This window comes from Alosa sapidissima, chromosome 6 (genome assembly GCF_018492685.1).
Source record: "Alosa sapidissima isolate fAloSap1 chromosome 6, fAloSap1.pri, whole genome shotgun sequence".
In the NCBI taxonomy this organism is placed as follows: Eukaryota; Metazoa; Chordata; class Actinopteri; order Clupeiformes; family Clupeidae; genus Alosa; species Alosa sapidissima.
In genome coordinates, this window is record NC_055962.1 from 13,355,745 (window position 1) to 13,427,833 (window position 72,089).

The 72,089-nt window shown below is 40.7% G+C and overlaps 2 protein-coding genes and 1 long non-coding RNA gene across 5 annotated transcripts in view; 2 read left to right on the plus strand and 1 right to left on the minus strand.

The window, feature by feature from the left end:
* The first annotated feature begins 5,511 nt into the window (after positions 1-5,511).
* LOC121712215 lies at positions 5,512-20,044 on the plus strand. Its single transcript, XR_006032553.1, has 3 exons — positions 5,512-5,635; positions 13,617-13,623; positions 20,033-20,044. It is a non-coding gene; the product is annotated as an uncharacterized LOC121712215 (long non-coding RNA).
* A 28,900-nt stretch (positions 20,045-48,944) lies between these two features.
* Positions 48,945-56,320, plus strand: LOC121712172. 3 transcript variants are annotated; one of them, XM_042096266.1, is made up of 7 exons: positions 48,945-49,255; positions 49,684-49,751; positions 52,433-52,635; positions 53,003-54,015; positions 54,113-54,179; positions 54,469-54,634; positions 55,681-56,320. In XM_042096266.1, the coding sequence occupies exons 3-7, from the start codon at positions 52,437-52,439 to the stop codon at positions 55,808-55,810; spliced, it is 1,575 nt and encodes a 524-aa protein (XP_041952200.1). In that variant the 5' UTR covers positions 48,945-49,255; positions 49,684-49,751; positions 52,433-52,436; the 3' UTR covers positions 55,811-56,320. The 3 variants fall into 3 exon arrangements, with proteins under 3 accessions (XP_041952200.1, XP_041952201.1, XP_041952199.1); XM_042096267.1 differs by lacking the exons at positions 48,945-49,255; positions 49,684-49,751 and having other exon boundaries at positions 49,782-52,635; positions 53,003-53,695; positions 53,804-54,015; XM_042096265.1 differs by lacking the exons at positions 48,945-49,255; positions 49,684-49,751 and having other exon boundaries at positions 49,782-52,635.
* Positions 56,321-66,914: 10,594 nt separating this feature from the next.
* The window catches only part of sash1a (SAM and SH3 domain containing 1a), a 206,705-nt gene continuing 201,530 nt past the window's right edge, over positions 66,915-72,089 (minus strand). Inside the window, 2 exon segments of the mRNA XM_042096236.1 lie at positions 66,915-70,580; positions 71,511-71,642. Coding sequence (XP_041952170.1) covers positions 70,332-70,580; positions 71,511-71,642 — 381 coding nt within the window. The 3' untranslated portion in view covers positions 66,915-70,331.

Sequence of the window (72,089 nt, forward strand, 5' to 3'; positions counted from 1 at the left end):
TCAGAAACAAAGTCGTCACAAGGGAAAACACTGTAATGGATGAACCCTATCACCATCGCCTTCGGCATCAGTTAGAACAAAAAATAAAATCAAATTAAACTGTATCCAATATGGGCGGCATGCAGATGGCTAAGTCAATAAAGCATTGTATTTTATTCATATTTATTCAAATGCAGTATGCATTTCCTCTCATGCTAACGTCTTAACCAGCATACAAAATGAAATGTTGGCTTTGAAATCTTGTCCTAGTGAATTAGCTCATCTTAGCTAGTTTTTACCAGCAACAATGATGTGCCCTGTAACTGGGGTGTGTGTTGAGGGTGTGTGTGTGTGTGTGCTTGAGGTTGGTCTGTTACAGACAGAAATGGTGTGGGGTGGCAATGTGGCAAGAAGATAATTCATTCCCTGGAGTTAATCAAAAACTAGATGTCACAAGAGAGGACAAGGCCCAGAAAGGGTTGCCCATTTCGTCCACACCCGCATGCCTGGTCACAAGAAACTACTTATGGTCACGATGGCCATGTATCACTGAAAGGTTGTTGCACCACTGACAGGCCTGAAGTGTGAAGAGTGGTTAAAAGCAAGCAGGAGACGACGTTTTGACATGGGGAGTGGGGGAAGGAAGCGTTCTCTGAAAGCAGATGCTGAAGTTTCACCCCAGAGTATTGCTGTCTGTCTGTGTTGTTTTTTTTAATTAGCTCCTCGGCCTAACAAGTTTTCCTTGAAGAAGTGGAAGAACTTTGAAATCCAAGGAAGTGAGGATTCCAAGAAAGTGAGAAAGCCAAGTAAAGAGAGAGTGTGTATGTGTGTGTGTGTGTGTGTGTGTGTGTGTGTGTGTGTGTGTGTGTGTGTGTAGCTTAAACACAGTGTGACAACCCATTAGCTCTCCCCTTAAAAAACACATATGTAAAGAGTTTTTCTGTCTCCCAGCTCCTGAGCTTTATTTAGCTCTGGGTAATATTTTATTCAAGATGCATTACTTGCAGAGGAGAGGACATGAATTACAAGGAGGGGAACAATGGCAGACTCACATTGAGGAGTGGAAAATTACACCAGATTCGCATCACACAAGGAGCGGAGCCAAATCAATGTGTGCTTCTGTGTTGTTGATTACTGTAATCAAGCATCATCAATGATCACTGTGGCGTGTTTGAAAACTACATAAGTTTTAAATAATCGTGTGTGTGTGTGTGTGTGTCAGCCATTAACCTCTCCAGGAAAGAAGTGTAGGGGACAGTGGAAATATATACATTTGACATTGTGGTTACTGCCCCCAAAGTGGTGGAGAAAACCCCAGCATAGGGAAAGCAAATAGCTTTGATTTAATGTAACACATGATGCACACGCCTGAGTAGAAAAAAGACCATAACAAGATGAAATCTTTAAGCAAACATGAATAAACGACAGAAGAAAAAAGCTTGGACTGAGTGTCAGCAGGGTTGAAACATATTAAATTCCCTCTTTTGGGTAATTCCAGTTACACATCTCGACTGGACTCACTGTAGAACTGTTTTCAATGGTCAGACTGTTAAGCTCGGTGGCAGCTCTGCCGTTCTTTCCTTCATATTTGATCCCTTACATGTTAAATGTCTTGTATGATTACATTTTAGATTACATGATTACAATGCATCTTTCTCTTTTTTGTAATGTCATTTCAAGCTCATCAGAAAGAATCTATGCTGACAGATGTCATAGTGGACAGCATCAAGTTCACCATCTACCAGAACAACCACTGGCCAGAGAACATTAATTTGCGCGCAGTCCATTTTCCCCAAACACTATTAGTGTCACCTCTGAATGCTTCCCAAGTGGCCACATAGAGAGGCCTGTGTGTCCTCAATGTCATGTGTGGGCAGCAGTACGAGAGAAGCCTGCAATGGCAAAAGGAAGGAAGGAAGGACAAATGTATTATCAGAGGAGTGATGTTAAACATAGCCAAGGGTCATCTGTAAAAGAGAGAGAGAGAGAGAGAGATGTCACAATCTCAATCTGATGCCACAAATGCATCGACCTCAATACTAGGTAATCATTCCGATTATACACCATTTTGTGGGACCTAGGGTGAGATAGAGAGAGAGTTTATCAGGAGATAAGAAAAATTCCACTAAACAATATAGAGAGTGAGAAAGAAAAAAGTGAGAGATTAATTATCAGAAGAGGAAACCACTTGGCCTATATAGTGTGGTTCTTTCCCAAAGATCTGCACAGAAATGGCAGGGGGGGGGGGGGGGGGGGGTCACAAGACTTGACGAGGAGTGTGAGTGTGAAAGCTTTGATGTATATCATCAGCAACTTGTCATGTCCACACGTATCTGACATGCTCCTGCACTAATTGCAGTAAAATGTCGTGGTTTGATGCACACCAATAACGCAATGCTCTTATGATCAGTCGCCGCAGCGGACTCTATTTGTGGGATGGACATAAACCTACACTCAGAGACAAGGATATGAAGAACATAATAATTAGTGCACTTTGTGTGAAACCGAAAGATCTCACTATGCCTCGCGAAATAGCACAAGTCATTTAATGAAACATCTAAAGTGGTGCCACGCTAATCTTTTTGATTCTTGATTAAACACAAACTTCTAGTGCATGCCAGCTTTGAGCTGTGAACTTGAATTCACAATTGAACTTAAAGAGAATAAAGGGATAGAAATGCAGAAAAAAGATTGTGTGGCCTGGCAGTGCCACCGCTCCCACTATCCAGAAGCTATCCAATCACTGCTTATATAATATATGTGCACTCTATGCATGTATGCTTTCATAATGTTCATCTGTGCAGTATTTGAATTAAAAAAGCTCTTGAGTCCTTCAGGTCAAATTCGACTTTGCCGTCGAAACTGCAGATACAAAACCAATGAAACACAGTCAGCATAGAACCAGAGGAGGGAAGAGGCAGATATATAGGCAACAAATCAATGTATTGGTGACATAAGATATTCTGTGTATTGTTTGCAGTTGTACGCTTGCATTGGGTGTTCACCACTATGTTCTGTCATGCACCAAGTGGCTACAATTCCTTTTCTTTATAGCCTCACAGCACACTGCATCAAGAGATGTGACCATTAACTGGAAATTGATTCTGGATAACTAAACATGAAGGTTCTTGCAATTTTCTCTTCATCTGTCTCAACAATTGGCAACGCTACTTTAGAAAAAAAAATAATGACACTATGTGATTACTGTTTTCTGAGTGTAGACATTAACATAGAAAACATATAATTGTTTTTTGACATTGACAGACGGGTGGCACAGGCTACTATCCTGTTTGGAGCCAAACAATCTGGGGTTGTGAGCAATATTACCAGTGAAAACATCCCCCAGAGTTTGATCAAGCCATTCAGTGGAGAGAGGGGTAAACTGAGGACATTCAATCAGGTTTGATGAGCAGGACTGTATTGCAATGGAGGGCTGCTATAGGGCACATTGATTTGAGGGGAAATGTAAGTGTAGCAGTAAGCACCAGTGCCAATTACTCAGATACAGTCACTAGAGTCACAAGGATGAAAATAGAGAAGACAGTGAAGTCAACAACAATGCAATGAGGGAAAGTGTTTACCATGTAACAATCAAACTGATTTCAATTCTGTGTACAAACACCATATCCTACAAACGGAATGCTACTGGTCAAACATAAGATCAATTTAACAGCTATAATAAAATAAATTGTATAAATAGAAGCTAATCTAAAAATAGACTTACATTACATTATCATTATAGTAATCTCCTTTTCAAAATATTTTATTCCATCCTGGGTGGTATGCATTTCACACACATCCATCTCCTGTCATCTGACTTTATGGAATTGTGGTTATTGCTCTATATAAATAGTATCAACTGTAAATAAATCAATATAAATAAAAAATACTCTAAAACTCTAAATAGGTTGACAGTGCATTTCCTTTCGAAAAGCCCTTTTCACCAATGAAGGGCATTTATTTCTACATTTATTTATGTCTGCTGCATTTCCTGCAGAAAATGTGGTGCTGTGTGTGTGTATGAGTGAGCGTGCGTGCGTGCGTGAGAGAGAGAGAGAGAGAGAGAGAGAGAGAGAGAGAGGGAGAGATTTTTTCAAGCATTAAAGAAAAAAATCTGACATGTGTACTGTCAGGGAAGAGTCCCTGAATGCTTAAACAAACTGCCCTGCTTTGTAACCTGGAGGTGGGTTTTTTCCCATCAAAACTGTTCCTTTGATTATGTGATTGATAATTGCTGTTTACCAATGCAGTCACAGTGCTTCCTCAAATCCTGCCCAGCAGGACTGCCAGTCCCTCATTGACAAGATTTCGTTTTGATCTAAAAAAAAAAAAAACCCTCACAATCCTAATTCCTAGCATTAACACAGCTCATTAGCACAGCAGGTTATGGATCTTCCATGCACACAAATTGATTTCTAAGGTTTTGACATGTTATTGTGAGCTGCCTGCACAGAGCTGCCTGCACAGCAAATATTATCTTACAGAATAAGGGCTGCAGTGGTAAAAACCAGCCACCCCCACTCCCCCCCCAATGTGTCTTGTTTTTTTCCCTTCTTGCTAGATATTGAACGTTCCACCTTTACAGTATATGCCTCATTGCACTTGCTGCGATTGCACAGTCCATGTTCCTGGTAATTGGTGAAGTGAATTTTCTTAGTTGTGAAAATTGTTCTATTGATAGTTTATTTTTAAAGTATTTTCACCTAATACGGTTAAAAAACTGAAATCAAGTATTGTTTTTATTAAAATTCATATCAGCCTAAAAATAAATATATTATCTTGATATGCTGTTTATCTTACTTAGATTTTATAACACCAACCATTTTTGAGTGAATCTAAATTAAGTGACAGTAAACATTTTATATGCTACTTAAAAAACTTAAATGGAGCTGGTTTAAATAAACATTTCAAAACCGCACTCAGAACAACCAAAAACAGCCAAACGGGAAAGTTGTGTGGAGGTAGCCTACAGTGCAACCAGGGGTTAAAGTGGGGCGAAACGCAGACACCTCAGATAAATTAATAAATAAATATATTATTTCATACCAACAATATAGCGCGATGATATTGTTAAAATAAATGGTGAGTTAATTTTTCGCGTGTAGCCTACCAGCAAATTGTAGCTGCCTCTCCTGCAGGATCACGGTGTTCAACAAATCAAAATATAATATCACCCCCTGGCCCCGCCTTCGCCAACACCTGTTATCCTATGGTTATATTTTTGACCATTTCTGAACTGTGAAACTCAAATGTGCATAGATGCAGATATCATTACTATACAACAGGGGTATTCAATTAAACTTCAGCGAGGTCCAGTTACGGAAAATTTCCTCAAGCAAAGGTCCGGAGCATCATAATGTTTAAAATGCGTGTATAGGATATGGATGGATGGCTGGATGGATAGATGGATGGAGCCTAGTTGTAGGCCTAGGCCTAATGTTTAATGTGAAATAAAATTAGTAGCCTAAAGGCAACATTCAAAATGAGGAGAAATAAGGCAAGATAAGAGTAGGTCCTAATTAGGGAGAAACACTGCTTGGCTATTTTAAGATCTTAAAGTGAACTTAAAATAAGATTTGAGCTGAGACAAGGAAGGATTTATTCCACAGCTGGTTTCTTGAACCCATCAATCAGCAAGTTTAATTCTATTTTTAATGTTGACCCGAAATCCTGGAAACCTTTAAGGAACATCACGTTGTTGGGCAGTGAATGGATGTGTTAAGATTGTGGTGGATCAATCATATTGCCCTCTTAATTAAATCGTAAATATTCTGTGGTCTCAGTTCACTGTTGAATGGGTAGGCCTGGCTTCAAATTGGCGCTTTTAACAATCGCCTCTCTCAGAATATGTAGCCTATAAGGGCCCGTCCACACGGAGACGCTTTTTAGGTTAAACGCAGAGGTTTTGCTTCGTCTTGGCCGAGCGTCCAAACGAATCCTGTAAACGCACTGCCCGAAACCGCACTTTTCTGAAACCTGGTCCCAGAGTGGAGAAATCTGAAACCGTAGCCCGTTTGAATTCGTTTAGACAGCGAAACCGCACATCCTGCTTGCGTATCGATGATGTCATTGCCACACCTCAGCTGCCCTGGACTTGCACTTATAGTATTGCCTAACAATACTAGTTTTCATACATGACATTACCTACGATTACACTCCGTTAAGATAAATAATCACAACTGGTGCTGCGCAGCGCCGATAGCTTATGACTTGGTGGACTGAACACTGTTTTTCCCCGGTGTTTTTTAATGCATTCTAGCTAATGTCAGTGACGCGAGAGAACTTAAGTTATTAGGAAAGTGCGGTGTAAGTTTAGGCTACATTAATTTGTGCGTAGTGCCAGTGTCATTCATTTATTTTACATGTCTTACAACATATATACATGCATTCAGTCGAGTGAAATCAGATATAAGCATACAAAGACGCTTAGAACTCACGTTAAGCCGATGGTAGCACACTGAATGCAAATGCGCGATTTGATGCAGGCAAACTTATTGACTGTTACTAACGAAGGTTTTATAGCAATATTATAAATGTGGCGACAGAATAGCCTAGAACTTGGGTAAGCCTTGCGTTTAGTAGCCTAATTGCGGTGATAGCCAAAACTAATGTGAATCACGGACTATCCTACAACCAAAGAAAGTAAAGGTGATTAGTAGGCCTACCTGCGTTAGCCAAATAAAGGACGGGACTGCACCCTTCACAAACCGTAAAATAAAGTTTATTAGTTTTACAGTTGACTACAGTTGACAGTTCACCATCAGTCCACACAAACAATTCTGGTTTCCTTACACTAGCCATTTCGTCATAGCCTATTCTGTCTGTTTGTAAAGCACAAACTTTGGTCAATTTCTGTAAAGAAACAGTGCCACCTATAGGCCTGGGGTATGAAGTAACGTGTTGAGTCGTGTTGAGATGGATCCGTTTGGACGCAAATATTCTTGATGCGGTTTCAGGGAAGACGGAGATAAAAAAGATCGGTTTCGTATGTGTGGACTAGCCCTAAGAGTCGGTCCAGGGCAATTCCGCGCAAAACTGTCACACCCATAACGCCAACACAATGCCATCGTAGGCCTATTTAGTTGACGTTATGGACGTGACAGTTTTGCGTGGTAATTGCCCTGATAGTTATATAAAGCTCTGTTATCGCTGTCTAGCTTTCTCCCCTTTGAACAATCCATGATTTGAAAATAGGCCTAACTTAGGCTACTAATCGCTAAATTACATATCCATCCGATTGTTTCTCGTCACGTCTCCTCTCCTCGCTCGTTTTCCCTGTCAGGCTATCAGTGAGTCTCTTCACCATAGTAACTTTACTCACTGACTTGACTTTGTCAGAATGCACAGATTTCACTGGCTGCGTAGCAGCAAGCGAGATGATGGTTCCTGAAGCTGTTATCCTAACCTACAAAACATTTAGCGCAGCTTTGAAATCTTCCGCGAAAATCTAAAATATTATGGCCTGGGTCCGGATAGGATCACGACAGGGTCCGCCATTTGGTGACCTCTGCTATACAATGTAAACACTGGGTCCTTTAAATAATGATTACAAATTTGAGCTTGTGAGCCAGTGAGCTTTTTATACACTTGAAATTGCACAATGCATAGAAAACTTCAGATTAGTTTACTGGGGGGGGGGGTTATATGCGGTTATACCAAGCAAATTGATAGCAGCACTGTAATTGTTTCTTTCGACTGTCATTTGTTGCACATGCTACAAAAATCATTCTGTGCAATGGAATATTTACCAACGTTACACTGGTCTGATACAGTTTTGCCTATACATGCATGAGACTGAGACACTTGTTTATTTTGTTTTAAGTGCGTGCAGGGTGTGAGAGGGGAATCAATGTGCTTTGATTCCGGCTTGGTAGTTGTAGTCTGTGAAATTAAAAAGCATGTGTGTGTGAAGTATCCAAACAATGACACCTTCATTTCATTATGGCTGCTTTAGCAACACACCTTAAGCTACTGTGTAGTGGGTCCCATTTAGAAGTGGCTACTTCATTCGCGCTTTCCTTGACTCATGGAGCTGCGTGAATTTTATTACAACTTTTCGCCACAATATGGCAGTTTAAGTCCGCCTGATACTGTAAGGCGTACATGTAAGCCATTGGTTTCCAAAGGAGATTTTATTTGTGTCGCCAGCATAGCCTATTGACAATTTATGTTGTAAATAGGCCTACCTTATAAGCCTACCCGTAGCTTAGGGAAGCTAACAGCTTTCTATTAGGATCTAGTTTGTTAGTTACAGTTTTGTCATAACTCCCTGATGCATTTTTGCATTTAGAATAGCTAGAGCGTGGATATCTCAATCGGAAAATTAAACAATATCGGGTGCCTATGGACTAGGCTGGGTGAACCCAGCCTGATCTGCCCGCTATTTATTTTTTGATTTCTTAAAAGATTGAGCTTGGTCTGGTGAAAGCCAGACTAGTCATGGACCTCAGTTACACAATGCAAGGGAACATGAATCAGCCTATATCTGCACGAACAATAACGGACAACAGCTCTTCAACTTTGGCCTGTTAAAATGTGTATGAACAGTCTAGCGACGCATTTCATCAAGGCCCATTTGGACATGTCAGTTATTTGCACCACTGGTTAGATGTAAAACAGCATTTCGTTTCAGACTACTGTTACTTAATTTGTGCATTAACAATAACGTTTCAGACTACTGTTACTTAATCTGTGCATTGACAATAAAGTATCACATGAACTAAAGATGACTAAAATCTTATGTAGAAGAAGAAACATTCACAAAAAATCCATCCATCCAAAAATGACCTCTGTTTTTGATAGCTGTTGAAAACGGCATGGAACTGACAGAGATGTTTTTGTTTATAAATAAATAAATACATAAATAAATAAATAACATTATGCTGATACCTTTTGCTTTTCCCAAATACAATGTAGCCTAGGTGTAAGTGACCTTTCATCAATCCAGTTGCAATGGATGAACTGTGATGAACTGCCCTACTTGTGATTGTTTAGAGATTTTAAAGGTTTTATAACAATGCTACATCTTCTTTGGTTATTCTACAATCTATTCACCTTTTCAGCACCAGTAGGCTACTTTCTGTGCAGCCGCACACACACACTCAGGCATGCCAAACAAGCACACACAAAAGTTTCAAGAGTGGGGGATGGAGTAAAAGATGGAGACAAATTGGAAGTGTGATTTATTTTCGTGGAACGGATGTACAGGACTGAGCAGCGGTCATATTTTGTACCGCTACGCAGTACATCTAGTTTTATTTACTTCACTACCGTTGTAGTTATATTTTTGTCCATTAGTATTTTGCCTCTGTGTTTGTATTCTTAAACAAACAAATACAACAAGAAGGCTCAGGATGATACCATCCCCAGTACCCTCCAGAATTATTGACAACTTTGGTAAAGTATATCAGCTAATCTTTTGGTGATTTATTGTTATCTCACAATGAAAACAATGAGGGAAATCCTCTTTGAGAACAAGGGAAATCTCATGAAGAAATAAATACTTTTAACAAAAACACATTGTCTGCTATTATTGGTACCCCTAGAGAATCTTATATACAAAAACATTTTCCTATTTATATTTAACTCATTTAAGTTAATCAGTGTCTGGGTAAATCCATAAGTAATTTTTCAACATGGGAAAGAGAAGCGAATACACTAAATTTAAATAAAAAGGAAGTGTGTTGACATTTGTAAGTCAGGGAATGGATATAAAATCTACTTCATCGAAAATGCCCATAAAAGGTTAAAAGGTTGTAATCAACTGGAAATGTGACAAATGTTCGGACAAAGACCCATGGTTATCTTGCCCCCACGTACAGTATGGAGGATGGTAAGAGAGGCAAACAATTCCATAAGAACCACCGTTGGAGTGTTACAGAAAAGGTAACGAGATGACGAAAAAAAATCATCTTGGGGTCCCCCAAAACATCTTCAAAAGTGTCCTCACTAATAGATTATTTAGAGGGCATGCCAGGTAAAAAACATTTCCAGTCAATTATAAATGTAAACTGCAGGAGTTACTGAATGGCACAGTGAATTTGTCTGGAATTGTGATCTATTGTCAGATGAAATGAAAACTGTGTTCTTTGGCAAGAAACACTTTAGGTGGGTTTGGCGTACATAGAAGAATGACCATATTGAAAAGAGCCCCAGGCCTAATGATATTTATGGTGGAGGGGCTGTGATATTGTGGGGCTTTTATTCCCCACGGCATGAGAACCTTATTAAGGTGCCTGGTATCATGAACCCCCAGAAAAACCTGAACATTTTCCATGAAAATCTGTCTGCCAAGACACTAAAAGTGGGTCATGATTGGATCATTCATCTGGTGAATGAACCAAAACAAACGTCCAGATCAAAATAAAAATAGTTTACTAAACACAAATCAAGCTTCTGCCGTTGCCATCTCTGTCCCCTGATCTAAACGCCATGGAACAGTAGGGTTAGTCAAGGAGGAGAATGCACAAGTGTGGACCTATAGGAATCGGGACGATCTGGGGAGATTTTGCAAAGATAAATGGTCTTATAATCCCTTGTTTTGTATTCTCCAACTCTGAGATATGAAATTTTCTGTTTTTTCAGAATAAATTTGTTTCCTTTAAAGGTTGGATTTTTCCTCATTTAATCACCATTTATACCTGTTTTTAGTGAACTTTACCAAAGGTGCCAATAATTCTGGAGGGTACAACCATGAGTTCTACAGAAGATGATATAAATCAGAACTAAAGGGACTGTATTTGTACTGCTAATTCCCAGAGGACATCATCATTTGCATGGTCATCCTGTATTTGTTTCATTTGTTATGTTTATGCAGTTTTACCAGCTTTTAAATGTGTGTCTGAACATGCCATTCTGTGTAAAAAATGATCATTCAAACAGCCATAATCAGATAGCATGTCACTGAGATAGTCACACCTCATTATCTTGTCCATGTTAAAGACATTTATTTACAAGGAATACATTTGGAATGGAATAACTTTACACATGGAATAACTCTTCCAATCTCGGTTACTATCAAAGAAGCTCTTTTATTTAATGGTAAGAAAGTTTTTACATCTGACATTTTTGTTGTAGTTTATCCAGTATGAATGACTTCATGATTATTTCTTTCTTGTATTTATTTTCTGATTTATCAAGTGCAGTATTTAAAATGTATGAACATTTCCTTTGAAAGTTAGAGCTGGTCTGAAAAAGGTTGTGAGCTACTGGTAGCTCATGAGCTACATGTTGGAAACCCTTGTAGGTACATGTATTTGATATAACGTATCTCCTGTGTAGATCTTCTGGTGTACAGCAGATATCCTGACATTCGACTAAACAGCTTTCTACATTGAGAACTAAGGATGGGGCTTTTCTCCTGTATGCGTGCGCTGATGACTGGTGACCTGATACTTAGTCCTGAAACTCTTCCAACATGTAGTACAATGATATGGCTTTTCTCCTGTTTGGATCCTCTAGTGTTTCTTGAGATTAGATGTTTGACTAAATGACTTTCCACAGTCAGAGCACATATGTGGTTTTTCTCCTGTATGTGTGCGCTGATGGATGGTGACCTCATACTTACTCTTAAAATCCTTCCCGCATGTAGTACACTGGTGTGGTTTTTCTCTTGTATGTGTGCGCTGATGACTGGTGACCTCATACTTAGTCTTGAAACTCTTCCCACATGTAGTACACTGGTGTGGCTTTTCTTCTGTGTTTATCTGGTAGTGGCCATATTCTTTTAAATCAGATTCTTCCTCCTGTTTAATTTCCATCAGTAGAGACTTTTCTTCTTTGCAGTTGAAGATTTGTGATGTGTGTGTCAGCCTGAGAGTCATGATGCAGTCCGGGGTTTTCATTTTCTCTCTGACACGCAGACAGATGCTCTTGAAGGAAATCATCAAACTCTTCTTCTTTTACCTCCTCTTTCATTGGCACAGGCAGCAGTGTTGGTTCAGTAAATACTAGGGGTGTAACGGTACACAGACGTCACGGTTCGGTTCATACCTCGGTTCGGACATCACGGTTCGGTACGAGTTCGGTACAGTGGAGGGAAAAGCAAAACAAAAATGCAGAAAGCATTTTTTTTTATTGTGCATGTCTCAGGCTGTACCACCTAGTGTCATACAGTCTCTTCCCTGAGCTATCTGCAACAGCCTGAAGTGTGTAAGATGTAGGCTAAACAGTACAATAAGTACCCAGATTCCATCTGTAACTTGTAAACAAAATAAGACAATCAGCTATAAAACTGAAAATAGGCCTACAGCATCTCTTATTTCTGAAAGTGCAAATTACATAGAATGATTTTAAAAATCCACTTAAGCAAGACCTTCAACATCCGTGTTTAGTTGTATATGGAAGGGTCTACAATTTGCCTCAATATTTTTCAGTGTGTGTACAGTAATAATCTACTAACTGTGAACATATCACACTGTTTTGCCTTCTTTTAAAAAAACGAAATTGCTCCTTTCATTTCATAAACAGACTACAACTAAAAGTCACGTGACTTTGCCCTTTGACTTTAACTCACTGTAGCATGGTTTGTTTATTAGCCTGGTTAGCGTTGACACTTTCTTTTACCGTCTATGCACTTAACACTACCAGCTCCTCATGTGAGAAGTTACAAGTTACCCTAACATAAAGGTAATTACCACGCGATTTACATAGCTTTCTGTCATTACGAAATCATTTAATTTAAGCCATAGGTTTTGGCCCTATTTGTATGTGTATCTAAAGGCTGGTGAAGCGCAAGGGAAGTGTTTTTTTCTCGTTTCAGTGATTGGTAGCCTATCTGGGTGATGGCTTCGAATATGTGTAGCATGTTCGATATATTTCCACTCACATACCCAACAACTGCTGAACAACGCCGACACACAGTTTCATCTTATCCACCACTCTCTCGTCTGTACCACTGTAACTGAAGTTATCAAACTTGCGATCTAAAAGAGATCAGCGTATCCTCTAACTCTTGTGGGTTGCCACCACTCGCTTAGTGCTGCTATCTCTGACTGACTCAACCGACGACCTGACAAAAAAATAACATAGGCGCCAATCAGAGCTAAAGCGAGACTACAGATTAGCGTTAGGTGTCACTAAAGAACTCTCGTAACTCTCGTACATTACATTAATTAATCCGCACACAAGTTTTATGTATTTTTATACCGTGTATTCTCCGTGTAAATTCATGCACCGAACCGTGACACCTGTACCGTTTCGGTTCAATACGAATACATGAACCTTTACACCCCTAGTATAGTATTCTTAAGCAAACAAGGACAACAAGTAAGTATGATACTCTAAAAAACTTTTCATGAGGTTAGTAGATAAAACTTAAAATGAGGAACATTTTCAACATAAATAAATTAATTTAGCTACTTTTACATGTATAGGTGAGTTGACAACTTATTTTAAGGAGTTTGTCATACTGAAAAAGAAAGAAAGCTGTCTCAACTTATTATTTTCAACAAGCAGTCTTGCGTTCACCTAACAATAGATACGTATTAAGTTAGTGAAACTTGTAAATCTAGTAACCAAACGTATAAAGCTGATAACAGGACTGAACGTTCAGAACCTTCCAGACCACGCCTGAGAAGTAACAGTCAGAAATGATGGAACAAGATCCTGTACATCGAACATCAAAGGTACATGCAAAGTAGTTTTGTGTTTGTTTTACAAGCAACAACTATCAAACAATGGCACACAGTGCATCAAAACCATTGTCACGTGACACTACATATGAAATTAACGTTTTTTGCTGAACATCTGAAAAGATGGATTTTAGCTAGCTATCTACAGAAAGTTAGCTATTGTGTCTTCCAAGTTAGCTGCTGCTTGCCCGGTAATTGAACCATTTTATAAGATGACTTTAGTAACTGGCGTCTTCCAAGTTACCTACAGCCTACCCCTTGATAATTTGGAGTTAGTAAAGGTAACTTTTAGCTGTCTGGTGTCTTCAAGCTTCTGTTACGTTTTTTTTTCACCATGGCGGCTGCATTCAGCACTTAACATTTTAGCATTGCTAGTTCTAACACTGCACGTGTTTGAGGATAATATAAAATTTGGTTGTAGTTAAGCCTAACATTGTCACTATTTAGGAAGGTTTGTGGGCCATTTGACATTCTTAGCTAAACCTGAACATAATAGGTTAGGCCAACATTTATTTTATTTTTTTTACTGTGGAGAAGTTTGAGGAATATTCTGTGTCAATCCCTGAAAACCACGTTGTAGATTTTGTTCATTTTGTTGCTTGTTTTGAGGTCAATTTTCTAACATTGTGCCTTTCTTTTATACAGATAAATGAAGAATTCAGACGGATCTCTACATTCATTCATTGGAAAACTGGACCAGTTGCCATTGCTTTAAAAAAAACAATGCCATCAGAAAATTGAAATTGCTGTGTGCTTTTATTCAGACAGAAGTGAAGTAAGTTACTATAACTTAAAAAGATCCATGCAAATTGTTACCTTAATTTTTTTTTAGAAGAACTCAATTAGTTTAGCACAATAAACCTGATTTGTCCTCTAAAAGCTTAATTAAGTTGAACCAGCTTAATTATTTTAATTTGATCATATAATATAATTCAGTTGTTCTAACTATATAAGTTTCACAATATTTACTAAAAAACGTCTTGAGTTGGAATTACTTAAAAAGATCCACGCAAATTGTTACCTCAATTGTTTTAAGTTGACAAACAACCATGAGTCCTACCTAAGATCATGTACATCGTGTAACTAAAGGAATTGTGTTTTTGTTGCTAATTCCCAGAGGGCATCATCATTTGCATGTCAATTCAAGATCATAGTTCATTCTGTATTTCTTTCATTAGTTGGGTTCATACAGTTTTGCCAGTGTTTTTGTGTGTGTCTGAACATGTTTTTTTGTGTAAAAAATAATCATGGTTTCATTATAACAGCCATCATCAGATAACATGTCATTGAAATAGTCTTACTGTATTGGCTTGTCCATGTTAAAGACATTCATTTGCAATGATAGAATAACATTTCTAAGCTCAGTTATTATCAAAGAAGCTCTCGTGTTCAATGCTAAGAGAGTTTTTACATCTGACATTTTTGTTGTAGTTTATCCAGTATGAGTGATATTATTATGAATGTCCCTTGTATTTCTCTTTTGATTTAGCCTTATCTTCATTCAGCTCATTATCATACAACATGAATACAGTGCAACCAGATGGTTTTCAGATATTTTGTTATGTTTCAGACTCATCTTAAAATTAATTTAATTCATTTTTCTATTGTCAATCTGCACACAATACTCCAACACTCCACAAAAAAACAGGTGTTTGGAGTGTTTGTAATTTTATTTACAAAAAAAAAAGTAGACAAAAAAAACAACAAAATATGACCGCAGCTCAGTCCTGTTCATCCTCTCCCGCTTGTCACACTTGTCAATCTCCTACTCAATCCCCTACTCTTGCGTGCCTGTGTGTGTGACCTGTGTGCTTGTGTGTTGTGTGTCTAATTGTGTGTGTGTGTGTGTGTGTGTGTGTGTGTCTGTGTGTGTGTGTGTGTGTGTGTATGTGTGCATTTGGTATGTGTATGTCAATTTGTCTCCATCTCCTATAGAGCCTGACCATTATGGGATTTTGGAGGCTGATAACCTACCGATTTCGATATTTGAGTTATTGAAAAACTGATAACCGATATATCGGCCGATTGTCATTTTTAATAAAATTGACATAAAAATGTTCTCCCATAACAAGGTTCTAAACATATTGGACATGTCAAATGTTAAGTTTCTCCAGTCTAGATTTTTTCTTCAATCACTCCTATGATGTATTGCTATTGTCTATCCAAAGAAAAATGCCTGTTTCAAAGTTTCAAACTGATGGTCAAATAACAAAAAATCAGATGGTTTGCACCTCTTGTTAAAGTTTTAACAATTGTTAAAACACATTTTTTGAAACCTTCCACCCTTTTCTCCATTCTCAAACTACATTCACAGAATGTCTGACAGTTCTTGCAAAATAAAACACTCGTCTCAAAAGTTTTACTTGTGCTCAGAACCAAACAGTGTCAGAGTACCGATCCAGTGTATGATTGAAGTGGTCCCTTAATTTTTTTGAGCAGTATATTATAGCCCTTACAAAACAAAAAAACTGTATTACTTCAAGTATCAAAACTGCAGTTCTTATGCAGGAAATACAGTATCTTGGACTTGAAAGAACTGCATTGTACTGCATAGTAGCCTACTACTATACTTTACTGCAAACATGCAGTATTTTGGACATGAAAATACTACTGTACTGCACTGTACTGTAGTATAACTGCACTAGAATTCCCGGTGGGCCGCTTCATTTTTGGGCCGGTCAAGGAAAAACATATTGACATTTGTCACGTTAGTCTAGCTGTTTTCGGAAGCTTTGTCCTAGAGTGCCAGCAATCTAGACCATTGTTGATGGTTGATTTTTGTACAGCCACAGCATATTCTGTGTTATAGCTATGAACACATACAATGGCTCGTTTAAAAGGGGAGACTTTAAGCTCTCAGTGGGTGCAAACCGTGTATTTCTACACGCCTCTGTTCCTGAGAAATCCCAAGCTAAACAGTGGCTAGTTTTCATCAAAATCGCTGTTTTTTTTTCTAGAAATGGAGATATAACATCTTTCATGAAATATGAAGTGTTGCCTGTAAACTTTCCGGGAAGTGATCAGCGAGACCTGGCGAGACTGCCACCTAGTGATAGACCCACGAAAATGGCCTGGTAGCTAACGTGCATGCGTCACTGATTCGACCCAAAGCGGCAACCGAGTTATGATAAAATGTCCAGATAAAATGTCCAGATTGTGCGTTTTCATGAGTTTTCGATCGTCATATATTTCATTTCCATTCATCACAGAGTTCCCCAAATCACATATAAGGTGTGTTAGAGTGTCTAGTTTCGTAATAATAAAAAAAAAGCTAAAAACGTAATATTAAGTTTTTGGCACTCAACGCATTGGCACTCAATAAGTTAAAGTAGGGTACTCACATTCCGCAATCTATGCCTGACACCGTAGCCTCTGCATGGGTTGTAGCCTACCATGTGAGGGAGTTCTCCCCTCCCAAAAAGAGTTGGTTGGGTCCATATAGCCCGTCAGTTCCAAAAGGTTTTCTCAGATAGGCCTACCGATAGCCGGGCCGGCCCTACCGTAGCGATAAGCGTCAGGGAGGATGGATGTTGCCAAATGTGGCAAGCTTCCAGAGTTTTTTAAAGACAGACACTGGCAACTGGCAAGAGATAGCAATGATTAGCAACGTAATTATTGGGTAATATCGGACAGTAGTGTCAACCTATTCACAAGCAACTTATTAAATTAATTAAAATATTAGCCTTTTTGTATCATCCAACATTGTGATTCATAGACTTTGCAAATAGTATGCAAATATTGATAACAAAACCCAAGCTTGATCTGTGTGGCTACGAAATAAAAATGGTAGCCTCTGAGCAGTAGCCTAGATCAGCCAGTCCCTGATGATGATGATGAGCCCGAAATTAGCGATGAGGAGGCCATGAGGGACAAGTAGAGAGGATAAAATAGTAAACAATATGAATTAAAATTATTGTAATGATCAGAGCCTAGCTGTTGATGACTGTGCTCCCATGATGCTGTTCGGTTGATGTGTTATGTTGAATGTTAATGTTAACCATGCAAGTTACCAATGTTGTGCGTCCTGACTGTCGTGTTTATGTTTATAGTTGATTACAGTGTTCATAACCGGGTCTAACTAGTGTGTGTTGTAGATACAGCCTCACATAGATGTTTAGTGCTGGAGCATAAGGGCCTGGTCTGGCCCGGCATTATGCGTTCGTGTGTTTTGGTACGTAACCAATAAAGACCTTTCTAAGACAACTTTGCAAGATTGTTACATTGGTGTCAGAAGTGGGATGCCGACCCCTACTGGACGGGAGGAGAAAGCTGTGACCGATACCCCGGCGATGATGAGTTTCCTGCCAAGACGGCTCTTCGACAGTGTGCTCGCCCATGGCCACCTGCTGGGCCCAGCAGACGGAGCCAGCCTGCAGCGTGACCGTAACGAAGAAACCCACCCCCGGCCACAGGAGGAGACGAACCGGGCTAATGGCAGCATCCCGCCATTGGAATCCGCTCCACACGGGAGCGATGGAAATCGGCTGGTCCCCGGTGCGACGGCGGCAGATAGGCGCTCCAACGCTACAATGGTGAGAGGCCGCTGGCGACATACCTGGTGCAGGTCCGGCTGGCAGCCGAGCTGAATGGCTGGTCGGCGGAGAGAACGGGCGTACAGGTGGCGTTGGCTCTGGAGGGGGAAGCGCTACAAGTATTAGAAGACCTGCCACCGGCGGAGCAAGCAACCTGGACTGCAATCGAGGCCGCTCTGCAACGACGATTCGGCCAGAGGATCTTCACCAGCGATGCTCGCGAACAACTCGCTTCCAGACGGCGCCACAAGGGCGAGAGACTGGGCAAGTTCGCGGCTGACCTGCAGCTGTATGCCCGGCGGGGCTACCCAACGTACAGCCAGAGTCTACATGAAGAGATGGCACTGGAAGCGTTTGTGCGAGGCATTCACCCGGAGCGGCTGAGAGAACACCTTCGCCTGAGCGCCCATAGCTCGCTGGCCGTGGCGCTCGCAGAGGCCGAACGGGTGGAAAACATCTTCCACACAACGGAGTCGAGGCATTGCGTACGCCAGACATCGATGGAGGAAGACAGGGAGGAGTTGGAGACGACGCGACAGACCACAGCACAGCCACCACAACGCCGCCCACGCTAGTGGAAGAGGCCGGCCAGCGGAGACGGATGCTACCGGTGTGGCGAACCTGCGAAAACAACAGGTCTCATCCAGGTCCGCTTGCTGAGTCTCCGCCCCTCCCCACACAAACCCGCGAAACTCAAGCCCGCGAAAAAAACAGGTCTCATCCAGGTCCGCTCGCTGAGGCCGCCACTGCTCAGCTCACGCCCACCAGGGAGGAGCCAAGAGAGCGGGTTGAGCAAACACCACTCTCCGCTCAGAGAGCGCGGCCCTCTGTAGAGACAAGGCAAGCCGTAAATGAACTCGGAACTGTGGAGACTACTAGCAGCGTACACCGACATCTTCGCCGCAAGAGATGAGGACTGCACCCGAACGAGCCTGGTCCAACACGATATCGACACCGGAAATGCCCGGCCCATTCGACTTCAGCCTCATCGCTTACCGTTCGCCAAACGACAAGCAGCTGAAGAAAAGATCAAGGAAATGGCCGCGGCAGGAGTGATAGAGCCAAGCAGTAGTCCCTGGGCTGCGCCGGCTGTACTCGTCCGGAAGAAGGACGGCTCGTGGCGGTTCTGTGTTGACTACAGGCGCCTCAACCAGATAATCCGGAAAGACTCCTACCCGCTCCCCCGCATTGACGATGCGCTGGACAGCATTGCTGGCTCCTGCTGGTTTAGCTCGCTGGACTTACGCAGTGGCTACTGGCAGATTGAGTTAGCCCCGGAAGCTCGGCCGAAGACAGCGTTTACCATCGGGCAAGGGCTGTGGCAGTTCCGGGTACTTCCGTTCGGCCTATGCAACGGGCCAGCGAACAGACTTCACCGGTGCCATAGGACATCTGGAGAAGGTGTTCGAAGCCATACGAGGTGCTGGGCTCAAACTGCACCCGAAAAAGTGCCACCTGTTCCGGAGGCAAACCGGGTTCCTGGGCCATGTCGTGGGGGCTGCCGGAGTGGCCACCGACCCAGCTAAGGTGGAGACGGTGAGACGTTGGCCTGTTCCACGCGACGGTGCTGAGCTGTGGAGCTTCCTGTGATTTATTCACAGTGGCCGGGAATAGTAGCACGTCAAGGACTGTTGTATAGACACTGGCGAGCTCCCGATAGGCAATCTGACATTTTCCAGTTGCTGGTTCCTGCTGGATTACGAGCCTGTGTGCATGGGGCAGTGGGGGCGGCTCATTTCGGCATTGCCAAGACTCTTCGTCGGCTGAGAGGCCACTTCTATTGGCCGGGATGCAGGCTGGACGTTGAACTGCATGTTCACTGCTGTGATGCCTGCACAGCGAAGAAGGGCCCCACGTGACGCTCGCATGCTCCACTGCAGCAATACGCAGTGTTATGTTGAATGTTAATGTTAACCATGCAAGTTGCCAATGTTGTGCGTCCTGACTGTTGTGTTTATGTTTATAGTTGATTACAGTGTTCATAACCGGGTCTAACTAGTGTGTGTTGTAGATACAGCCTCACATAGATGTTTAGTGCTGGAGCATAAGGGCCAGGTCTGGCCCGGCATTATGCGTTCGTGTGTTTTGGTGCGTAACCAATAAAGACCTTTCTAAGACAACTTTGCAAGATTGTTACATTATTTAATATAAGAAAGATCAGTATATGACAGCAGTAATCTACATGATCAACCTATATGCCTTGTTTGCTCAAAAGTGAGTGTAGTAAAGGAGTAGCCTACAACACCAATATGATAGCCTACCCACGCTGAAAAACATGTAAAGATTAGTTCAATATGCCTCTTTGTGGAAGAGTGGAATACATTTCAAATGCTATATTTCTTTCTTTTTTTGTTAACTTATCAACCTATCCTTGTGGAATTTTTGGAATTGGAAATTTTTGTTAACTTCTCAGTTTAAGTAAATTATTATATAACCTTTACACATTTACCATGGTACTAATAAAAACTACAGGATAGTAAGAACTGAACTGTTGCTTAATTTATCCAATTTCCACCACCATGGAAAAAGTGGGCTGGTCTTGGGGCTGAAACTCCCGGCTGAAAAGTGGCTCCACTCCGGCCCTGTGTGTGAGTGCGTGTGTGTGACTGTGTGCGTGCCTGTGTGTGTGTGTGTTTATGTGTGTGCGTGTCTATGCATGTGGATGTGTCTGTGTGTCAGTGTGTGCATGGTTGTGGATGTGAGTGTGTGTACAATACATGTGTGCATTTGTGTATGCGTATGTGTGTTAATGTGTAGGTGTGTTTTTATGAGAGCGAGTGTGTGTGAGACAGTCCTGCCTTGTAGCTCCTCTCCTCATCCTCTCTCTACCAGCAACCCTTCGCTCAACACCGTCAACTCACTTGTTGTTCCTGCTCACTGCCAACTTGCAAGGAGTGAGTTGTCCAAAATCTTTCTTTTTAGTAAACTATGTGTACACGAACAATGTTCTCAATACTCAAGTTCATGTGTAGAAACACTGATGATGCTTCGATCAAAATTTCATGTTATGTCGAGCCTTCTTATTGTTTGAAAAATAGCGATTTTGACGCGACCATGTAGCCTACTAAAGTTTGACTCGGGTTCGTTCGTATTTCAAGGGACAAAATTAAGGTAGGCTATGACTAAAGTTTAGCTGACGATATAACATCCTATTCGACGTGACTTCGTTCGTGACACTCCTGTTAAAAGGCTAAACTAGAAAGAGCTAAAATAACACACCAACCTTATTTGCGCCTTTTATTCACATTTACTCAAAGATTTCATAAGCAAGCCCTTTTTGCTTTTACGTTGATGTATTCCAAGCTGCTTCGGGAGCGGGGACGTTGTAATTGAAACCATGCCTGTGTAATGTAATCGCTCTCAGGGACGCCCTCTGTTAGCTGGTTGGTTCGGCTGCCCAACTGCCGAAGTAAACGAGGGTGAATCAACCTATTCCAGACGGAGTACTGTAGGGAAAAGAAATCAAGCGGAAGTACGTGGGCAGGCAGAGGCCAGGCTACCTTGAGACCAACATACCATAGACATTTCTTCATCCTCATGGTTCAGGTAGTTAGTTGGTAGTTCAGCCATGGTTCAGGTAGTTATTTAGGAAAAACTGCATTTTGGGGGTTTCGGGGGGCCCAGCATTGAAAGTGCCCAAAAACACGGTAGTCTTCATCATTCTCAAATTGAAAAGTTTGGAACAACCTTCTTCCTAGATCTGGCCACTAAGCCACGCTGAGTAATCTGGGACAAAGGGCCTTGGTCAGACAGGTAACCAAGGACCCAATGGTCACTATGAATGAGATCGGGAGTTCCTTTGAGAAGATGAAAAGAAGCATAAAGAAGGACAAACAGTGCAGCTCTCCACCAATCAGGCCCTTATGGTAGAGTGGACAGATGGAAGCCATTTTTTGCCGGGAGTTTCCCACAACGCACCTGAACGACTCTCAGACCATGAGAAGTAAAGTCTTCTGGTCTGGTGAAACGAAGACTGAACTATTTGGCCATAATTCCCAACAGTGTATGTGGAAGAAACCAGGCACTGTGCTGCACTGATGTTTGTCCTTCTTTATGCTGACCCGTGGGCAGGGGCGCCCGTGGCCACTGTGCTTTGAACTCTGGCCTCCCCACTGGCCACCCCTGCGAGATATCATTTTTTTCAGTTTGTAGTCTACTATTAATTCAACTGCATAATGTGTAAACTCACAATAGTTCATGACCTACTGCCATGACACCAAAAGATTGTAGTCAATAGTAGCCTAATATCTATCTACAATCTTTGGCGCCACTGTCGTCACTATCACGTATCCCCTCCCACTGTGAGTTGCTAACTGCACAGTGCAAGAAGGTGAAGAAGCAGGTCTGAGCCATGGATCACAGCAACACTTGGTCAGTTTTTCAGTTTTGGTGAAAGTGAGAGGACAATTAACTGGTACGTATGTCTCAATATAAATGACTTCATGTAAATAAAATGAAAGTATGTTTTCAGTTTACATTGCAGTCTAACTCAACGTTTCTGAGTGAAGCTTTTACAGTATCAAATTCGTATTAGCTAAAATTAACGTTAGCAATGCAACTAGTCATGCTGCAATGTGTCGATTTGCAGATGATTCTTTTTTTAAGAAGAAAAGTTGTAGAACAGCAGAGACACAGGAGACAAGGGAGCAGCATACAGTAGGTTTGATGATGGTGAGGATGAGAATGAGGAAGATGACCACCTTACTGAGGCAGAGCAAACCAGTGAACAGGCAGAGACAACAGGGGATCATGTCAGAACAGGGGCAGAATACAGTGAACAGGCTGCATCATTGACGGTTCCTGGAACAGCAGATGAAGTGAAGACAAGACTGTGTATCCTCTATAAAAACGGATGAATGCTAGAGACATCAATATAATATCTTGACAAATGTATTGCTATAGCATGTCTACATCGAATTATGACTCATGACATACACATGAATTTGTAGAGTTTGAAGTCTAGAATTGTCTATAGACCTATATTCAAATGTTTATGGCTTTGTAAGTTATTTACTACTTAGTTATTAAGTTAAATGCACTATTATTGTTATTATTATTAGCAGTAGTAGTAGTAGTTTATTTTCATTGGGCTTTGTCTCCTGTTATTTATTCATCCTAGATATATCCCAGTCCAGAGCAGAGAGACCCACGCAGCCAGATCTGAAGGTTTTCCCTTGGACCCTATTTGGTGATCAAAGACGGAGCTTCATGAAAGAGTGGTACAGTACTCATAAATGGCTGGAATACTCTCAGACTAAAGATGCTGCCTTCTGCTATGCCTGCCGGCACTTCAGTCTACCTTCTTCAGGCGATTCAGCATTTACATCACAGGGATTCAAACACTGGAAGAGAGCGACATTCAGAGATGGGGGATTTGCTCAAAATCTGAAGCACATACTAATGCAATGTTAGCTTGGAAGGACTATGAAACATTGGAAAAATACAATCGTTCTCTCTCTGCCTCTTTAAGTGCAGAATATAGGAAATTAGTCAAGGAAAATAGAGAGTACATTAAAACAGTTGCAGAAATCCTGCTTATCACAGCAACGCAAAACATGTCACAGAGAGCACATAATGAAACCGAGGTTCAAAATAAAGGGAAATTTCTCTCTATTATGGAGTTAAGCTTACTTTAAGCATGATAAGATAGTCAAGAAGAAAATGACTGGTCAAAAAAATGCAACATACTTTGGGCATGAAACACAAAATGAGATTATTGATTGCCTGGCTGAAATGATGCGTAGCTCAATAATTGCTGAGGTTTCTCAAAGTGAGGCTTTTAGCATTATGGTTGATGAGACCTAGGACATAAGTAAAAAGGAACAGATGTCCTTTGTAATATTAATATTACCACAATGGCTCTGTATTAGAAAGTTTTCTCACTTTTGAAGCTGCAGAGCAGCTGGATGCTGCAGCGCTTTCTCATGCAGATAATGCAGAGGTATGGCCTTGACTACAGAAGCCATTAAGTGGGACCAGGCATATGATGGGGCCTCTGTCATGAGCGGCAAACACAAAGGCATACAGGCACGTATTAAAGTAGAGACCCCAATGGCCTTCTATATACACTGCAATGCACATTGCCTAAATATGGTTTTGGTTGACAGTGTGAAATGCCTTCCTGAAGCCGGTTGTTTCCTTTCTTTGTTACAGAAGCTCTATGTTTTTATGTCAGGGTCCTATGTACACCAAAGGTGGATAAAGGTGCAGAGGGACATGTACAGTATCAGGGGCAGAAGCAGGAATTACAAAGACTTGTAAAGACACGATGGGCTTGTAGGTACAATGTACTGTATGCAAAACAGTAAAGGATAGACTGACGGCCATCATACACCTGCTTAAAGAAATCTGTGAAGACAGCAATTCTGACAGAGCTGTCGACGCAAGAGGTCTATTAGCACAAATAGATCTCAAGTTTATTGGCCTCCTTGTTACAGTCACCAACATTTTTGGTGAGATTAAGTTTCTGTCACATTGAACACATATAGAGAAGGCTCTGTTTTTAACGAAATTTGGGATGATACAATGACTCTCACAGAGCAATGCAATGTCAGTGTTGCATCTTCAGGCCGTCAGGTCACACCAAGCTCTAGGCTTGAAGAGTATTACTGTACATCTCCACACCGATAGCTCAGAGACAGGTCAACACAGATAAGGAGTCATTTAATGTAGGACATGCTCATTCATTCCAATTATTGATGTACTTCTCTCTGATATTAAGAGAAGATTTTCAAAAGAGAATTGCATCATAATGGAAGGAATACAGGCTTTGAATCCTGGCAGTCCCACATTTTGTGACAAAAAAAAAACATTGTTTCCCTTTGCCTCAATACAACCTCAGCACTGAAGATCTAGAATATGAAATATCTCAGCTCAAAGGAATTATTAAAAGAAAGCAAGCTAGTGGTGTGGAAACGCCTCCCAATTTGATAGAACTCACAGTCTTCCTTGAACCATATAGGGAAGTGTTTCATGAGCTGTTTAAACTTTGCAAAATTGCTCTTGCATTGCCTGTGAGCACTGCTGCATGCGAGCGCAGTTTTTCTGTACTTAAAATGATCAAGACTGTCTTCAGAAATGCAATGACTGATGAGAGATTGAGCAATTTGGGGGTGTTAAGTATAGAGTCAAGAAGGGCAGAGGCCATAAATCTTGATTATTTTTGTGGATATGTTTGCAAAAAGGCACAGCAACAGGAGAATACAGTTGTATTGAAAAGTGTATGGCATAATGCAATTGGTTGGTTGTGACTGAGTAGGCTACATGAAAATGTACATTGTCTATATGTTATTGCATTTTGTTCAATGTGGAAGTGTTAAGTTTACAAACAAAAAAGGCAAGGGCCATACATATTGATGATTTTATATTTGTGTTTACATGAAGACAGCAACAGGAGAATAATATATATTGAGAAGATTCTGGTATAATACATTGGTTGGTTGTGAGTAGGCTTGAAAAAGTAGGCTTTTTAAAAAACATGGCCTATTCTTTAGTTGTGCATAATAAAGCTATGCAAAACATAATTGGGCTGTATAGTGTTTTAAATATGAACAAATACATAATACATTAAAACAGGATTGCTGGAGTGCTGTAGGATTAAAGGTTAACTGTTCCATACCATTAGATGAATCATAAAATGAGAAACCAAAGTAAAGTGGTGAACAACATACTACATTGACCGTTTTTTGACCATTTATTATTGTTATTATTTTTATTATTGTGCCACCCCAAGATTTGATGTGGCCTCCTCTGGTCACCCCTGTTAAAAATTTCTGGTGGCGCCACTGCCCATGGGAACCCTGCCTTCACCTTCTCTGTCTGTAGGTGTAACAGTGTACATTTTCCAGGATTTATAATTACACAGAGATGTTCTTATTTTGATATACCATGTGTACAGTGTCTTCTTCTGGGTGTCTATGAAGCTTCCTGTCCCCCTCCTCTTATCCCCCTTTAATATTTTCCTTAATGTATTGTAGTGGTAATTTGTTTGGTTTCATGTATTTTGTTATGTAACAGAGTGGCGAAGTCCCGCCCATTCTACTTCCGGTCCATGGGACCTATCTTTCAAAAAATTATGAACGGGAGTTGTACTGTCCTCCCTGTGTGTATCGAACACAATTTGACAGCCAGCCTAACTCCTTCAAGAAAACTCGCGAGTCAGGTTTTAGCCTCCAAGCTCCGGTTTTAATGAATAATGAGTAAAACTGAAAATGATACAAAACATATGTATTCAATATTCAATATCTGAAGAAATACAGTATACGATTAAACAGATGAAAAAGTATCCATCAGTAGCTGATCAGTAGACACATAGAAGGCAGCATGGTTTTATCAAATAAAGATAGATTTATCAGAAATTACCAAATAATGTCACTAAATTTACAATCTACTTTAAGTAAGCAATTATTAAACTTACGGACGATGCTTTTCAAAGGCTTTAACATACAGGATGTAGAAAGATGATAATTCAGCAAATAACTCAAAATGTGCTGCTGCTTATCAAGATGGTTGTCCTGGTTGCTATGGCTGTCATAAATCAAACAATACAGCATAGCTGTCATAGCGACTGCACATCAGAAAGAACCACTAGATGGCACTAAACTGCCTATACTAACTAACTAAAATTGGCAGAGGCAGAACACTCCCCGTCTGGCATCTGTAAGATGTCACATTAACTTGAATCTAGAGAAAAGGATACATTTGCTCTTCTTTTCCCATCAGCAAGATGATTTCTGACACCCTGAGGCCTGAGAAACTTCTTGATTGTTCCTTCTTTTGTCACCTTTCACTCCACTTTCCGGACTTTCTCATCTTGACCAGGAAAAATGGCTGTGATGACTGCCATGGGCCAAGTATTGTGAGCTGCTTGAGCATCCCGCAGCAGGACGAGGTCACCTAATTGAATGTTACGCTGTTCATCTTGCCACTTTCGACGCGGTTGCAGTGTTTGGAGGTACTCTGCTCTCCACCTGTTCCAGAACCTGTTGGCCATATTCTGCACCTGCATCCATTGACGTTTGTAGAGATCCTTTTCGCCAAAGTCTCCAGGCGGCGCCAGAAAGTTGCTCTTTTGAGTAAGTAATGCGGAAGGTGTTAAGAGGAAGGGCATGTCTGGATCGGTTTGGATAGGGACAAGCGGTCTGGCATTCATGATGGCGGACACTTCGGCCATCAAGGTGCACAGGACTTCATGTGAAAGAGCTATCTTAGTCTGCATCAACATGGAATCTAGTATTTTACGAGCCACTCCTATCATGCGCTCCCAAACCCCTCCCATGTGAGAGGCATGGGGGGGATTGAATTGCCATGTACAGCCTTCTTGGCTGAAGTAGCTTTGGACACTTGATTCTTTCATCACCTTATCAAATCCAAGCTCCTTGCTGGCTCCAATGAAATTAGTGCCACAGTCAGAGTGGAGTGTCTTTGCTGGGCCCCGGATGGCAAAAAACCTTCTAATAGCATTGATGCAGCTTGAGCTATCCATAGACTCAATGACTTCAATATGGATGGCGCGGATGCTCATACAAGTGAATAGTACTGCCCAACGTTTGCTCTGAGCCTGCCCACCTCTGGTTCGGCGGGCAGTTATGTTCCATGGGCCGAAAACATCCAATCCAACATGAGTGAATGGTGGTGACACACAGAGACGTTTTTCAGGCAAATCTGCCATCTTCTGCCTCTCTACACTGCCACGAAGCTTCCTGCAGAAGATGCACTTGTGTAACACCTTACTAATGCATCTCTTCCCACCTACTAAACGGAACGGTGAAACGGGTCCTGATTGGTTGTGCTCAAGTCATGCTGTTTGCGTAGAAAAGCTGGTCCTGTCAGCCAGGAAGTACTCGCCAGCTGTGAAGTTGACACTGACCTTGAAGCATGGTCTGCTGGATTATGCTCAGTAGACACATAATGCCACTGCTCTGGTCTGGTGAATTGTCTTATTCTTTGTACTCTATTATGCACATACACTTAGAAGCGTTTGGTTTCATTGTATATGTATCCTAGAACAACTTTACTATCACAGTAGAAGTGTATGGCATCTGGCTCAAAGTCGATCTCTTCCACGATGAGTTCAGCCATTTCTACTGCTAGCACTGCAGCACACAATTCAAGTTGTGGTATTGTGAGGTCTACTTGCGGAGCTAACTTTGCCTTTCCTAGGATGAATCCAAGCTGGTAGGCCCCATCCTCACTGATGGTTTTGAGGTAGGCAACAGCACCAATAGCATTGGTGGATGCATCCGAAAATATGCAGATCTCTTTTCTTTTAGCTTTTGACAGGGACTGTGTTGTATAGGTCCGAGGCACATGGAGCTCCTTAAGGTCTTTTAGTGAACTACGCCATGTTTCCCCATTCTATCCTCTTATGTTCAGGCAGAGGCGAGTCCCATTCCATGCTGTCCACTGAGAGTTCCCTAAGCAAGAGCCTTCCCTGTATTGTCACAGGTGCTACAAAGCCAATGGGGTCATACAGGCTATTTACAGTTGACAGTACGCCACGTCGTGTGTAAGGCTTGTCGTTCTCTGACACCTGAAAGCTTAATGTGTCTGTAACAATTTCCCATGTAAGCCCAAGGCTGCGTTGTGTGTGTGTTGTTTCTCCATCAAGATCGAGATCCTTTACATCTTTGGCATGATCCTCTTTGGGGAAGGCCTTCAAGACATCAGTGCTGTTAGAGGCAATTTTGTGCAGCCTCAGGTTCGACTCAGATAACAAGGCTTGTGCTCCCTGAAGAAGATGAATGGCTTCAGCTTCTGTGGGCAGTGAGACGAGCCCGTCATCCACATAGAAATTACGCTCTATGAAGTGCCCAGCAGCAGTGTCATACTCCTGTTCACACTCTCGGGCAGCTCGTCTCAGTCCATATGTCGCCACGGCAGGAGAAGGGCTGTTGCCGAAGACATGGACTTTCATACGGTATTCTATTATGTCCTTTGTCAGATCATTGTCACGATGCCATAAGAACCTCAAATAATCTCTGTGGTCCTCTCTCATCATGAAACAGTGAAACATCTGTTGGATGTCTGCTGTTATGGCCACTAGCTCCTTCCTGAAGCGGATCAGGACACCTAACAGGCTGTTATTTAAGTCTGGCCCGGTAAGCAGAACATCGTTAAGAGAAACACCATAATGTTGTGCACTGGAGTCGAAAACAATCCTGATCTGATCAGGCTTCTTTGGGTGATATACGCCAAATGTCGGTAAGTACCAACATTCTTGATCCTCTCGAAGTGGTGGTGCAACCTCAGCATGATCATTGTCGAAGATTTTCTGCATGAAGCCTATAAATTGTTCCTTCATTGTAGGTTTCTTCTCCAAAGTGCGGCGCAGAGAGGAAAGACGACTGAGAGCCTGTTGCTTATTATTAGGAAGGCGTGGCCGGGCGTGTCTGAAGGGTAAAGGTGCGACCCAGCTGTTGGCCTCATCTTTATACATGTGTTCATCCATAATTTTCAGAAATTTCACATCTTCTATAGAAAGAGCGAGTTTGTTGTCATCTTTAGTTTTCTGAAAGACAAGTTTTTTCTTTAGCTCTGTTTGTCTGTGTGTGAGAGATTTCTTTAATTTGTATGTGACTAGGGCATGGAGTGAATAATGAAGGGCGTCCATTTTCCAGCACATTAGTCTTTGCACTGTAGACATTTGGCTTATGGGCATTTCCCAGGCACATCTCCCCTACTAAGACCCAGCCAAGATCTAGCCTCAGAGCAAAGGGGGCGTCATTAGGCCCATTGATATGTTGTCTGACCTTATGTGCTCTGAGCACGTCTCTGCCTAGTAGTAGGAGGATGTGAGCATTTGGATCTATCTGTGGGATTTGTAATGCGATAGACTTTAAGTGTGGATGTTGCAGGGCCACTTCGGTTGTCGGTATTTCAGCCCTGTTATCAGGTATCTCATTGCATTCAATCAGAGTGGGGAGTGCAAAGCTGTTACCACCACTAATTGGTTCTATATGAAAACCTTCAGCTCTTCTGCCGCATGTATCCACTACGCCAGCACAGGTCTTCAAGGAGTATGGAGCTTCGGTGTCATAAACACCAAAAAGATAAAAAAATTCAGACCTTGCCAATGACCTGTTGCTCTGATCATCGAGCATAGCGTACATTCTTGCAGCCATTTCAGGTTTCCCGTGTGGATAGACTTTAACGAGACAAATTTTGGCACATGACCTCCCAGCGCGGCCTTCTCCACAGACCTCCATGCAGTTTGCGCTGACATTGGTAGGTTGATTTTGTTCTTCTCCCTCCCCGCCATCCTTTACATAAGGCACGGCAGTCTGTGATGACCAGGGGGGTGGGCCTGGATGCAGAGCACTGATATGACTTCCACTGTCACACTCCACACATTTCAGAATAGTTTTACACTGTTTTGCTAGATGAGAGTTAGAAGCGCAGCACTTAAAGCATATGCCTTGCTCTTTTAGAAATGCTTTTCTTTCATCTAAAGCCTCTGACATTGTGGTCTCTTTTGAATTTAGACCCTTAGTATATCCACTTTTCTTGTAGCCCAAAGGGCAGCTTCTCCACAATGGGGTTAATGCCACGGGCTGTGTCTAGCACTGTGAGCCCTGGTAGATATCCATCTTCCTTTGCGGAGAGTAGCTCCATTAAAAGATCCCCTAACTCTCTTAGTTTATGGTAGTCCCTATTAGAAATGTGGGGAAAGTTGTCTAGTTTCTTTAGAAGAGCCTGCTCAATAGCTTCCGGAGAGCAGTAGACTTCCTCCAGCCGTGCCCAGACCATTTGCAGGGCAGCAATGGGATTCCCTATGTGGACCGAAGCCGTTTGACATAGTTGGAGGATTCTTTGCCCAGCCATTTTGTAAGCAGATCTAACTCTTCGCTTGCAGATAGCTTCAGGTCATTGATGGTATTTAAGAAGGATGACCTCCATGCCCTGTATGACTCTGGACAATCGTCAAATTGTTTTAGGCCTGTGCTGACAATTTCCCTGCGTGCCAGATATCTAGCCATATTTATCATGTCGTCAGGTGGACGTTGCTTAATTAGTGGCGGCGTGGGTATGTAGGGAGAATACGGAAATCCATTTGATCCTAGTGGGATGTCAGGTTGTGGTTTGTAATGTGCTTTCTCTCTGTTAACAGCCTTGTAGAAGGACTAAAATCTTGTGTGTGTAAGTGTGAAAATGGGTTCTGGTATGATCCCTGCGGCTGCTGTGGTATTTTAGAACTATGAATGTATCCTCCTGTAGTGAGTGGTGGCTCTCCATGTCCTATGCGGGCCTCAGGCACATAATGTTTGGTAGCACTGACTGGCTCTGTATCTGGGGTTGTCATGGATAATGTGTGTACATAGTCTCTTGTACGCTCCTCTACACTCTCTGAAGAGAATGGCTCTCCTAGGCCACTGCAACCATCTTGGCTTATTATATGTGGTGCTGAGGATTCCTCATTTGCCAATTCTGCTGCAGCTTCCAGCACTTCAGCCTCTGCTATTGCAGCAGCAGCCTCTTTTTCCAGACTAAGGGCCTCTAGATTTGCTTCCAGTCTAGCTTTGTCTACTTTCATTGCAACCTCTTTCTCTGCAAAGGCTGCACGAGCTTTAGCCGCTTCCGCTTTGGCGCGGGCTGCTGCTGCTGCAGACGATTTTGGTGCTCTTGAACAGCCAGAGTGATGTGATTGTTTGTCTGACATACCTCCGTTGTTGTGTTAGTTTACCTCTTTGAGAGACGTCCTTTTACTGTACTGTCCTCCCTGTGTGTATCGAACACAATTTGACAGCCTTCAAGAAAACTCGCGAGTCAGGTTTTAGCCTCCAAGCTCCGGTTTTAATGAATAATGAGTAAAACTGAAAATGATACAAAACATATGTATTCAATATTCAATATCTGAAGAAATATACGATTAAACAGATGAAAAAGTATCCATCAGTAGCTGATCAGTAGACACATAGAAGGCAGCATGGTTTTATCAAATAAAGATAGATTTATCAGAAATTACCAAATAATGTCACTAAATTTACAATCTACTTTAAGTAAGCAATTATTAAACTTACGGACGATGCTTTTCAAAGGCTTTAACATACAGGATGTAGAAAGATGATAATTCAGCAAATAACTCAAAATGTGCTGCTGCTTATCAAGATGGTTGTCCTGGTTGCTATGGCTGTCATAAATCAAACAATACAGCATACTGTAGCTGTCATAGCGACTGCACATCAGAAAGAACCACTAGATGGCACTAAACTGCCTATACTAACTAACTAAAATTGGCAGAGGCAGAACAGGAGTTAATGGAGAGATAAAAAATATTTTTTGGTCCAGTTTGAATTGTGCCACGAATTTCACATATGATGTGTGTGAATTTAAAAGATAATTTTTCACGTCAAGAAAGTACTGTTGTTCGATAGACTTCAAAAGTTATGTTGGTTTTGTGCGAATCCACTCAGTGGACTACATCTCTCGTCTCAAACGATGTACGTCACCAACGTAATGAAACGATAAGAGCTGTTATGCTAGTTAACGGTTGCATCTTGCTGCCTGCTATGTCACTTATGTCACCTATGTCACAGTATGTAAGCTAATGTACAGTCTATGGACGAATACAACTTACCTGATGTGTTTAATCCTCTGACTCATAATATTTTCTTCGGCAAAGAAAGCCCAATTAAGACCTGTTGCTGGTATGCTTGTACAATCTAGTGTGGCTGTGAATGAGCTAACGTCACTAGCGCGACTGATGGGTTTGTAGTCGTTGGAATTACGATCTTTCACAATGTTGTAATTCAATAGAAACAAACTGCAAATGTCTTTACATGAAAAATTGTCTTTAAAATTGACAAACATCATATGGGTAATTCAAGGCACACGTCAACCGGGACCAGAAAATAATTTCTTTTTCGCCATAGACTGCCGTTCAAAATTTTTTGAAAGATAGGTCCCATGGAGGCAAACGGAAGGGGCAGGACTTCGCCACTCTATAGCGTCACATGGTGTAATATTTAAGCCAGTGAACTAATTAGCTACCTAGTTAGCCTACTTTATTTACTAGTGAATAATTTCTTTTTCGCCATAGACTGCCGTTCAAAATTTTTTGAAAGATAGGTCCCATGGAGGCAAACGGAAGGGGCAGGACTTCGCCACTCTATAGCGTCACATGGTGTAATATTTAAGCCAGTGAACTAATTAGCTACCTAGTTAGCCTACTTTATTTACTAGTGTGTAGGCTACATAGACAGTAAAGGTAGGCTACTGTACACTGTTTAGCGATTAATGGCTAGCAATTAGCATCGTGGCTAACGACTTAGCCTTTTTCTTTGTTGCTTCTTATAGGAGTCGGGGAAGGAGAGATAAACACATCAGGTAAGTTGTATTCGTCCATAGACTGTACATTAGCTTACATACTGTGACATAGGTGACATAAGTGACATAGCAGGCAGCAAGATGCAACCGTTAACTAGCATAACAGCTCTTATCGTTTCATTACGTTGGTGACGTACATCGTTTGAGACGAGAGATGTAGTCCACTGAGTGGATTCGCACAAAACCAACATAACTTTTGAAGTCTATCGAACAACAGTACTTTCTTGACGTGAAAAATTATCTTTTAAATTCTTTAAATTGTATGTTGTATTCCAGGTGTGTCATTCATTTCGATTGGTTTGTTGATTTGTGGTGTTTCTGTTAGTGTGATCCTAGCAAGTTAGTTCATTTCCCTTTTATGCTAGCTTCCGCTAGCTAGAGAGATAACTACACTGTGTCTGAATGGGAGGCTAGGCTAGGTTTTGACTTTGTTGCCTGATGCTACGTTTATAAGGTGACGATGAAAAGAGAAGACGCAGAAGTGCCGTCTCGTCTTCATTTTTTTATTTGCGTTTAGACGAGCATTCTCAGGGGGAAATCTTTGTTTATATGAAGACGCAAGAGTATGTGACATTCGATTGGATATGCATTCCAGAGCGCTGGGTGGTGGTGTGATAGAACCCCGGTACGTCACGCGCAGACATTCTAATTTGACAGTTTAGCCAGAGAGGTAATCAAGGATCTTTGGTTTAGCCGTTTAGACGGAGACGCAACCCGGGTCGTCTTCGAAATTCTACACTCTGGAAGGAGTCTTCAGATTTTTGCGTCTTCAAGCCCCGATGGCGGGGTCGCCGTGTAAATGAAAGGCACTTATGATAAAACATTTTGTCGTCTTCCTTCGCAATCGTTCTCATATAAACGGCCCCTTAAAATTACTCCCTAAACCCTAGCGGTTTATATGGGAAGCTTAAAAATGTTTCTATTTCACTTTATTTCATGTTTAAATTGTAATTGAGTTACCTGCCCTGTTTCTGTCACCCTGGGGAAGAGGAGTTGGGGAAGGAGAGATTAACACCAGAGAATGTCTAATAGGAAGAGAATTGGCACCAAAGATAATGAATGCGTAGCAAGATGGGTCGTCCTAGTTCATGTCTATGAGGGCAAAGTGGAGTTCAGTCAAAGACGGGCTCTGGTTTAGTTCCCGCCTGCACAGGGGCGTGTCACTGACGTATGACTTACGTTTGAACGCCTCGGTTCCACGCCAGACAAGCCGGAGTACAAAATAAACTTGGTGTACACCTTCATTAATGTTGATTTTCTATTACTATTACGACATTCTACTGAAATAGGGAGGAGGGTTTGGAGATCATGATACCGTGTCCGAAATGTGCATCCATTGCTCAGAAAATAAGGCTTTGACAAATTCTGGGAAATTCTTGGATTCTGCCATAGACCTCAATGTTAAAAAGAGAGCCTGATCACTGCATAAATGTGCGGGGGCGTGTACTGCTACCCTATTTGCATAAATTTCCAGGGACAGGAAATGGCCTCTCATGAAGTATCTTCGTAATCAACCATCTTTGTTGGCACTGTCTGGTTACTTCTGGTTTCTGGACTGGTTGCAGTTCCTCCTCAGATTCAACTTGAGGGCGCTCGCAGGTGAGTGCAGAATGCATGGAGGTCTATGGAGCTTTACCCCTCAATATCCACTTTTCTCTGGGGATATAATTTTTGGAGTAGTAATTTGAATGTTGCATTCGCTAGGAGAGGCAAAGATACACACTGTTGATTGTTATATTTTTTGAAGTCCCGTAAGTCTTCTAAAAAGCCTTTCAAATATGTCAATGACGTCATTCATTAGCACAATGCTAGCGTGATATGGGCAACAACGACCCAACCTGTTATTACATTAATACACAGGATTAGATGTTAAAATCCCTTGTGCCAAAATCCAAGGTAAAAACACATTCAGAAGCCCCTGCTCAAGTTTAACTTTAAAAAAGCACACTACCCACAAATCCGCCAACAAATGGTCACAAACACAATACAAATGGCCCATCCAACAGCAGTATATAGCATGCGGCATGTCACTGGGGTTATCAAGTGGGCACCCTCATTCACCGATGTTTCGTTAAGTTAGGCCCACGACACCTCATGAAGGCTTAACAGTGAAACCAGCGTCCTGGAGACACTCACCTCCATGCTGCCACCATATTACCACATTGAAATATCCAATACCCAAAATTCTCTTAACCAGCCCGTTCCGTCCCGTTGATGTGGACTGAACCATAGCCATAAAAACCTTGGCCAACCAACCATCAACCTAGGCACAGCCCATCACAAACAAAAGAAGTTACACAAAACAAATTAGCCAGTTAGGTTAGCCAGTTAGCTTAGGCCCCATCGCAAACACAAAACAAATTAGCCAGTTATGATCAGAAAGACCCATGGACAGTGGCTACCTGACTAATCATCGCTACCACCTGTTAAACTGCTCCCAACTTCTGAAACGCAGATAACGTAGCCTATAGAACAACTAAATAGCCATCAAGGAAAACACAGCAACTCATATGCGTGGCGCCTACACGATAACCACACAATTGCTTAATTTAGCCTAACAGTGTGGCGCAGTGGTAAGATAGCCTTCCACAAAAAGGTCACAGAAAGTGCACCTCACATATGCCTACTCCATAAAAAAGCAGCCTGTAACTCACCCATTAGAAGTTCACTCTACGGGCCCTCTGTTCAGAGTCATTGCTCATTGATGATATATCATTGCCGTATATCCAACTGCCTGGCTCTGCTGTTCTTTATGAAGATTAGCCTATAGCCAATCCACTCAATCGTTCTAATCCCATGCTAGCCTACTCCTTAGGTAGGACTTAAAGGAACCATATGTAAGAAATGTATTTCAATTAATCATAAAATGGCCCTGATATGTCATTAGACATTAAGAAATCATATTAATTCCAAATACTTATATCAGTGACAACAATAGTCCGGCTATTGTCATTTAAAAAGTAAAGTTGCAGCCCTCAACTGATGTTGATGTTGTGTTTTGTCATGTCATGTTGTGTTTTGGCCTGATGCGCCACCCTCTACCTATCTACTAATCACAAAGTCAGTAGTGTTTTGGCATCCGGGTTGGCAACCTCGAGTCAGGGGGGAGGGGGAGTGGATACACTGCTCTACAGTAATTTGAAGTGTTTGTGTTAAAGTGTTTGCAGTACCAGTTTTGGCCACAATCTTACATACAGTATGGTTCCTTTAACGTCAGAATTGCTAGCATCAACGCCAGCAGCAACATTTGAGGTGTTTTTTTGTTTTTTTTAGTTTCATTTATTTGGATTTAGTGATCTAGATGAGATCACTAAATCCAAATAAGATGTTCTCGAAAAAATCCAAATAAGATGTTCTCGTCTTTCTTTTCTCTTCTGTGTGCCACTTTTATGCTTACTAATTGCTGATTGCATTGCTGATTATTATAACTAAAGTACAACACATCCAGAAGTAGCCTAGCCTCACAAAGTAATGTAGGCCTAATCACGAATGACAGGAAGTAAGATCATTGGGATAAACACATTTCCCCCATTCCCAGCAGGCCTTGTTCCTTTGTAAAAATGGACAATAAATAAAGAAATTTAAGTTGCAGGTATTTTTTTTCTATTTCTAACTTATATTGTAGCTTATGTTGTAACATCTGAACGTCAACACAAGAGTGGTATAAATAGCTGTCAATCCTGATCAAAGAATATAATATGTGAGAAAAAAATATTGATATCCGAGAACTGCCGACGCAAACACAGTTCAAGTTCAATATTGCGTGATGAGCCCGAGTACTATCGGGAGGGGGCACATATCGGGGCCGTGGAAGTGGGCCCCCCTTCGCGCCTGGGCCCCGGTGCACCGCCGGTAGCTACGCCCCTGAGTGTAGCACTGTAGCTCTAACTGTCGGCTGCAGCAACTCGAGCGAGGCAGAACCGATTTTTTTTGTACCGACAGTACTCAGTGACCTCGAGAAACAGAGATCTGTGTTCAATTCAATTCAATTCAACTTTATTTCGCCATGTATACAGAGATACTAGGAATTTGATTTGGTCTTCTCCATGCAGGCAACACAAAGTGCAACAGAAAAACAAAAATAAAGACAAAAAAAAAACACAATACAAGGACAGACAGGACCATTATGAGCAATAAATGAATAGGAATGTAAATAAGTATAAGTATATATACTCTTCTGATCTTGTGAGGGACATTTGGTAAATAGTGGAAATAGTGCTGTATTAAATAAAAATAAAGTGCAAGTGTGAAACCTAAATAACAATATGTTAGTGACTGTTTTAAATGGGGGGAGTTGCACAATATTTTAATGTGGTATGGCATCTTCATGCTACATAGACACATCCATGATATGCCACAGTTTCTTAAAGGTTGTTCTAGGGCTGCGATGTCCTCTGACTGTGTGGATTGTGATTTCAGTGATTTTCTTCAACGTGCTTCCCATCCACTCTATTTTCTCTTTCCAGCATGTATGATTACATTCTGATCTGGGTAGACAAATGTGCTGGGTAGCTTAGTACCTCCTTGACTCCATGATATGTACCTACCTTCCCTGATTAAAGTGAGAATCTATCTCTCTTTCTCTATCTATCTCACTCACTCACTCACTCACTCACACACACACACAGAGAGAGAGAGAGATAAATAGAGAGAGCACTTGGCTACAGAGCATAGCCTCTTGCCCTCTATAATTATACATTACCCAATTACCCAGTCTGAATGCCTGTGCGCACAGATGGGAACCATGGAAAGTAAAAGTCCTATTTGTTCTATCTGATTGATTCTAATGCTGCATGCCAGACAACTCAGAAATTGGAGGTTCCCACTTTATAGTCGGGGAGATCGACTTGCCCTGAGTTTTTACTGAGTTGTCCCAAACCGTCTGCAATATCCCCAATTACCGTAATTCTTCTGCCAGGTAAATGAGCTGATTACTAAAATCACCTGTTTGAAGGGCACAGGTACAGGGGACAATATAGGAGTTTTGCATTCCAGGGGCTTTCCCTCCTCTACCCTCCTTAGGTCGACTGGACCTGATGGTTTGGCTGCATTCCAGGTTCCCCCAGAACCTTTGTACAGTACGTCCACACAAGTGTGTTTCTTAGTCACAACCATGAAGGATCTGTCTTACCCCCCACAGTAATCAAAAAAGAAAACAGGGTTGACTTCAGTTCATTCGGATCACCACACTTCACCCTGATTCCATTATTCTTCCTCCAGTTGGCTCCAAATAAGGTGTGAGAACACAATTTCCTTCCAAGACCCACTGTCACCATGAGTTCCACGCCATTCCAGACAAACCCTTTCTTTCCAGGAAAACCAATTCATTCTGAGGAACATTTAAAGACACTCGATTTCAAAGAATGTAAGCCAATTATCTGCCATTTGACCCCCCCCCCCCCCCAAAAAAAAAAAACAGCCGTATTCCAAACCACTGCCCCTTCACTGCCCCTTAATTGGGTATTTGGATTATATGATGCACAGCTAGAATTCCATTGCATTTTCCATCTTTTGACAAAAAACAATCACCTACACTGGTTCCAGGCATACAAAAACATTACATTCGTGGCCAGCTTTATTCTCCGTCTCAGAGGGTGATATGAGCTATGGATCCTTTTTTGGATTTTGCAGGAAAATTCATCAGGATGCTCTCTCACCTCTCCATGCCCAATGAAATTGAAGTGTATTTGTCTCATGTCCAGATGTGCATAGGGTACGTAAGGTTTTGAACTTATTTGTACTGCCCAAGGGTTAGGGTTAGGTGGTGGTTAGGGCTAGAGAAGGTGATGTTTCACAAACACCTTTGTTGTATTTATAATACAATGATATGCAATAAGGTTAAGACATCAATGTTCCCTCCATAATATTTTAGGTTGCTACTGTAGGTTGCTTCAGCTATGTTATGTCTTAGATCAGGGATGTCAAAGTCAAATACATTAGAGGGCCAAAAAAACAAATTTGCTACAAGCCGAGGGCCGGACTGGTTCAATGTTTATTAAAACATATTAAAATGACTGCACGTAACCTATTGAACCAAGACGTGTACTGTATTTTATTTAATGATTAAATGAATAATGACTGTGACTGAAGTGCGGGCAAAGTTTGCACAGAAATGTACGATTTTCCCATCCTCACCAACCTTGTCATAAAACTTGTTTAAATGATCATACAGTACGATGCCTCCTTGCTGCTTTGTCGTCTACATCAGCCTTTCTCAAACTTCTTTGACCTGAGGCCCAGTCAAGGCATACTTTGGGGTCATAGGGCCCACCTACACGAACCCACCCCCTCCTCCCACCCCCCATCGAATTATCATAATGATATCACAATTATTATTATTTTTATACTATATTGCTATACATGCACTTCAAAACAGTCAATGTTTAAAGTGCTAAGATTGTTCACAAAAGTTTGTGAAAACACGCACATCAGAGTACTGCTTTACTAATGTAAAATATAATTAGGCCTACAATAGTTTCATTGTTTTTGCATTGTTGCATGAGAAATACTTCTCAAAACAACAGCAGTTATATGGGTGCTGTTGTTTTGGGATGTTTCCCTCATGCAAGCATCATACACTGATAGAATATTTATATGCTAATACATTTAATTTGAATGCCTGAATGTAAGGATTCAGGAAACACAATACCAGCTTTTGTGAATGGTAAATGGCGGATCAGATCATGCGTAAATCACTGATCTGGAGATCTTTAACTATCTTTAACTAAGACTAATTAATAGCTTATGGCTGACTTTAATACTTAATGCCAAATATAGTCTGTGCTCTGTTTTTTATGGAAGTTGCATAAATCCACGTCGTTCTATTAAATGTTGTTTCATAATTAAATAGCCTTCCAATAGGTTGAAGCTTAGCTTTGCTACTAACGTGCACACGCATGCATTGAATAAACGCCCATACCACGACTTACAGCGGGGAAAATAAGTATTGAACACGTCAACATTTTTTTCAGTAAGTATACTTCCAATGAGGCTATTTGCATGAAATTCAATTCTTTTAAACAGATAGTCCTTTAATATTGAAGATTTCAGGGGTCCCTCTTGTGAATCCTGATCTTTAGTTAACTTCCAAAACTGTTCAATTGAATTGAAGTCAGGGCCTTGATTTCCTTTCTCTGAAACCAATTGAGAGTTTCCTTTGCTGAATGGTTTGGATCATTGTCCTGCTGGAAGGTCTAGCCATGTCTCATCCTCATCATCCTGGTGGATGTAAAGATTCTCCCAGAACAGAATGACTCCATTCATCATTCCTTCAATTGTATGAAGTCTGCTAGTACCATGAGATGAAAAACAGCCCACACCATGATGCCACCACCTCCAAACCTCACTGTTGGTAGGGTATTTTTAGGGTGATGCATAGTGCCATTTCTCCTCCAAATATGGTGTGTAGTATGACATCCGAAAAGTAAAATTTTTAACCACAATACATTCTCTCAGTATTTCATAGGATTGTTCAAATGTTGTGTAGCAAACTTTCAACGAGCTTTGACATGTTTTTCTTCAGCAATAGAGTTATGCGGGATGAGCGTGCATAGAGGCCATGACGGTGGAGTGCATTACCTATGATTTTCTCTGTAACAATTGTACCTGCTGCCTCCAAATCTTTCTGGAGCTTTCTCAGAGTGGTCCTTGGCTCTTGGGCTACTCTTCTGACTATCCTTCTGACTTCCTGGTCAGAAATCTTGCAAGGAGATCCTGTGCATGGCCAGTTGATGATGTAGTGATGTTCCTTCCACTTGCAAATAATGGCTCCAATACTGCTTGCTGGATGATTCTGAAGTTTTGAAGTGCATCTGTAACCAGTTCCATTAATATGTTTTGCAACAATAAGGTTGCAAAGATCTTGGGAGGGCTCTTTGCTTTTACCCATCATGAAATGTTTCTTGTGAGACACCTTGCTAACAAAAAAAACTTTTTATAGCCCACCAGTATGTACTAACCCAGCTTATATCAATTTGTACAGATAGGAGGGAAAATGTCTCTCACTACTTATAGATTTCAGTTTGTTCCTTGCCATTCTTTGTGTTTGTGTACTGCTTTTTCTTAGCGTGTTCAATACTTTTTCCCTGTGCCATTCCACTTTTTTACTCATAACACTACTTTTAGACATTAATGTTTGGATTTTTATATATGTGTGGATTACCTAAGTTAATACTAATGTCCGGTGAAAATTTCATGTGAATAGCCTCACTGGAAGTATACTTACTGAAAAAAATGTTGACGTGTTCAATACTTATTTTCCCCGCTCTAAATACACATGTGGTATTCTTTATATTCGCATGAAACATCCTTATCTCTGTAATACTGTATATGCTGTTTAATAAGCAAGGCTTTCTAGCCTTTGGGGACGTGTGGATGTGCTTTTAAATGCGAGTCAAATCAGCAATTCAGCTTTAATTCTCCCCCTACAACCATTACTACATCCTGTCTTTAAGCAACTACACATCTGCACAAAGCTATGAACAACTTACAGACTATAAAACATCCACATTATAGGATGTATTGATGCTATGCCATAGTGCTGCTGCCTATAGAACATGGTTGTATGTTTCTCATGGCAAATCTCTTAATTCACTGATAAGGACACACCGACCATGCAAACACATTTATTTTATCACACTTTGAAATGTCTCAAAAATGGGGAAAACTGGATTTTGTATTAATCCCTGGAAAACATATTTCCACAAGGGGTAATCCTCGTGATAAGATATTGCCTATTGCCTTCTTCTTGCCTTCCTCTCTGACAGCCACAGCTGAGCTCAGATGATGGTCGCTCATTACCATTTGCCTGAGTCGTGTCCATGGATAATTCACATTTTTGTACATAAAACAACATGTAAATTATTCAAAGGGCAGAAGGAACAAGGATTTATTCATATTTCATTTTTCACTCTGAAGTGTCACCAGTACCGTTTTAAATTGTGGATGGCAGAGGCGTCTTTCTTTCTTTGTCATCATTGAGATGTTAAGAATTAATTTGCAAGTTATATGTAAAAACACCATCTTGCAGCTGATTCTTCTTGGCTGTTCATGTTAAATTATAATGCATTATAAGTTATGGAGGGATTAATTAGCTTTGGCCTTGAATTTGTCTCTTATTTTCATGCCTGAAATGTTCTGGACAGGTACAGTAGGCTACTCATCATGATACATGTAAACTAATAAACCAGTCATGATCTGACTCTGAAAATGCACATAGCATGCACCGCACAAACTGTATGTCAAAGGAAGTTATGTAAATCTCTTCACACCGGGATACTGTACTGCATGTTTTATGGCACTCGGCGGTTTGCACCGTTGGTCTAGGGGGACTCTGCTGGCATGAAATCATGGCATGTTCAAAAATGGGCAATTCTACAAAGACTTTTTTTTTCTAACCTGGGCAGTGAAGTCGGACTAACCGTGTCACCTAATAAGGCCTACTGGGACAGGTTCTGGGTCACTACCAAATGCCACGATGTGACGGTGATGGTCCATTGAATGAATGGTGTCAGCACTGCCCAACATGGGGAGTCATGAATTATCATGAGTCAAACTTATATCACTGACAACAGTAGTCTGGCCAGGATATTGTCATTTAAAAAAGTGAAGTTGCAGCCCTCAACTGATGTTGATGTTGTGTTTTGTCATGTCATGTTGTGTTTTGGCCAGGGGCCCATTGCACAAAACTAGATAAGGGATTAAGCCGGGATATCTTGGTGAAGTTCCAGGATCTATTTAATCTCATCCTTTATCTCAGTCAGCAGTCACCACAAACGGAAACCAATAGTTATTTCACTGCCCACTACACATTGTTATAACATATAACTAGACACATTTTCATTATTTAAACGTTTGTGATCAATAATTAACTTTTACATACATTACTCGGCATTCCCGACCTGTCATGCTACAATGTGACGCCACGGGAGCGCCGTAACCATTTTGCGCGAGGTGGTCACGACACTAGTTGCAATATTCTCCTAAACAGAGGTGTTGCTGTTGTAAAAAGGCTATCGCTGCCTACTTTACACCGTAGAAAAAGCAATGAAGCCGCTCTAGTTGCCATGGTGAATCTGTGATCGGTGGCGGGGTCTATTTGAGGGAGCCGCGAGCGCGCAATTATCCAGAATAGGTTTCTCCTGGCTTGATGAATCCTTGTCTGCTCATTCTGGCTTGGTCTTTGTGCAACCAATTAAGCCTGTACGCTCTTGTTTTGGATTCATTAAGCACAGCTCAGTAACTTGTCCCGGATGTCTTAATTCTGCTTTTGTGCAACGGGCCCCAGATGTGTCACCCTCCACCTATCCACTAATCACAAAGTCAGTAGTGTTTTGGCATCCGGGTTGGCAACCTCGAGTCAGGGGGGAGGGGGAGGGGATACAGCCCTCTACAGTAATTTGAAAGTGATTGCAGTACCAGTTTTGGCCACAATCTTACATATGGTTCCTTTAAGCAAGATCACAAGCAATGCAGTGATTGTAATGTTGGATGTAGTATTCATTAGTCATATTCCCTCCAGGATTTAACCTCTGTGTAGTAGGCTGTAGACCACCCCCCACCCCTTTTGCGCGCACACACACACACACACACACACCTGGAGGAACTGTAGCTCAACTCTGCAAAATGCAATGCAATGCAAAGCAAAAGAACAAAACATAATATGTGCCCTATACAGTAACTACAATGTTCTTATGAAAAATGTTTTTTATTATTTTATTTTACAAAATCAAGCAGTTACCTGTATGCACGAATAAGTGGAATACTACCTTCTGAAAAAAATAATGAGTTTTGTGTTATAGTGATGTTTAGACAAAGCCTCATCTTTACACAAATACACACAAACACACACACACACACACACACACACACACACACACACACACACAGAGAGAGAGAGAGAGAGAGATGAGACTTAAAGATCTTAAAATAACAGAAAGAAAATTAAACATCACTGCACTTTACCATCTCAAATGGAAACTGGAAATGATCAATATTTTATTTTTAAAGATTCAATGGCATCTGCGCCTTAAGTTTGTGATGATGTTTTGCCTGGTGCGTGAACTCCAAAAGTTGAGTGTCAAAGTAGAAAGAACAGAGGCGCACTCAAGGGCTTGATACTCATACAATTTGTATTGGAAACCGAGATTTCAACAATGAGTCTTAGGACAAAACTGGAAAACAAACGTTTTGGGCTTAGCCCATTATCAATGTCTCCAATATAAAACTCGTCACAGGGCGTTCAGGTTTTTTATAGAAGTGATGTGTTAATTACCGTAATACTGAATGTCATCACAAAAGACATAAAAATATAAAATACACCAAAAACAAAAAACAAACAACCATATGTGCAATAATCATTAAAAATATACAGACATAATGTATACATATCTGAATTCAAGACAGCAGTATACACAATAATACAAGTTCCACATATCCACTCATTGTTGAAATCTCGGTTTCCAATACAAATCATATGAGTATTAAGCCCTTGAGTGTGCCTCTGTTCTTTCTACTTTTAAAGATTCACAGGGAAAAAAATCACATAAACTGAATCAATCCTCTCAGAGCTGTCAGAATCAAAACTTTCACAGTTTCACTGAGAGCTGATCAAAATCGCATCTGAAGTGTTTGTGTTTTTAATGTGGTTTTATGAATATTTGACTAATTCTCTGGTGACACACTTGGAATCAAACAATGTTATTTCCCAGAATGGGCCCATAAACAATAACAAACCAACCTACCGATAAGCTCCGGAACAAATACTTGAAAGGCAACAGAAAAGCAAAGGATTATTGGCTTGACCCCTTCAGCCTACTAGGCCTATAGTTTAGGTAGATATGTTTGTTATGGTTTTGATTTCCCCCTATCTTGCACTTTATTTAATTTTTCAAATAAAAAAATAATAAACTAATCTGGCAGACTGGTAGACCTTTTGAAGTGATGAATGTGAACTCACATCATATCCAAGAATATGTTGGACCTTGTGAGTCGAGGTCCCTCAGCCTCCAAGAGCTAAACCTTTACGTACTGCAAACCTGGAGTCCATTTCAGGACCTTCAGAGTGCAGAGTGACCTTACTATTTACTAATGAAGCCCATATGTGCTTTGCTTTCATTATCCACCATAGCAGAAAAGGGTTGATGTCTGGTGCTCTCAAATCTCCACTCGAACAGCTGGATTAGGGGCAAATGATTGGAATGATTTCGAACATGGACCTGCACATTCGGACCATTTCACGGTATGTTTTTTTTTCTCTTCTCCAGAATATCCTCCTCTCCATGGAACTCTATGTCCCCCTCTGTGATGAAAGGAGGAGGATTTAGTAAAGCTAAACCAAGCTAACATCGGCTGAAAGCAATAAATTCCTCATTACCCCTGTGCAAATATCCCAGCGCTCGCTAAAGAAAAAAAAAGTCCAATAAATGAACATTCCGGCAGAGGTCACGGCATGGCACAGTATATGTGACGCTGAGATGAGTATCAGTTTGTGCTTCTGCATCTCTGCTGCTGGGCTCAGTAGTCATCAGAACACACCTAGTCATGCCCTGTGCAGTGCTCAGTAGTCATCAGTACACACCTAGTCATGCCCTGTGGAGTGCTCAGTAGTCATCAGAACACACCTAGTCATGCCCTGTGCAGTGCTCAGTAGTCATCAGTACACACCTAGTCATGCCCTGTGCAGTGCTCAGTAGTCATCAGTACACACCTAGTCATGCCCTGTGCAGTGCTCAGTAGTCATCAGAACACACCTAGTCATGCCCTGTGCAGTGCTCAGTAGTCATCAGAACACACCTATAGGAGGGTAGGCATGCCCTGTGCAGTGCTCAGTAGTCATCAGAACACACCTAGTCATGCCCTGTGCTGGGCTCAGTAGTCATCAGTACACACCTATAGGAGGGTAGGCATTCTCTGTGGAGTGCTCTAATTAAGCTCAAATATGCCACGGGTATGTGATTCCTCATATTAACCAAAAGTTACTGTACACCAAGTCCTGATGTAACTTGTGAAAAAGTTGTGTAAACGTGCCTGTACAGGCGACGATTGGCTCTTCATAAAGGTTGTAAATAAAGTGTTAAAAAAGTAGGAAAGGGAAGAAATTAGCGTCATTACAGACATGTCCTAGCCTGGAGAATCCAGACCCTGATAATCTAAAAAGATTAAGGGTCTGGCAAAGAGCAATGTAATGGCCCAACTCGAGGGGCGGCAACAAGCATGCATTTAAAAATCTCACTGCACGCAATTGGATAACACTAGACCATGTTTACTCTGAATGATTTCGGACTTCCACGCAATCGGATAACACTACGACCAATGTGTGCTGTCCTCCAACGTTGCAGCGCTGTTTAGCAGTTTAGCTGGTTCCCCAGGAATGCAAGGGGGAAAAGTAACGTGCATCATTGCTCTTTGCCAGAGTGTCCCCCAGAGACAATATCCAATTGTGCTCTCGCGAGAACTCTGGATTTCCAGGGTAGACATGTCCAGCTAACGCCAGCCAAATCCATTTGTCCATACCTGTAACCGCTGTTTAATTTGATTTTAGATTGGTCCAAGGTCTTTTATATATTTTTCCTCAAGGTTCTGCCTTGTGAATGAATGTGTTTGTATTGAAACAATCACACTGTGGCCTCTTTATGGTAGTGTACTGTGTGTTAGATTTTGTGTGTGTGTGTGTGTGTGTGTGTGTGTGTGTGTGTGTGTAGGCCTCGTCCATTGGGCACATAGATTCTAACCGAGGAGGACATTCCGGAGGTGATGCCTCACCCATCTCTACCAACCAGCCCATTCACAATTATATCTTCTTACTATAACAGAACCATGTATGTCTTTTCACTTGAGCACTGTTTCTCCTAACTAACAGGAACTTTATGCAAAACCTGTTATTTAACTATGTTTTATATAGTTCTATACATTGCATCTATCCTCTCTCTTTATTTATTTCCTGTGTAATAAAGCAATGTTTTTCGATTACTTTTATCTGTGTACATTATTTCATTGTGTGTACATGTGAATTTACCCATTAAATATAATAATAATATTAGATATTACTAACATTGGTATAGCCTTCAAAGACTCCGGCTATACCCGGGCTTCATCAATTTAATTTGGCCTTTTTTTGTTTGAACGTCAACAGAAGTGACGTTATTCAACATTGCTTAGAGCACCTTTAATTTATTAGTTATTTCCTGTCATTTGTGAAAATATTATTACTAAATTATTACTAATTCACATCTTCAACTAATATTAATATATTCAACTAATATTCAACTAATATTAAGTTTCATGGAGTATTATATTGAAATTGATTTCCAAAATGCCCCACATAGTCAATATGTTATGACCTGCACTTTGGATAAAATGCCATTGACACAGTGCAAGGCACTTAGACACACAGACTTCTCGAAATGAGTCTATGTTACTCAAATCAATGAGGCTGTGAGCATGTTGAGTAATGCAAATGTAGATAAGAATCATATACTGTTTCACTTGAGGTCAAATTAATTACTTTTCACATCTTTATTGTTCATTCTAAATTCCTGATATGGGTGCTAGAGCACTTGAAATAAGGAGGTGCTTCTACTAAGATGAATCCCCACAGAGATGATTTCCGTGCCGATAACAACACCTTCAGTGGAATATGTAATGTGCTGCTCTTAAACTGCGTTTTGAAGTTCATCTGAGGCATCAATAGCCTGGATACCAGTACTGTAGGGAAAATAAATTGAGCAGAAGTACGTAGACAGGCGGAGCCAGGCTTAGGCATCAACTCTTGAGAGGGCTACATCTTACTAGTCTTGCAACGTCGATCAGACATGGATGTACACTGCTGTAAGGACAAAGCTCTTTTATGTGCTTTCACATGAATGGGTTTTGGCTTATAGTGATGATCTCTTCTCTCGCTTTGATATGAAAACGTACTCTCCCTATTGCACTCAGAAGTTTGAATCATATCCAAAGAACTCTCCTTGTTGTATAATTTGCCATCAGATGACATAACAGATACAGTAGATAGATAGATAGATAGATAGATAGATAGACAAATAGATACTTTATTCCTCCCAAGGGAAATTGTACACTGTAAAAAATTGCTGTAATTTTACAGTAAAATCTTACTGGAAATTACTGTATATTTAACTTTACAGTAAAATGATGTAATGTGCAATGCATTATGGGTTATCATACAGTTTACAGTCCAGCATTGCAAATTTACAATAAGACCAACGAGATTCCACAACATTTTCCCGTAATTTCCTGATTTGTCAGGCTTTGTTGGCTATATGAAAACGAATTGTAGGCCTAACCAGAATGTGTAGCCTATTTATGTATTGCTTTATTTTAATCATATTAAAACCACTATTTTGCCTGTTAATTTACCCCATGCATATTTAGCTTCAGTTTTTTTTTCTTTGCAGTGGTGTTTGGTGTAGGTGTAGCTTGTGACATATCAGGAGGAGGCTGGATGAAGAAATGGGTAGATCAGCCTAACGCAAACTGCATACAGGAAGCTCCAAAAGATATAGTGATGTTGTCTTTTTTAGTTTTGAATTGTAATACAAATGATTTGTAATGCATTTTTGCATTTTAAACTTCTGCTGATAATGAGTGAAAGAGTGCTTAGGGCTTTCTGCAATCAAATGCACTGCGCCGAGGTCGTCTTGACAACCTCATACATTGTTGCAAATTGAGCAGAAACCACAACCACTTTCCCACGGTAAGACTAACAGAAGACACTACGAACACGTTGTGGGTAGAAGAGGAAGACACTACAGCGGTTCACAAAGAGATGTATTAGTAAGTACATTTTCATGACCACAGCCATAAAAAACTTTTCAAACGTTTGCAGTAGTGGGCTATATCCTCGAAAACACAAAATCTGTTCAAATAAAGTGCCAGCTTGTAGGTTGAATGACGATAAATTCTAAATTCTTGATGGCGCTAAATTCTAGTTGTCTTTGCTGCTAGCTAGCATGGGAAAGCCACGCACTCATGGTATATGTAAAAAAAAAACAACAAATATTAACATATTAGTAAAACTGTCAGCATTTCAGTGTTTTAAATCTTTAATTGCGGGTTTCGAACTGAAGCATTCGGTTGTTAGCCAAGGTTTGTGAAATGATAGGCTAGCTAGCACTTCTAACATATTAGGCTAGCATTACATATGATCTAACGTTAACGTTAGTGCCTTTCTAACACAACCGTTTGTTTCTGTTATTTTGCAGATTAACGTTAAATGGTTCGGTTCATCCTGAAACAAGCCGTGACAACCTTCCGTTCGTCCTGAAACAAGGTATGTTTCTTTGTAAGTTTTGTCAGCATGAGTTTAACAGCATACTGGGGTTTTGTAGACATACAAAGCAACATAAAAATACCCCAAACCAATCATTTACTTGTGGAGTTCCTGATTGTACACGGTCTTTCAGGAAATTTAGCGCTTGCAAGTCTCATATATACAGAGACCACAGGGACTATCATAGGATTACTAATGTTAGAGGTTTACAATTTAATTTATCAGACTCTATCACTTGCCACATTGAAGGTTGTCAGTCAGAGTTCCAAGACCTAAAAGGTCTCATTTCACATCTGAAGGGGCATATACAAGAGGGTAGAACAATTGGTTGTCCTTTTAGAGAATGTAGCAAAACATTCCATGTGAAATCCACATTTGCTTCTCATATATCTAGAACACATAAGAACACTTCAGCCGATCAACTTGTTACACTAGGGCCAGCCTTAGGTAGTGACCACACAGGTGAGACTAGTAGTCAGTCGTTTGACATTCACAATGATGGTGAAGAAAGCGAGTCAGGTGGGCAGCAGGATATATTTGATGTTGATGAAACACTCTACCTTAAAAATCTGGCACTGTTTTATTTGAAGCTTCAGGCTAAGCTGTTATTACCAGCTTCTGTAATTCAAACAATTTTTGAAGAATTCCAGGATGTTCATGATGTTGAACAATGCCATATGTTTGGAATATTAACTGAGAAGTTGACCTCGCTAGGCATGTCAGAAAGCACGATCAAACCAGTAATTGAAGAACTTAAAACAGAAAGTCTGCTAACACGCTTTAACTGCCTTTTCAAAACAGATCAACGGCGTAAGACCATCTTTAAAAACAGTTTCCAATATGTTGAACCATTACGAGTATATCTAGGTTTAACTGATGCAGGAAAAGTAGCCTATGCCCAATATGTTCCAATACAAGAAACACTTCTTGCTCTCTTTAAAAATGAGTCTATGAAGCAACAGTATGATGAAGTGCGTAATCGTGTGACTAATGGTGGTGTTATGCAGGACATTTGGGATGGAGAGGTTGTGTCCAAACACTTTTTATTCCAGTCTGACAGGTCATCTTTAGCTTTAATACTCTATCAAGATTCATTTGAGGTGGTGAATCCACTGGGATCAGGGAAAAAAAAGCACAAGGTGCTAGCTGTGTACCTAACCCTGGGTAATATTTCGCCATGGTACAGATCAAATATTGATCATATGCAGCTTGTTCTTTTGTGTAGAGAACAGGACTTCAAGACATTTGGACAGGAGTTAGTCTTCAGTCCTTTGATAAAGGATCTGAACAACTTGGAAGATAATGGCATTGTGAAAGATGGCAGTGTTCTTAGAGGTGGTCTGTGTGCCATAGCTGGAGACAATCTGGGCTCTCATAACATTGGAGGCTTTGTAGAAAATTTCAGTCGAAGTGAATATTTTTGTCGGTTCTGTGATATTAGCAGAAATGAATTTGAATCAAACCCTTTGTCAACTGCTACCTCCAGAACTGTTGAGAATTATCAAGAAACTCTGCAAAACTTTCAAAACAGAGAAAGAACTGACAAGAACAATGAAAAGGGTATCAAATATGATTCAATTTTTAATCAGCTTCAGTACTTTCATGTGTGTCTGCCTGGATTGCCGCCTTGCTTGGGTCATGATCTCTTTGAGGGTGTTGTTTCCTTTGATATGGCATTGTTGATTAATCAGTTAGTGGTTCAGGAAAAACATTTTACCCATTTAGAGTTAAACAGGGCAATTGATCACTTGCAGTTTCTTGGTAATGACGCTAATGATAAGCCACCAGAAATAAATTCAGGCAATGAAAAATTATCCGGACATGCTGTCCAGAACTGGTGCCTTTTAAGAGTGCTACCTTTGCTAGTGGGGAACAAATTACAGAGCCTGGCCGAGAGTAAGATATGGCATCTGGTTCTGCTCCTTCGAAAAATTGTTGCATACATATGTGCTCCTGCTATAACTGCAGATCAGGTGGCATATTTGCAAATTCTAATCGAAGAGTACATTTCTGACAGAGCTGAATCCTTTCCTCAGAAGCCCTTGAGACCAAAACACCACTACCTGTGCCATTATCCAGAGCTGATCTTGAAGTTTGGGCCACTAATACGTCTTTGGACCTTGAGGTTTGAGAGTAAACACACTTATTTTAAACAGTGTGCTCGAAAATTGCATAATTTCAAGAATTTGTGTTCCACCTTAGCAGAAAGGCATCAGCTTCTGCAAGCCTACTTGAGTGCAGGCAACATCTTTCCTCCTTTGATTCGCAATGACAAAGGAGATGAATTTCATTCGAATGATTACAACTCAGAAATTGTAACTGCAGTATCTCAATTCAATTTTTCTCCCAATAACACTTGTGCTACGAATGATGTCACCTTCAAAGGCACTAAGTACAGAAAGGGACTCCATGTGATCATTGGAAAGGAAGAGGATGTATTGCTTGTTGGGGAAATCAAACTGATTCTGATTCACACTCAGTCTGAAGTTTACTTTGTTGTAAAGAAATATCAGACACATCTGGAAGTTAATTTGGGTGTATATTCAGTGCATGACTTAGAACAGGGCTCCCACTTTGTTTGTCTTAGATATGAAGAACTGCTTGATTATTATCCCTTGCCAGTCTATAAAGTGAATGATATGTCAGTGCTCATCCTTCACCACTCTTTCCCTTCTTTATAGAGCCATGACTCAAGAAATAAAGGAGGCAATCCTGCAGGTATTACCTACATTAGCAGAGGATACCCTGTCTTTGCTGCTGACCAGACTTAACAGCATTGGCGTGGACCGCAAGTCGGATTTGCAATATGTGAAGGAGGAGGATCTGTCAGAACATCTTCGACCTATAGAATCGCGAAAACTGCTAAACAAATGGAGCACCGATGGTATTGTACTTTGCTTTGTTCTTATATTAGGAAATCACTCATATCTTGTTTACTATTGTAAAAAGTTTATTTTCAGCTAGGCCATAAGATGTATAGTTACATCCCCTGAGTGTGACAAGAAAAGAAAAAAACATAGTTCATTTAATTTTGACACCACAGTCTCTTGTTGTGTTACAATGCACTGTACTTCAGCTTTGCCCAGAGCTCTGTGGAATTGCCACAGCACTGCATAGGGAGAAAAGTGATGACATAGGGGCAGTCTCAGAAGTTTTTAGTTGTTTGTTGAGGTTGTATGGGTTCCATATTGTACATATGAATGTGAAAGTTGATTTATGTCTGTTTTTAAAATGCATATCTGACTTTCCAGGGCAGCTGAGGTGTGCTGAAAATTTACAAAGTGACAATTCACAATCAGACTCCACACGTAGTCCATGCAGACTGGATTCATCCTCCTCATCCTTCTCATCCAGCCCAACCAGCACAAATAGCAGCACCAGCACAGTCGACATAGACTCTTGGCCAGACTGTTTTAAAGTTCCTTGGGGCAAAATGCCTCATGCCATATCAATGGCTGTGCATTCACAAAAGCGCCCAGCTCCAAGAGACCGAAGAGAAATGGTCCGGATCATAGTAGATGAAATGAGGGTGATTGAAGCCAATCCTTCTAGATCTGATTGCTTTTCTGTTGCTAAGAAAATAGTTAGACAGTATCCCAAGAGCTTTGCCGATGTCTTGAAAGATGGCACTAAAATTGGAAGTGGATATGCTTCCCTTGTCAATCAGATTAAATCCAGGGTTGAACACCTGAATAGGGACAATGTTACAGCAAGACGCCGGAGAGGAAAAACACTGCCAAGCTCATCCACCACCAAGAGCACCAAAGGACCATCAGATCAATATGGGTGTATCAGTTGGCAGCCTGAGTGTCCTACTGGGGAAACTGAAGACAGCCTTAAGGGGAAAAAAGAACAAATGCAAGAGATGTTTTCAAGAGAAGGTCCAGTGGGGGGAGAGAGAGGATGTGTCGACCAGCTAATGCATGTTACATACTACCTGCAACGTAAGTCTATCAACGCAAGTCCACCTCACACAATTGCTGAGCTTAGAAAAGATTGGCCATATCTCTTCACTCAGAAAGGCCTCTACAGTCACTTTCAGCATCTTACAGACATACCCATCCTGGAAAAAATGGAGGGAGCAATTGCAGAAAAGGGAAAGATGATCCTCCAGTTTTATCGCCAAAAGCCAACAAACTCGGAGGTGAAGCAGGTCCTGTCCATGTTTGAGGCCAGTGGGTCTACCATAGTTGGACCTTGTGTTATCCTGTGCTTAATGGCACACTTCAAAGAGAACCCAGATGGACTACTGTTACAAGTTGATGTAAGTATACAATATTTCACTATATCTGTCTATGTATGTGTCTAGTTTGTCTATAATCAGTTGTGTAATGTTTTGTTTTGCTATTCTTCTGTTTCAGGAAACAGCCACTCCTGCAGACGTGGAGAGATTGCCTTTACCAGATGCTCCCAGATTAGTTATTCAAGGTAAGTGTTCCAATTTAGCTTTTTGGTAGTGGTAAAAAATTGAAAAGGGCAACATAAGACCATAATAAAACTTAAGAGGAAATGTATTATGTATGATATTTGTCCTTTGCTGGGTGTTTAATGTGGCAGATGTCAATTTTGTTTGTAGTCTGCAGTCCGAAAAAGACCCATAAATGAATCGGTGTGCCCAAACCTTTGACTGGTAGTGTGTGTGTGTGTGTGTGTGTGTGTGTGTGTGTGTGATTGTGTGTGTGTGTGAACATTTCTTATGTTCTTGGTTTCATTTCAGGGAACAAATTTGTTTCCAACAAATGGATGCTAACCATCGAAAAACAAGTGGTGATGACTCCACATTCAAGCTTCACTGCAGGCCTGGCCACTTTGTTTGCAACCTTATATACCTTCAATTTGGAGTACCAAGAGGAGGCTTCATGTGTCCTTGAATTCATCCAAAGGTATTATAATATGAAAAATATGATGACACAGCTTCTTGAGTGATAGCCTAGTGTTTGTTTTAAAGTCTTTTCTTAGAATTTTAATTAGGCCATGAGCTACGGGGCCTTACAATCACCCCCTCACCTCCCAAGGGAACCAACTTTTTTTTTGAAGGTCTGACCATGCTAAACATGAATTTGAATGTTAACATTGAACATTTTGGATTGAACTACCTGTTTCAGCCCCATGAATAGATTTACATTGAAAATCAATCTATTTTAATACATTGTTAATACATTAGAAGAACATCACTGTCCATGGCATAGAGGAAGGAGTGACATCTGTCTTTGCATGTTTAGTCACAAGATAGATATGTAAATAATAGAGACCAAAATGTATAAGCTTCTCACCAGAGTCACCAGGCAAATCAAGTAGAAAGACTATTTTGGTCTCTATTGTTTTGGGAAAAGCCAATTAAACCACTCGAACTATACATTTTCTGAAAGCTTATGCCCTCTACACGTGATGAAACATGCAAAGACAGATGTCACACCTTCCCCTATGTCAATGTCATGGACTGTCATGTTCCTATAATGCATTTCCAATGTAAATCTATTCATGGGGCTGAAACAGGTACTGCAACCGAAAATGTTCAATAATAAAGGAGAATTCCGGTGTGATATTGACCTAAAGTGTGTTGAAACATGATACCAAGTGTGAACGTATGTCTCATAGCTCATCTCGGCTTGTCCCCTGCACTCCGAAATCAGGGGACAAGTGCAGGGGACAAGCCGAGATGAGCTATGAGACATACGTTCAGTCGGTATCATGTTTCAACACACTTTAGTATCACACCAGAATTCTCCTTTAACATTCAAATTCATGTTCAGCATAGTAAGGCCCCGTAGCTTGCGGCCTACATGTGCTGTGTATGTGAGTAAATACCATCTGGATCTGGAGACTGCTCACCACTCCATCATTCATCTTTTAGTATATCTTATCTACTTGTCCAACCCTCTCAACACCACTCTTCCCCCCTCTCTCCCCCTCCCCCTTTTTTTTGAAGGTGCTTTGTGGGAATCAACCCAGACACCGGCTCCAAGGCTTCAAGTGGAAAGAAAAAACGTCACACAATCAATGTAAAAGTCTGCACTCTTTTACGCAAGCTCATGGACTTTGACTGGCTTGGTTTTTAGGCACTCTCTCATTTTCTAAATGTTTTTTCCAGGCGTTTATTGCTTTTGGTAACATTCATCTTGTTTTAAAAATCCACTCATGGACTTTGACTGGCTTGGTTTTTAGGCACTCACAATGTTTTTCCAATGTTCAATTTTCAGATGTTTATTGCTTTTGCTAACATTCAGCATTCTTGTTTTAAAAATCCACATAATGTTTTGTCATTGTAAGTGACCAACCCCAGAATGTTTGTCCGGTTTGTGGTGTATTGGCTGCGCTAAAAGCCCTATTGGCGGCAGGAAAAACAATGAGAAAATTTGGTACAACATAGACCGAATTAGTGGCCCGCCAGATAAAGCTAGGACACTTTCCTTAAGTTTCACTCAAAGTGCCCCATCAGGTTAGCGTTAGCTACCGGGCCATTATTTCGGTCTATGTTGTCCCAAATAATAGTGAAATTATGCTGAGTGAGTTGAATGAATGGCATTCTTTTGCTACATTCAAAATAAAGTTGGAAGTTTAACTCTGAACCTTCTCAGTCATCATTATGGATTAGCCTAACTCCAAGGGATTAGTTTAGTTGAAAAGCATTTAATGAGAAACAAGATTAGGCATGTTAGCATTCATTTTACAGTACTTTTAGCATGCAGTTTTTTACAGTAACTTACAATAAAGTATTGTAAAGCAAATTTAGTCACAGGTTGTTGCTGTAAATAATAAACAGTATTATACATTATTTATTCAGTTAGATGCTGTAAAATAACGTCAATAAATCGCAACACAACTACAGTATTATACATTATTTATTCAGTTAAACACTGTAAAATAACGTCAATAAATCGCAACACAACTACAGTAAGGTACTGTTTTTATTTTACAGTAATGTATTGTAATTCAGTATTACTGGACATTACTGTAATTCTACAGGTATTAGCTGGCAACTTTATTGCCAGTAATTTACCGTAAATTTCACAAAAATTTTTTTACAGTGTAGGATAAAGGGATGAAATTTGAAACAGGGATGGCTGTGCAAGGGTTTTTGTTTTATTAACATGCAAGACTCGTCTGTAGAGGTACTCGTGGTTTCTGGTCTTTGTTCTGGTCTTTGTCCTTGTAATGAAAATGAAGAACTCTTGTGCTTGTGCTTGTGTTTGATATGCTGTGCAGTAAATCTGATCAAGAGCCAGTACACATACGGTAACATCATTTATTCATTATGATTCTCTACATGGATAAGGAATGGATGACCATGATGTGCCAAGCAATTTCAAGGGATTTCATCTAATATGGTGAAAAATGTAATTACTCATGCCATTTCATTTCATGCCAGTAAAAGTTGCTTTAAAAAGTTTGGACAGGGACATGTTTACCACTGTGTTGCTTCATCTCCTATTTTCACAATCTGTAAACATTTGGGAACTAAGGAGTTGCTGAAGTTTTGAGAATTAAAAGTTATTCCGTTTTTGCCCAATATTGAATTTCAGCTGCTTGATAGTTTGAGGTCTTTGTAGTAGTGTTTTTTTTTGTTTCATGATGTACCCAATGCAGACATGCCATTGTATGCACTGGATTCTTCTATGGAGCCATAGCCTAGTGTTGTAATACATGCCAATGTTTTCTCTGAAAAAGACATTGTCTCGAAGACAGCATATGTTGCACAGGTTCAAAACCTGTCAACATCATTCAGCATTAACTGTGCCTTTCCAGATGTGCATGCTGCCATAGGCTAATGCTCCCCACACTTTAGGTCAATATCACACCGAACTTCTCCTTTAATATGTAGCGGTAAAAAAACACCCAATCTGGCAATGCCAGCCACCAGTGTCACGCCGCTGCATGCGTCATCAAAACAAAAAGCAGCATGTAGGCGACAAAGCAGCAAGGAGGCGTCGTATGATCATTTAAACAAGTTTTATGACAAGGTCGGTGAGAATGGGAAAAATCTTACATTTTTTGTGCAAACTTTGCCCGCCGGCTTTTTAAAAAGAAAATTTGCACTCGGACTGAAGCACTCGGCTAGCCTTTCAAGGTATGTGCAAGCCAATAAAAAATCAAGACAGATCCTCGACCCATATCCCATTAACTGCGTTCTATTGGGCTGTGGCAATAATTTTGAAAAATAATAGCTCACAGCAACATATGGAAAAAATAACTATGAAGTAGTTAATTTTTGGAACTGTGAACTTGGTTCAAAAAATTGAATTATGATCTATGAACTTAACTAGTTAATTTTAAAATTTGTGAACTGAACTTTGAACTAGTTAATGTAGAAAGTGAACTTTCCCAACACTGGGAACTAATTCCACCAACGAGGAATTCCTGAGAAAAAGAGTCTTGACTGTGACCTGTTAGCATTAAAAAATATGCAACACAGCAGACGCTCATCAGAGGACTGCAGTGGGGGGGAAGTAGCCTAAAGCTAAATCATGGAATTAAAATAGCTAAGTGCCGATCCAGTACGTGAGTGATCTTGAATTTACTATAGCAAGCCAATAAAGAGTAACTAACAGATGAGTTATGTATGTCCTCTTTGGCTGATTAAAGACCAGATTTGCTGCTGCATTTAGAATCATTCGTACTAGTCTCATTACACTTCATATGTAGGAACGTCTAGCCAGTTCAGTTCAGTCCACGGCTAGTTCAGTGCTGTCTACCCACTCACACTCTCCCATACAAATATGCAATCATAAGTTTTTGTCCCTAACCCTCCCACATTCATTCAGGGGTTGTAAGCATCCATTTAACCCACTAGTCAGTCTACCCCCACAAGGAAGGCGAGGCATCAGCCTTTGTTTTCACAATGAATTACTAAGTGTGTGGCATCACCATTTACTCCAAACTTCATGATGGTGTGTGTGTGTGTGTGCATTGTATGTTTATGTTTACACATAACAAAGAGGAAATATATTCAATACATGAGCACTTAATGTCCCATTACATGTTGGGCTATTTTCTTTAGAAATCTATCAGTCTATTGAGCTGGAGTGTGTGTGCACTGTAAAATCCAATAAGTAAACCTTACTTAAAAAAACCATGGAAACCGATTGCCTTGAAAAATCAGACTAAAGTGGACTAGGATTCTAAAACTGAGCTTACAAGCAATTCCTTAGTGTAGTGTATTAACACTACAGCAAATTCCTCTTTAACCTACCTAGGTATTGCAAGTGAAATGTACTTTAGTTTTCATTCATAAAACTCATGTTCTGAAGTTGAGGTAACTAATCAACCAATTCCTCATATCTGGAATATGTAGTAACAGTTACTTGAACAGCAAGTTAATCTTACTTGGTGAAACCATGGAAACCGATTGCCTTCAATTTAGCAAGTAAATATTACTCATATACACAAGTTTGAATAAAAATAGGCTCTATTCTAAAATAATGACATTTACAACTGCATCAGGTACAAATACGGCTTTGAATTATTTATTATTCTTGTAAAAACAACAAAATTGTGTTTTAATAAAAAAAAAAAAAACATCTTAAAATGTCTTAAATGGCACAATTTAGCTGTAGCAACAACCTACATCTTCCTTTTTTTCTCCTTGAACATTTTATAAAAATCTTTTTTAAAAGGCCTGAAACTAAAATATACACACTTTAAGTATCTCAGTAGCCTGTACCAAATAAAAATCAACACAGTAGTCTAACGTAAATTAACACAATACATGAAAAATACTGTCTTCTTAAAGGGATATCCCACCATTTGGAGAATTACTCATTTTCCACCGCTCCTTGAGTTAAACAATTGATTTTTACCTTTCTCCAGTTCATCCAGCCGTTCTCTGAGACTGGCGATACCACTTTTAGCTCCAGCCTAGCATAGATCATTGAATCGAATTAGTCCATTAGCATCTCGGCTGCTAGCATCACGTTTAAAAGTGACTAAGATTCCCGGTAATTTTCCTATTTAAAACTTGTCTCCTTTCAAGTAAGAAAGTGTAATAAGACCAATGGAAGACCAATTTCTAGGCTGATTTGACATGGAACTATACTCTCATTCAGGCGTAATAATCCAGTCACTAACCGATTCGTCTGCTGCAGCTCAACTTTGTTGCTGGAAGTTAGCCTACAGGGACTATTTTCAGGTGCTTCATGATATCATTGTGCTGCTGTGCCCATGGTGTTCCTTGATTATTACGCTGGAATGAGGGTATAGTTCCATGTCAAATCAGCCTAGAAAATCGCCACGTTTAATTTTCCGTTGGTCTTATTACACTTTCTAACTTGAAAGGAGACAAGTTTTAAATAGGAAAATTCCTGGAAATCTTAGTCACTTTTAAACGTGATAAGCTAATGGTCTAGTCAGATTCAATGATCTATGCTAGGATGGAGCTAAAACTAGTATCGCCAGACTCGGAGAACGCCTGGATGAACTGGAGAAAGGTAAAAATCAATTGTTTAACTCAATTGGAGGTGGAAAATGAGTGTAATTCCTCAAATGGTGGAATATCCCTTTAAACATCTTAAAACTTAATCGGGCCACAAATTTATAGGGCCAAATTCTAAATGACTTACCACCACAGACTTAAAGGGGAATTCCGGTATGATATTGACCTAAAGTGTGTTGAAACATGATGCAGAATGTGAACGTATGTCTCATAGCTCATCTCGTTTGTCCCCTGCACTCCGAAATCTGGCACTAGTTAGCCGATGCTACCAACAGCTTTTTCAATGGGGTTGCCTCGGCATCGGCCTAGCCATGCAAATAAATCACTGTTTCACAGCATTTACGAGGCTCAAAATATCTCCACACTTCATTGGTAGACTTCCGAGGGCCCTGACATTTAAAACGAGACATTGAGAACTTGGAAAAAGCACTGGTAGTTTATTTACAAGACGATTTAAACAGACAGTACCTTAAGAAAGTTTACCGTTCGCAGTCATCTTGAATTTAGTCACGATAAGTCGAGCGACGAGTACGAATGAACAGGTATGATAAGGGATCAGATTCCAAAAATAATTCCGTGGAAATGCATGTATTCCCGTTGCTTCCAGTAGCAGCAACTGGAATCCATGCATTTCCACAGAATTGAGTTTACCAATGAAGTGTTGTGATATTTTGAGCCTCGTAAATGGTGTAAAACTGTGATTTATTTGCATGGCTAGACCGATGCCGAGGCACCCCCATTGAAAAAGCTGTTGGTAGCATCGGCTAGCTAGCGCCAGATTTCGGAGTGCAGGGGACAAGCCGAAATGAGCTATGAGACATACGTTCACACTCGGCATCATGTTTCAACACACTTTAAGTCAATATCATACCAGAATTCTCCTTTTAGTTTAGAACCATATAAGCTCAAAAAATAGAAAACATCTCAGCAGAAGATTTTTAAGACTTTGCCATTTTGGTGGTAGCTTGTTCTAACCCAAACAAGATGCAGAGTGCCTCAGGCAAACTTTTGAGACCATCCATTACCAGCCTCCCCTCAATGATGATGGCTGTAGACACTGGCTCCAGGTGGATAAGAGTTGGATCAACCGGTGTGTCATCATCAATGACCGTCAGCAGCCCAAAGGAGACTTGTGCCCACACGTCCTCACCATCAGTAACCTGTAAAACAAAAAGAAACACAAAGACAACAGTTAAATATATGACTGATTAGTTATTAGCGTCCAAACTGTACCTTGCTGAAATATAAAATGAATTAACGGTAATGCTGCTGCAAGTAATCCAAGCTTTGTGTTGATCTCTTGAGGATGTCATCAGCATGAAATGATACAAAAGATTTAGAAACATACAAGCAATTTTCAGCATTGTATTACATCCATGGAAACTTACCACTTACCGTAAATGGTGTAAACCAGTGATTTATTTGCATGGCTAGGCCGATGCCCGAGGCACCCCCATCGGAAACCTGTTGGTAGCATCGGCTAATAGCGCCAGATTTCGGAGTGCAGGGGACAAGCCGAGATGAGCTATGAGACAAAAGTTCAAGGTATCATGTTTCAACACACTTTAGGTCAATGTCATACAGAACTTCTCCTTTAAATGTTGAATACACACTAGTATGAAAATCACAGCCTTCATATGGGCATGGAATGTTAATTTCAAATGACTACGCACATGTGTGAAAAAATCTGCTTCAGTGCAGGGCTCCCCATATGACTAAAAAGTGCATAAACAATCCATATGAAGACAAGGTATTGGTTGTTGCCGAATAAACCCGCCATGTCTTAGACGATAATGCTTAAATAACTGACCTCTTTTGTCTGCCGAAAAAATGCAATGCATACATTTCCACTGCATGCCTACACTACCATCTTCTAAATTCGCAGCTAACCTTAACTTTGATTCTGTATTCACTACCTCCTGCTTTAAAATTCTAAATTAGCTGCCAACTTTGAATTGGACAGTAATTTACTAGTAGTTAAAGTTACACATTAATTTATCCAACTGTTAATGCAAAACATCTGTGGTGTGGTGGGGGGAAGGGGGGCCATCGATCTAAAGTTAGCTCCTTCGAACCAAAAACATGCCTGGGCAAAATAAAAACAGTTCACCAACATGTATATCCTTACAGCTTACCACAAAGTCTTCCGAAAGGTCTGATGTTTATTTTTTATCTTCTGAATGCTTTCAACAACGATTCTTCGGAAGAGCAAACTGAGAGGGCGAAAATTCAAATCACTCCAGCACATAGACAGTAACGTTAACGTCTTCCTTGCATGCTCCCTCTTCTTCTTCTTCTTCCCTGCAGAAATACGCGCAAGGGCGCCTCCTAATGGTAGAAATTTGTCACTGTTGAGGTTACTTGTCTCAGACAAGTTGACCTCAGTCTTATTATGAAGTAACATGCTTTTTTCAACATGGAAGTAACTGTTACTTTACTCTAATCATTAAGATGCACACATTTGTTGCTGAAAGTAAAGTAAACAAGGTTAATGCAAGTTTACACAAGTGTTACACAAGTGTTACACAAGTGAGATTTTACAGTGTGAGTGTGTGTATAACAAGAAAGATAGTGAGGTCAAAGGTGTAATTGAAATAAGTTTACAAAAGAAGAAATCTTTTTCATCTAAAACTAGCAAGCTAACTGCAACAGTCTACAGATTTGCAAACTGATGTGGCAATGTTTATTTGGCTATGTTGTGCTGTAAAAGCTTTTGTTAAGAGTGTTTTATGCAATTTAGTAATTTATTAGTTTTTTTTAATGTAATTTACTGTAGGCATACTGATTTAGAATTCACATTAACTGCCATTCATAAAGGTTACTTGAATTCATATATATATAAACAACATTGTAAACACATGACCATAGTCCTTACAAGGGTTAAGTGAAAGATCCTTGATTAAACCTTCTCTGGTGAAGTTATTATTTCAACCTCGAGAACAAACCTATACAGTCCACAACCTAGGTGCTTTTCACCTTCACATAAGGGATAACGGCGAGGTGTCCAGTTATATGGAATTAATGGACGAGGCGGGGGCAAAGAGTTTCCTCTGCCCAAGTCCATTAATTCCATATAACTGGACACCTCAAAGGCCGTTATCCCGCTTATCACCTGGTTGCCACTATAGGCAATAGTCATGCCTTTATAAGGAAACAAGCTGTTCTTTTTAAAAAGAAGCCGACTTGTTTCGTTTTGTAGCGTGACTTTACAATATGAAGATGTGATAATTAATAATCAGAATCATAATTTACTATTAAAAGACTTTTAGTCATATACCTGCTTAAATCCAGCTTGCTCTAAAACAAATAAAAATGTGCAAATGTGGCAAGATAATGATAGACAACCAGTGTGAAACAAGTTAGATTTATAATGTTTAAAAACTTAGAAGCTTAGAATTGGAGTGTTTTCTTAATTAAAAACATAAATTGTTTTTGCTAGAATAACCTGTTATGATTGTCGGCTCTTCTTTTTCCTTATCATTTTCTTTGGACCGAGCATTTAGCCTTTAGACTTAGACAAGTTTTTATTCCTTGTATTTTTTGTTTGTATTTAATAAAAGTCAAAATCCTAACCTTTGATTAGGAGTTTGTAAAAAGACTGTCTAGCGTTTTTTTCGGCTTCTATTTAAAAAGAACAGCTTGTGACAAACAACTCTTGCAAATACAGCTCTGAATTTCTTCCTCTTTTAGTGAAGTTAACCACATTTTGAAGTACAAGTCGAAGGGAACAGGGAATAGCGACTAAGAGATAGAGAGAGACTCTGAAGTGGTCTATTTTCCTTAGCCCCTAAACCCCAAATTAGGGATTTTGATTCAGATAGGGAGAGCCTCTCCATCAAGTCAATCCTCTTGTACAGCCTAAACCCGTTGAAAAGGGGCCCTCACACCAGACACACACACTGAAAGATACTTCCTCTTTTACCCTGTGATATTATCACAGTCCGAAGACGAACACCAACAGGAGTAGCGATCTCAACTGTGTTAAAGGGAGCCCCTTTGGACACCAGAGTAGTCACAAAACGCACACCTCCTCTTTTACCCTGTGAAATCCTCACAGTCCGAAGATGAGCGCACCCACACCTACAGGAGTAGCGATCTCTACTGTGTTACGGGAGCCCCGTATACACCAGAGTGGACACAAAACGCAACAGTTTGAAGCATTGATAAAGCATTGATATGGAATGGTGATTAAACTCTTTTTTTTACCACATCTACTTCATAGGTGTCCCGTTATTCAGAATTAATAGCCACCCCACCAGCCATTCAGAAAAGAGTATTTCTTCTCTCTGGGTGACTATAAAGCCTTTGAAGATGTCGAAGACATAACGTCCTTACCTACATACAACAACACAGTTTAAAAATGACGAAGACATAATATGATGTTTGTTTAAGGACTGGTTAATACTAAACCAGGAGCTTCACAAACTGTCTATTTTGACCACACTGCCAATCCTGACTACAGGATTAATGCCCAGGAAGCGGCTGATCAAATATTTACCCAGCAGCACAGTGGAGATGCAGAGAGAGGGAAAGAGAGAGGGAGTGAGAGAAAGAGGAATAATGATAACAGAGAGAGAGAGGGAATGTTCCCATACAGTCGTGCTAATAAAGCAATTTGAACTGAATTGAGTGAAAGAGACAGAGAGGGAGATGCGGAAAGAGAAAGAGAGAGAGAGAGACAGAGAGAAGGCCAAAGAGAGAGAGCAAGAGAGGGGAAGAGAAACAGACAGATAGAGTAAAAGAAAGCGAGAAAAAGAGAGATAGACAATGGCCTGGAGGATAATCCTTGTCACTACGGCTTCCTTTACCATCAGGCTGAGTGAGAGACCACTTCCGCAGCACTCAGTCAAGCAACACACGAGCAGGAATAACAAAATCCAAATATTAGAGTCTGGTCCCCCAACGCCACTAATTTGTATATTATTTGAGCACAGACATAGCCTATCTAGGATATTTTCAATTTGTCTGATTTGATCAAATCCACAGAAGTCATATCAACTTATAATGTGCAGACGCTGTGATTCCTCAAAAGACAATACAACTGCATCCCTCCAACAAGTTCAACTGAGGACGATGAGGTTTGGACAATAGGACACGGACAAGAGGCTTGCCTTTAGGAGTCAGCACAAAGGTTTTGTTGCAATTAAGATCAGCACTACAGGAACTAAACCAGAAACTCAACACAGCAAATAACAAACAAACAAAAACAAACAAACAAACAAGGGATCTATTGACAGAATCAATTCATTCCATTGACAAGGGCTTACTATATGTGCGAGGTCAAGAAGGAACAGTGGGACACTAATAATTAGTTTACCTCTAAAGATAATAATGGAAGGGATGTTTTAGTACTAACCCATGTCCACATATTGAAATCTCTGTGGCCTACCTCCAGACTGCTGTTTGTAGGCTTCAGTTCCCCCTGCAGTCTCACATCCGTTCTCACAAACTCAGACGTATTCACTAATCCATATCCCACCAGATAGGCTCTGTCATGAACACAGGTATTCTGGATGGACGACTGAGCTCTCAGATTTCCTTGAAATGAATGTAAATGTTGTTATCCCAGGACTTTAATTGTAATATATTGTCTGCTGACACTGCCACCTTGGCACTAACTTGGTTATTTATTTGGCTGATGCTTTTAGAACGACTTACAGATAAGATGTTGAGACAGACTCCCTGGAAGCTGCCACTTGTGGTTAAGTGCTTGAATCGAACTGATGACTTTTATATAGGCTACCCAGCTCACATCCTTTACAATACAAACTGCTGCCATCAGTTAGATACAACAAGGCTCCAATTAAACACAGGTAAAGATGATGTAGCTGAATAAGTATATAAAACTATTACTAAAATGGGGTGTAACACAAGGGGCCATGTTGTACTGGAACACACCTATACGCTTGTTCATGTTATCATGTTATAAGTCTGTTACTGCACTGTGACATGTGACATTTTCATCAATTTAATTCAGTTCAATTTAAAGAGCTTTATTTCTCTGTTCGGAACTTCATGTCAAAAGCATCAGTGTGTGTCCAGTTCACCTCCACACACACACACACATGCCACATGGAGCCAATTAGCACAAGCACAAAAAAAGACTGATCAGTAAGGAATACAGTGATGGCCAAAAGTGTTGGCACCCATGCTAAAGTTGACTGAAAAGAGGAATATAAAATCATCTTTTGGAAATTGATCTTAATGCCTTAAGTGAAAAATGGGGAAATATCTAACCTTTAAGGACACCAATTTTCTTAGTGAATGAATAATGTATCATAAATAAATGTTCTTCCTTAAAATACAGGGGTCATAAGTATTGCCACCCCTATGTTAAATTACCATAGAGACAGGCAGATTTTTATTTTTAAAGGTCAGTTATTTCATGGATCCAGAATACTGTGCATCCTGATAAAGTTACCTTGGCCTTTGGAATTAAAATAGCCCCACATCATCACATACCCTTTACCATACCTAGAGATTGGCATGGTGTTATTTCAGTTAGCCTATTAGCTGGTTTGATTTGCATTGAGCTCAATGAGCATCAAACCAGCTAATAGGCTAACTGAAATAACACCATGCCAATCTCTAGGTAATGGTGAAGGGTATGTGATGATGTGGGGCTAGATGAGTGGATCAAAGGCTTCTGCAAACAACACTAACTGTTATTCCTTCCACACACACTCCCTCTTTCTTAAGATCTCAAGATATGACCAGTAAGCAGCATAGCCAAGAAAAGGGTTTTTTATTATAGTCAGAGTGACAATTATTTTTTAAAACATTTTTGTTGTTTGTTTCAATACACAAGCAAAAAAAAGAAAGTTCAGAGACATCAGCAAGTTGAAAGCAGGTAAATTATATTTACACAGGTATTTTACATAGATACTGTAGTTTCACACCTGCCATATGCAAAAATGGTATTGCTGTTTTTTAATGTATAGTACAACTACTAATTACAATTGATATGAAAAGCAAATAAGTTATTTAAATATCAATCACATACACAGAGTGTGCAACATATGTTAATCATGTCATATATGTAATTATGCTTTAGAGATGGGGAATGATACAACATATTGTAGTTAAGTAATTAATGGGGAGAATGTTAATTAATGACAATTACAAATTTGTACATCCTGGGCTTGGCATTTGGAACCGAGATGTTCTTTTCTGTGTTAAGGAACAGTTTGATTTTGTAGACCTCCTGTTCTTAATATGACACAGAATGAATGGTTTGTCAAAGGGCTACAAATTCTCATGCCAATTGAGCTTTTATTCATTTATATATAAAACAATAAAACAATTTATTCATTGCTAAAGTGCATTTTACAGTAACAGTATTTTTCTTTACAAATAAAAAATGTCTTTTTTTCCGCTTTTATTTTTTAGAACTATCTGATATTTGATTGATCATTGAAAGAGGACTGGATTACTGGATTGAAAACCCCACACTTCATTCTTGTGAGCACACACACACACACACACACACAGACACACACACACACAAACACACACTCTCTATCTCTCTCACACATACAGACACAGATACAACTGAGAATGTTTTTGTTTGGTAAAACTGTGTGTGCATTAGACTATGGACACAGATGTCTGCTTGTGTGTTCTGGTCCATGCCCCTGTGTAAACGCACTGATATCTCAGTCTGTATTAGATAATGGTCACTTCAGCTGTCAATCACACACCACACAAGATTGTGCACTCAGGTAAGACTTCTGTGCTTTACTTCGGCTTAAAGACTTGAAACCCTGAATGGACTTCTGGCACTGATTTCTTATGGCCCAAACCGGGCTCAACACCCCCACCCCAGAACTGACTGACCTCTTGTGTGTCCATGGCAACAAGAGCACTCTTAAAGGCCTTCGCACATTGGCACCGACATGGGTGCAGCACACTCCATTTTTAATGTTCGATTACATTAGATTCAGTTTTGTTGGCACCACTCAATAAAAATCTAATGTTTTTCGAATACTTGTCAGCTAAACATTTTGGCTCTAGGCAAGTGACAGAAAGTGGTGGTGCACTCATGTCGATGCCTATATGCGGAGCGCTTTAGACCTACTGTAACTACATTCTGACAGTAACTTTGAGCTTACTCATGTGCCCTTTTCCCCTGAAGCTGAAACTGTGGGCTAGATCTAGTTTAGATCAGCCCCATTAGTTCCACCCAAAGAAAACGAAGAACACCTGGGTGCTTTGTGCTCTACGTAATTATGATCTATATCTATACGCTCTGTTTGTGCTAATCATACTGATAAACAGAATCCCTGGTGGATGTGTGATAGGAAGTCCTCATCTAAAGCTTTTTTTGTGTGTCTAGAATGGGGTAGATTTTAAGGATGTTGCCTCACTACATTTCATTTGAGTTATAGCAAAACATTCCTCAACCTTACAAAGTCTCACTACCAGATGCTGAAAATAGAGTCTACGCAGAATATAATGTACACACACACATTCATACACCCCCACACACACAAAACAAAGATACAGCCTGTGTGCTAACAGACATTCAACCTATCCCTGGAAACCCGAATAATATAACTTTCAGGAAGTGTGACTGAGTGTGGATACAAAGCTTAAATGCTCATGTCGCAGTGTTTACTGTATATAATGACAAGGAAGCTATAGAGAAAGCACACTGTTGCAGTGGAGGCACTAGAATCTGACCAGTGAGAGGAAGTGTTGAACTGTTAGACACAGAAAAGTGTTAGATTAAATAATAGTTAATTATCTTCCATTAGTTCTGATTAGAGTAGATTAGACAAGAAAAGCAAATTTTGGCTCTTCCAGACAACAGGAAGAAGCTTATGAAATGGCTATATGTCAACCTCTGGCACACACACACACACACAAACATACACACACACACACACACACACACACACACACATACACACAGGACCCTGAAATAAAGGCATATAACACTATTTCCTTTAAATAAACACAATGCTATTGAATGCTGATATGAGAATAATGTTGTCTTCTTGGGCAGCCATGCCCTGGCTAACCACCATATATACACTCGCACACACACACACACACACACTTAGTTGATGACAGAGTGTTTTGAGTCCCACAATCCACTGGCTTGTGCCACCAGCTTCTAATCCTCCCCCAGTGATGCACCAGCGACTCCAAAACGGATCTTGCCCAGACACAAGCCGCCATAATCAACCATATCTGAGCTCTGACAGAACAGATCACAATGATGTACATCCTGTCCTTCAACCCACCCCCCCCACCCTCCTCCCCCACCCACTCCATGAAAGGAAAGAGTGTACGAGTTTACTTCTTTTTAAAAAAGACTGCTGTTGTAGTGAGCGACAGCAGTGTGTGGGCACCATACAACCCTTTGTAAGGACAGAAGATGTGCTGCTTACTCAAACGGCAGTGCTTTCGAGTCAAAGGTCAATGTCCTTTCAGTCTCAAGGCCACTGATCTGTCCTTGGCAAACAGATGACAGACAAGCAGAGAGAGACAGAGAGGGAGAGGAAGAGAGAGAGAGAGAGAGAGATGAAACGTAGAAGAATAAAAAGGTCTGAACATGAAAGAAGAGATAGAAAGCCTGCTGAGGTGACCACTGAGAATAACAGCATGACATGTGGTCCTGCTCACAGCTCGAAGAGATGCAAAGACTGATCGATCACCCACTGGAATGTCTGCCTCCACTAGATATGGACGTGAACACACCTATGGAAGAAGCTACCGTGATGTTTGTATGAAACTGAAGACATTTGCTATCCCTCAGGATGACTGATGAAAATGACAGAGGGAGATGGAGAAAGGGAAGAGGACCTTCTTCCTGTATTCTGGGGGTCACTCTGTGCTGTGCTGCCCATGTCCTAAAGGGCACAGGCCCAGACATAGCCTGAGGTGCAGAGTAGATGTAGTGTGATGCAGACATATCGCTGCAGAAGTTATTGATGCAGATGTTATTGATGCAGATGTGGGTTATGAGGAGACGTTTGAGCAGGAGTCACCGAGCATTTGGGAAGAACATAGAATGGACTGGACAGATGGACAGAGACGCAGGTGGCTGGCTGGAGAGATCCTGCCATTTCGTTGCCCTGGTCCGGACTTGACCTGCATGGACGAGTGCAGATGCGGGCACACAGTCGCAGGCACGCAGTCGCAGGCTACGAGGCCAGCAGACGGGCCTCGTGCAGGATCCAGCGCACATGGCCATCCTGGCTCACGCCGGCCTGGTGCAGACACTCCTCGGTGAGGGCGCGCACCCCGGCCAGCGAATCACAGCCCACCGAGGCCAAGGGTGCCGCGTACATGGGCAGGCCAATGGACACCAGCCAATCAGAGACAGAGAGGGAGGCCGAGCGGCACGGGGACGTGGGCTTGCGGCAGGCGTCTGTCTGTCCACCCGACGGGATCTGAGGAGAGAAGAGGAGAGCGAGAGAGAGGGGGTTCATTTGGGATGAATTACTTATGAGAAGACTGAATTGTCTGTTGTGAATTCTATCGCTTGTAGTAACTTATGGTAAGAGTCAATCGCTTGTGGTAAATTACTAGTAGTAAGTCTGAGTCGTTTGTGGTGAATTACTAATGGTAAAAATGAGTTGGGGGAGAATAAATTGTAGTGAGAAAGTGAATCCTTTGTGGTAAACTGCTTGTTTTGAGGGAATAATTTTTTGATTAATTGTGTGTGGTGGAGGGAATCACTTGGGGGGAATGATAGAACTGCTTGTATTTGCTGTATATTGTATATACTGTATTTTGGGGCAGCCGTGGCCTACTGGTTAGCGCTTCGGACTTGTAATTGGAGGGTTGCCAGTTCGAAACCCGGCCAGTAGGCACGGCTGAAGTGCCCTTGAGCAAGGTACCTAACCCCTGACTGCTCCCCGAGCGCCGCTGTTGTAGCAGCCAGCTCACTGCGCCGGGATTAGTGTGTGCTTCACCTCACTGTGTGTTTCACTAATTCACGGATTGGGATAAATGCAGAGACCAAATTTCCCTCACGGGATCAAAAGAGTATACTTATACTTATACTTATATGTTTTGTTAATCTATTGAATTGCTAGCCATTGTGTCATTTGTGACTCATAATTGAGTTGTTTGAGGCTCATCATAAGTAAGTTGTTTGCGGCTCGCAAGTGTGTGGTTTGTGGCTGCTTGTGAGTGAGCGGTTTGTGGCTACTTCTGAGTTGTTTGCGGCTTGTCGTAAGTGTTGTTCTGAGTTGTTTGTGGCTCATGAGTGAGTTGTTTGTGATTCGTGAATGTTCTGAGTTGTTTGTGGCTGCTCGTGAGTGAGTTGTCAGCGGGTCGTGGGTGAGTCGTGTGAGGCAGTCGAGGGTTAGACTCACGGCCATGCGGTGCTCCTTGCGCAGCTGTTTGACGCGGATGATGTCCAGCGTGGAGAAGATGATCTGCAGGGGGCGCTGTAGCTCCTCACTGTACCTCTGCACCAGCAAAACCGGCACACCACACCTCCCATGCTGACACACACACACACACACACACCCACATGGACTCACACAAGTTAGCACTGATAGTATTTTATCATTTAGGAGATTAATTTGGGCATTGGCTATGACTGTGCATTATATTTATTATGATATTATAGTATTACAATAATATTATGTTTAGGAGGTTAAGCACTGTGTTCAGATGTCAGCATTGTTAGCATAACTGGTAGTAAAATAATGGTTTTGAGTTATTGTGTCACTTTCATTTTTTTGTTTAGATCTATCTAGATGAATATTGTACACATGATGCATTTGGAAAAGACAAACAGAAAAAAGAAGTGAAGTGAAACATTCATATCTGTCTATTTTCACACACCACACTTAACACATGATAGGAGAAAACATTGTACCTCAGTCATGGAGCATAATCTTCCAAAACTAAGCTACTTCCTTTAAAGGAACACGCCAACTTAGCTT

Excerpts from the sequence above, each read along its gene's own strand:
- LOC121712172 (XM_042096265.1), top strand. The coding sequence starts at position 52,386 with ATGATATGTCAGTGCTCATCCTTCACCACTCTTTCCCTTCTTTATAGA. Across the intron at positions 52,636-53,002 it reads AAACAAATGGAGCACCGATG|GGCAGCTGAGGTGTGCTGAA; the intron begins GTATTGTACTTT and ends CTGACTTTCCAG. Across the intron at positions 54,180-54,468 it reads TCCCAGATTAGTTATTCAAG|GGAACAAATTTGTTTCCAAC; the intron begins GTAAGTGTTCCA and ends GTTTCATTTCAG.